The 70388-nt window shown below is 56.5% G+C and overlaps 9 protein-coding genes across 9 annotated transcripts; 4 read left to right on the forward strand and 5 right to left on the reverse strand.

The window, feature by feature from the left end:
- Nucleotides 1-11342: 11342 nt before the first annotated feature.
- Nucleotides 11343-12281, reverse strand: IUM83_16407 (ADP-ribosylation/Crystallin J1; the record flags this gene model as incomplete). Its single annotated transcript, XM_067941285.1, has 1 exon — nucleotides 11343-12281. The coding sequence occupies one exon, from the start codon at nucleotides 12279-12281 to the stop codon at nucleotides 11343-11345; it is 939 nt and encodes a 312-aa protein (XP_067798468.1).
- A 416-nt stretch (nucleotides 12282-12697) lies between these two features.
- Nucleotides 12698-13086, forward strand: IUM83_16408 (uncharacterized protein; the record flags this gene model as incomplete). Its single annotated transcript, XM_067941286.1, has 2 exons — nucleotides 12698-12826; nucleotides 12901-13086. 2 exons carry the CDS (start codon nucleotides 12698-12700, stop codon nucleotides 13084-13086), a joined length of 315 nt encoding a protein of 104 aa, XP_067798473.1.
- A 130-nt stretch (nucleotides 13087-13216) lies between these two features.
- On the reverse strand, nucleotides 13217-16525 carry IUM83_16409 (N-acetyltransferase 10; the record flags this gene model as incomplete). The annotated part of the gene is made up of 2 exons (XM_067941287.1): nucleotides 13217-14467; nucleotides 14549-16525. 2 exons carry the CDS (start codon nucleotides 16523-16525, stop codon nucleotides 13217-13219), a joined length of 3228 nt encoding a protein of 1075 aa, XP_067798472.1.
- Nucleotides 16526-16761: 236 nt separating this feature from the next.
- Nucleotides 16762-18440, reverse strand: IUM83_16410 (Metal transporter; the record flags this gene model as incomplete). Its single annotated transcript, XM_067941288.1, has 6 exons — nucleotides 16762-17031; nucleotides 17116-17265; nucleotides 17331-17609; nucleotides 17673-17803; nucleotides 17868-17954; nucleotides 18029-18440. The coding sequence occupies 6 exons, from the start codon at nucleotides 18438-18440 to the stop codon at nucleotides 16762-16764; spliced, it is 1329 nt and encodes a 442-aa protein (XP_067798399.1).
- A 129-nt stretch (nucleotides 18441-18569) lies between these two features.
- IUM83_16411 (uncharacterized protein) lies at nucleotides 18570-28839 on the forward strand (the record flags this gene model as incomplete). Its single annotated transcript, XM_067941289.1, has 9 exons — nucleotides 18570-18659; nucleotides 18729-18857; nucleotides 18933-19272; nucleotides 21988-22056; nucleotides 22123-22356; nucleotides 26533-26558; nucleotides 26647-26829; nucleotides 26896-26974; nucleotides 27467-28839. The coding sequence occupies 9 exons, from the start codon at nucleotides 18570-18572 to the stop codon at nucleotides 28837-28839; spliced, it is 2523 nt and encodes an 840-aa protein (XP_067798400.1).
- A 125-nt stretch (nucleotides 28840-28964) lies between these two features.
- IUM83_16412 (Dihydrolipoamide s-acetyltransferase) lies at nucleotides 28965-30099 on the reverse strand (the record flags this gene model as incomplete). The annotated part of the gene is made up of 5 exons (XM_067941290.1): nucleotides 28965-29299; nucleotides 29375-29494; nucleotides 29578-29641; nucleotides 29734-29823; nucleotides 29908-30099. The coding sequence occupies 5 exons, from the start codon at nucleotides 30097-30099 to the stop codon at nucleotides 28965-28967; spliced, it is 801 nt and encodes a 266-aa protein (XP_067798398.1).
- Nucleotides 30100-30382: 283 nt separating this feature from the next.
- Nucleotides 30383-30736, forward strand: IUM83_16413 (40S ribosomal protein S30; the record flags this gene model as incomplete). The annotated part of the gene is made up of 2 exons (XM_067941291.1): nucleotides 30383-30387; nucleotides 30481-30736. 2 exons carry the CDS (start codon nucleotides 30383-30385, stop codon nucleotides 30734-30736), a joined length of 261 nt encoding a protein of 86 aa, XP_067798375.1.
- Nucleotides 30737-31383: 647 nt separating this feature from the next.
- IUM83_16414 (40S ribosomal protein S30) lies at nucleotides 31384-33541 on the forward strand (the record flags this gene model as incomplete). The annotated part of the gene is made up of 2 exons (XM_067941292.1): nucleotides 31384-32826; nucleotides 32909-33541. The coding sequence occupies 2 exons, from the start codon at nucleotides 31384-31386 to the stop codon at nucleotides 33539-33541; spliced, it is 2076 nt and encodes a 691-aa protein (XP_067798401.1).
- A 286-nt stretch (nucleotides 33542-33827) lies between these two features.
- Nucleotides 33828-35762, reverse strand: IUM83_16415 (1-phosphatidylinositol 3-phosphate 5-kinase; the record flags this gene model as incomplete). Its single annotated transcript, XM_067941293.1, has 1 exon — nucleotides 33828-35762. The coding sequence occupies one exon, from the start codon at nucleotides 35760-35762 to the stop codon at nucleotides 33828-33830; it is 1935 nt and encodes a 644-aa protein (XP_067798402.1).
- Nucleotides 35763-70388: the final 34626 nt, after the last annotated feature.

Here is a 70388-nt window from a genome sequence, read left to right on the forward strand (position 1 = left end):
CGCAACGTGTATGAGGAAGCGTAAGTACTTAGTAATTACTTAGGTTAATTATATTTGAATACACAAATATAAGTTAACTTAGACAAGACTCCAAGTAGCTAGTTTAAGGTAAAATGAGAACTGTATTGTTTGTAAATTGATCTTCCTCTAAAATCTGCTAAAAACTGTTTATCATCTATGAAAGGGTTGACAGCGGCTGGCTGTCAGAGCCCCGCTAATATGCATGACTCTGATTGGTAGAAAGATGCTGCTTTCTACCAATAGGACCTTTGGTATGTGTGGACCACTCACTGTGGTGGTCCACTTCAATGTATCCATCGGTGTGTCTTACACCAATGTGAGGAAGTATCCAAAACGTTTAACAGATAACCTATCTGTTAATTCACAAGTGGCTTGCAGCCACTTGTACGTGTAACCCCGTTACACCATCCCCCCTTAAGGTTAGACGCGCGGGGTCCCCGCACGTCAATCTTTGGAATTGACCATTCGTCAATTCTCCGCGTTTGGAGAAGAAATCCGCGCTCATTCAACGATGAGCGCGCCTCAGAAGAAGTCCGCAAAGTCGATGGGGAGTCATCTCTCCATCGACGACTACTCGAACGCCAGAAGGCGAAGTATGGTGACGTCGTCGACTTCGACGACGACGATGAAGACATGGAGGGCGAGGAGGACTCGCCCTCAAAGCGTAAAGACTCAGTGTCGAGCGAATCGCTCGACCCTCACGCCAAGAACGTTCGCCCGCGTGAAGGGGACGAATCGGACGCTTCGAGTTCGAAGCGTTCGCGTACTGAGAGCGATACCCCACTCGCTTCCGCTGGGGCTCTCAGTACTCCGCGCGCTGCTGCTGCAGCGCGTGATGTTTAAGCTCAAGGCTCTCCGCGCGCTGCGCCTACAGCGCGCGATCCATGGATGCCGTCCGCGTCCGAGATTGCGGACCGGTTTGGGAACTCGGTACCTCCGAATGAGGTGCCGCTGTACGTATGCAGCGCCATCAAAGATGACGCTGTGGCTGCTGAGCTGCACTTTGATGCGGAAAGGCATCAAAGGCGCGATTACTACATCGGACTCTTTCATGAGCTCCGATGGTTTCAAAGCAAGAAGACATCTTCTCGCAGCAAAGTGCCCGAATGGCAGGTACTTTGTCAAAGTTGGAACGCCTTTGTTGAAAACTTCAACAAGAGGCCGAGTGCTTACCGTGATCGAATTAAGCAAGCGCGTGATCGCTTCGAGACGTACTCGAAGCGTGGAAAGCTGGAGCAACTTCATGTTGCTGCTGAGGAGGCAAATGTGCCGGGCGCTGTGCCCGAGGGCTTTCAGTGCACGAAGTGCTTCCCAGGCGCGGTCCGCTTGAGCGACCGCGACCTGAACGGGTACACGTCGTTCCGTGTGCCCGAGAGTCTCAAAGAGCTCCGTGCTAAGTTCTTAGCACGTGAGGGTTCGGGCGCTAGCGATGATCGCAGCGCTCGTATTACTTCCGCTGCGCCAGCGCGTACTGCTCTTCGTACGCCCTCACCATTTCCGGAACGTCCTCCAGCAAGACGTTCCGCGGCTCCCATGTATCTCGATGGGGAGGAAATCCTCTCCAACGAATACGAAAACGAGCCCCTTGAGGGTTCGTTTTCGGGATACTATGGTCAACAATCCGCTTAACAATCCAGCGGGTTGAGCCGCGGGCGTCACGGATCGGCGGTGGCGGGGTGGGAACACGCCCGGGTATGATCAGCCCCGGGCTGATCAGTATGCGCCTCTCCACGACCGGGTGACCGTCGTGGACCGTCTGCAGGGCGCTGGGTTCGCCGCCCTGAAACAGGAGCTGGCGAACCAGAAGGCCCAAGTCGCGGCGGTCTCGCAGACCGCCTCGAATATCCAGGTCGAGCTGGGGATCCAGATGAAGGGGTTGCTCCAGCGCGTCCGCGCGCTGGAGGAGAGGCTGCTCGTCGCCGAGGCCAAGTCCTCCGCTTCTGCCTCGGCTCCTGCCGAGGCTTCGGGTCAGCCGAGCTAGATGGCTCGTGCTGCAGGTATGGCTTCAGCCGTCCGACGTAAAAGGTCGAATGGAGGCGCATGCTAGACGGTATGTCTAGCGTGTATGCGTTGCCGTGCCGTGCCAACACAGTGAACGGCCCGATGAAGCGCGGAGCAAGCTTGCTTGCTCCGAAATCCGAAACTGCATGTCTAGGCAGGTTTTGTGTTGCTAACAAAACTAATGAACCAACTTTAAATTCATTTGTGTTGCTCTGCCCGCATTGTCTGCGTTCAGCTTCTGTTGATCAACAGAAGCTGCTATTGTGTCTTGGACAAACCGAATCACGGCTTGTCTTTTGGTGATGAAACTGATTGCATCCGAGCTGAAGTCATTCAGCTCGCTCTCCGCTAGAGGCCCGGCCTCTGCGTGGTTCTTTGCGGTGTCTGCGCCCTGCGCAGACCCGTGGTCGTTAAGCCTTGTTGTTAGGGGAGTCTGCGCCCTGCGCAGACTCATGTTGTTTGTCCATTGTTGCAGCTGACACTGTGCAAGTGTCAGCGGTTTCTGCGGCTGCTGTATTGCAGTCGTAGATCCTCCCCACTTAAAGTGGGAGCCATCACCCGAGTAAACTCGGTAGACGTGGATGCCGCATGGCATTCACGTAGAACGGTGTATGCCCGGTCGAGGCATGCACTGAGTTATTGATGGCAAACTCTGCCATCGATAAGCACTCGCTCCAGTATTGGAACGAGTGAGCGTAGCTCTTCAACATATTGACGAGCACGCGATTCACGCGCTCGGTTTGACCATCCGTCTGCGGATGATCCGCAGTCGACATGGAAAGCTGGCTCCCAAGAAGTGTAAACACTTCTTGCCACAGGTGCGCTGTGAAGCGCGGGTCTCTGTCCGACACGATGTCGGACGGCATGCCATGGTGTTTGAACACCATGTCGACGAGCAGACGGGCCGTCTGCTTCGCGGTCACCTCTGCTGGCACCGCAGCAAGATGTACCATCTTGCTGAAACGGTCTACAAAGACCACAACACCGGTGTTCCCTCCGCTGTCCGGGGGAAGACCAAAGATGAAGTCCAAAGACATGGACTTCCAACACTCCGACGGAGTCGGTAGTGATTGCAGTGGAGCCTGCGCGAATGGCGCAGGCTTTACGCGTTGGCATACCTCGCAAGCACGGATGTACTTGCGCACCCACTTATACTGGTGGTGCCAGTAGAAGTCGCGCGTGAGAAGGACGTAAGTCTTCTCACGTCCGAGATGTCCCGCAGTCGGGGCATCATGATACTCGTACATGATCCTGAGTCGCAGGTCATGGTCATTCGGCACGACAACGCGATCCGCGTTGTCGTCGACTGCATTGTAAAGCAGTAGTCCGTCGTGCACACGAAAGCGGTGTGCACGCGCTCGAAGGTGCTTGGGCAGCTTCTGACGGGACTTGTCAGAAGGCGCTGTGCCATAGGCCAACAAGAGCTTCGCGTCCGCGTCGTGCGCGTACGCGGCCTTCACATCATCCAATAGAGATGATGTGGGTTTGCTCGATCGCATGGCGTCAATGACATTGACGTCAACAGCTTCTGCATAGTCCGGCCGACGTGATAACGCGTCGGCCACCACGTTCAATCTTCCGGGTTTGTATTCGACCCGGAAGTTATACTCCGCAAAGAATGAGAGCCATCTCGCCATTCTTTGTGAAATGTGTGGCGACTTCACTGCGGTGCGCAGTGAAGCATGGTCGGTGTAGACCACAAATGGTCTACTCCCAAGCAAGTACACTCGGAACTTTGCGAGTGCATACTTCATGGCAAGGAGTTCCTTGTCATGCACCGGATAGTTGCGCTCAGCTGGCTTCAGCTGACGCGATTGGTAGACGACACGATCACGGCCCTCGTGATCGTGCTGCATAACGCGCATCCGATCGCGAAATCGGATGCGTCACACACTACGTGAAATGGGCGATCTTGGTCAGCCACTGCCAAGATCGGCGCCTCAGTCAAGCCCCGCTTGACTGCATCGAATGCCTTTTGGCAATCGGGTGTCCAATTCCACACAGCTTCTTTCTTAAGAAGCTGTGACAGCGGGCGGATCTTGCCCGCATAGTCCTCCACGTACTTGCACAAGTACGTGGCTGCCAAGGAACTGCCTCAGTTCCTTGACACTTGAAGGCGTTGGTCATTCATTGATCACTCTGACCTTTTCCGGGTCAGGGCGAACACCATTCTTCCCTACGAGACACCCGAGGACGGGTATCTCGCTCGCCCCGAAGATACACTTCTTCAGGTTCGCGTAGAGCTTATGCTTTCGCATAAGCTCAAGTAGCTTCCGGAGATGCACCCTGTGCATCTCTACGTCGAGTCTTTCCGTCCACAGCCCGGCTGTGGATGAATACATCATCGAAATAGCTCGGCGCGAAGTCGCGCACCGAGCGCAACAAGTGCGTCACGCACCTGTTGAAAGTCGCAGGGCATTCTTAAGCCCCTGTGGCATTACTAGCCATTCCCAGAGCATGCCGCTTGGCGTGCTCACTGCCGTGAGAGGGATATCGCTCTCACGCATTAGGATTTGATAAAATCCATCTCGCAAGTCGAGAGCACTGTAAACGGTGCTCCCGGCCATCGAATCGATGATAACATCTTTTCGTGGTATCGGCGTCTGCGCCGGTACCGTCGCATCGTTCAGCTTGTTGTAGGCATGAACGATGCGCCATCCGCCCTGTGGCTTCTTGACACAGAACGTCGGAGCACTGTGCGGGGACTTTGATTCCCGCACTTGTCTCTGCTTTTACGACGACTTTCAAATAAGTCGTCGATCGCTTTCACTTGCTCTCGCGGCAGTGGCCACTGCCGCGTGACACAGTACTTCGTGCCCGGCACGAGATCAATCTCGTGCTGAATGCCCTTATCCTGCGGAAGCTCCGCAGGAATCTCTTCCGGGAGTACGTCTTTGTACTCCCTCAACAGTTCGTAATAGGGACTCGACTTCAGCGAGTCCCAACCTTGTTCCTCGAAGCGCTCTCGCTTCGTCTTCGCACTGAGAGTGTCTTCACTCTCAGTGGTACTTCCCATGAAGAGCTGCCTCAGCTCTTCGCTCTCGCTCGCCGTTCTTTCGCTGTCGAAAGAACGCAGACTTGCTCGATGCGTCCATCGTGCAAGTCGCGTGTGAAGCGCTTCCAGCTCATGGCTGGAAGCGAAGTCAACTCCGACGCCGTCGTCGGAGGACTAGCGAGTTCCATGTCACGATACTGGAATCCAGTATCGGTGCGCGTCAAGACGCTTAGCGTCTTGACATTCGGCGTCACCGCCGCAGTCTGCCCAGCAGACTGCTCTTGTTGCGTCTCGGTCCCGGACCGAGACTTGCACAGCGTTTTCCGCTTGCGCCGTCTTTTCTTGTTGTGCGGAGCCCGGCTCCGCACAGTTGTTCTTCTGGTCCAGGCCCGGCCGTGGACTGTCGTTCGCCGGCGGACCCTGTCCGCGGGCGCGCGGTATCAAGCCCGGCTTGACCGCATTTTCCTTCGTGCAGCCCGGCTGCACGGTAATGTGTCCTATCGCCGGCAGACCCTGTCTGCGGGCGCGCGATATCAAGCCCGGCTTGATCGCATGGCGCTTCGTCGTGCAGCCCGGCTGCACGACAGCATGTAATTGCGTCAGTGCGGTACGTTTGCAACCGTCCGCACTGTTTGCAGCGTCAACTCCCGGAATTGACACGCCTTTGTCACCTCGACGCCATTCATTGGCGGAGCCCCTCATGACCGAGGGTGCGTCGGCTCCCGGAGCCGACGCATCGTTGTCGACCTGACCGCTTCGGGTCAGGGACTGTCCCTTACATGCTTGAACGTGGGTGTTGGTTCCCGGAACCAACACATCTTTTTCTTCCGACGTCGGCAGCATTGCCGACGTTGGTCTCACTTGTGCGCGCCCTCGCGCACTTCTTGGGCACTCCGGGACAGCGGCATAAAGCGCTGTCTCGACTGGTGAGCCGCGCGCACCTGATGGTGCGTGCGCTGCGGTAACAGGGCCATCGCTCTCTGTTCCGCTGTCGCGTCCGAAGCGCACGAGCGTGCGCTTCTTCCAGTCTATCACCGGATCATGCCGTGCAAGCCACGGCATGCCCATTACTACGTCGAATTTATCGTCCAGGTCCAGGACGATAAAGTGTTCGACAAACACTCGTTGTTTGTACGAGAAGCGCACGTTCACGACGCGCTTCTCGGTTTTTACGATGGCACCTGTTGCCAATCGTACCTCCAGAAGACTTCGAGGTGTATCTACCTCCTCGAAGTCAAGTCTCGACAGGCTTCGTAGTCGAACAAAGTTGTTCGACGCGCCTGAATCTACCAAAGCTCGAAGATAGTCACTCGCTCTCTTCGAGTAAACCTTCAAGATGACTAGGTTTGGCCTGTCATCTTGTTTCTTGCAGTGAGAGCTGGTCTCACTGGGGGCTGCAGTCCTCAGTGTCGCGTGCCCGATGTCGGCACGCGCGACTGCATTACCAGTAGGGCGCCCCGCGCCTACTGGATGTTCGCGTTTTTTGTTGGTCCGCGGCGATGCCTAGCATCGCCACGACGGCCACCTCCAGGGGGCATGGGAGCTGTGCACTCCCGTGCAAAGTGACCGATCCTTCCGCAACGGAAGCATCGCACGTTACCTCCCTGCTGCTGGTAACCAGCAGTTGTTGCATTCGAGAGGTCCATTGGTTCTGGACCTCCCGACCTCGCTACCGGGCGCGGTTGCGGCCTCGGTACGTTCACATGCAGTTTAGCCTGCCGCAGGCTAAACTCTTCTTGCATGGCAAGAGTGATCGCAGCTTCGAGAGTACTCGGGTACTCTCGGAAGAGATAGGTCTTCACAGGCCCATCTCTAAGCCCTTTCATGAACGTGACAACCTTGGTCGCCTCGTCAATCGGGTTAGTCACGATATTTGATACCAAATATCGTGCGCGCTGCGCGTAAGCATGGACGTCATGCGGACCCTGCTGAAGGTCGAGGAACTCCGCCCTCGACCGGAACTCGTTTTGCGGGGGCTCAAACGCTTGTTTGAGCTCCTCTTTGAACACTTCGTACGTGCTGAAGCACGTAGGATCGGAGAGTCGGCGTCCATACGCCCAACTCCTTGCGCGTCCGCCAAGGCAGGACATGGCGAACGCGACCTTCGACAGCGGGTCGACGATGCGTCGAGCCGCTATGGCTGTGTCGAGTTCGACAAGCCATCGGAGGAGAGGTTCGCCCTCTCTTCCCACGTAATTGCTTACGCTCAACTTTAATGGTTGAGCACGCGGTGTCGTCCCTGACGACGCCGTCACTGAGGAAGCAGCGTCACGCTGCTCCTTCATGATGAACCCCAGAGCAACACCATGTTGCTCCGTTGGCGATAGCGTACGCAGCATTGTAGCTATCGCCGCTTCCCCAATGACTGTTGACAGTCGTTGGAGGGCCTCCCACTCTGGGTCAGACCGGTGGGGGCAGTCAGCGCGTGCAACATGCGTTGCAGGCGTGTTGGAGCTCTCCATGGGCACCTCCGTGCTCATGTGGTTCTCGGCTCCGCGTTCGTACACCGCGTACGAACGTCAAGCAGTCGGTCGTTGGACGGACTACAAAGTGCTACCAGGTGTAGTGGGTCTAACTTGACTCACTACTTTAGCTTACACGTTGCGCAACGTGTATGAGGAAGAGTAAGTACTTAGTAATTACTTAGGTTAATTATATTTGAATACACAAATATAAGTTAACTTAGACAAGACTCCAAGTAGCTAGTTTAAGGTAAAATGAGAACTGTATTGTTTGTAAATTGATCTTCCTCTAAAATCTGCTAAAAACTGTTTATCATCTATGAAAGGGTTGACAGCGGCTGGCTGTCAGAGCCCCGCTAATATGCATGACTCTGATTGGTAGAAAGATGCTGCTTTCTACCAATAGGATCTTTGGGTACTCACTGTGGTGGTCCACTTCAATGTATCCATCGGTGTGTCTTACACCAATGTGAGGAAGTATCCAAAACGTTTAGCAGATAACCTATCTGTTAAATTCACAAGTGGCTTGCAGCCACTTGTACGTGTAACCCCGTTACACGGACCCTGCGCGCAGGTAAACGGTGTCAATGAACTAACCCGTGCGGCTTATGTTCGTTGTAGGCACGAGCTGCTGAGGTCTAGCCGATGGCAGCTTGGCCATCAACTGTTTGCTACAGGCCATCGACGCGAGCAAGCTAGTGCCTCTGCAGGCCACGCTTTGCGGCTCCGCATCTGGGGAGGCGCACAAAGTGGAGAGGAAGCGGAGGCATGGATCCAGCGACGCGGGCAAAATGCTCTGGCTCATGCAGAACGTAGATTATTTTGGGGGTCGTATTTGGGTTGGGTCGGGATTTATGGTCGGGTGTTTTTCCTGACCTAAACCGCCGACCCCGACCGAACAAGCTTTTCAGCTAAATATATTCCTACTGAACATGCAAACGCTGGCGGCAGCTCAATAGAGTGCTCTAGCAAGCAGTGCACTTATGCACTTACACTGTTCCAATTAGTGTAGCATAGTGGTTTCCTTCGTAGCGCCCCTCGCCCTCGTAGTCGAAGGAAAAGTCGGGCTCGTCATCTTCACCTTCGTCACCGCTGTTGTCGGTACCGCGAACGCTGTCTCCATCATTTTCACTATTGCTATCGCTACTGCTGCTACCGTAGCTGCTACCGTAGCTGCTACTGTCACTGTTGCTGCTTTCGTCGGCTTCTTCAGCCACGACAGCCTCATCTTCACTTTCAGATTCTGAGAGGCCTTCAACATGGAGTAGATCGATCGGTAGCGGAAGTCCTGACTCACCCACAGGTACTGATGGTGCTTGGTCGTTGCTGCCTGTACACTTCTTCTTGCCCTTCTTCTTACTCTTACGTTTCTTTGAGTTCTTTGCGGCACCTTTCTTTCGGCGACCAGCAGCAACATTGGAGAGCTTTACGACGTAGTCCTGTGAAATGCGTCGGATGGTGGCTACAAAGGTGACTATGTTGTTCTAGCGGGTTATTTGTTCGTGCCACAAGGTCGCGCTCGAAACCGTGCACATTCCACTCCTCAATATCGTAGAGTTCTAGTTATGTACCTCTGAAGTAGCCCCAAAACGCACGCCACTTGATGTGAGAGTATTCAATTCCCTTTGCAGAACAACGCGCTCGAATCTGTTTCTTTACCCACTTTATGCCTTGGGCAGGAACCAACTCCGGGTCGACGATTGTAAGCATATCAAGGACACCCCGGGTCATAGCTATCTCAATCTCTTCTTCTGGTATGTGAAGGATCTGCTTCATTCGACGACGAATTGCCTGCTGGAAAAGGCACCCGATTATCAATGCGTTTTCGAACTGCTTCTGGCAACCTTTAATCAATTGTTTCTCGAAGTCGCAGATGATTTCACTTGGAGACAACTTTTCGCCAGTATCTCGGTAAATGAGTTCAAGTATGTCAAAGTACATATATTCCGTCTTGCCAATGCACAAAACAAAATATACGGGTACGTAGAGTTCTGAGGCTCGGTCGTGGACCATTACAATGACGCATTGCTTGAACCCTCTTGGTACGCAGCGGAAGGTGCCATCTACGAAAATGGTAACATTGTGGTACAGCAAGAGTTGACGAAGCTCAGGATGGGCCCACCCAACGATCCTTTGGGGCTTATCTGTGGGGTCTAGACGGGGGTGAGAAACGTGAAATTGGAAGAAACTTAGCTTCTTCCCTTCAACCATTGATAGCGGTGGAACTTCTACCATGCCTAGAAGATGTGAGCCATAATGCTTTCGGCGATTACGATATACTCGGCTGGTTACCTGCTCTTCTGACAAGCCTGTGCGAGAGGTTTCATCATTTGGGTAGTACCTTTCACTAACCGCTTTCCAAATGTCGTGCACAGGTTTGGCGAGATCTTGTATGCTCAACGTATCCACCATTTCTTTCATCGTTCGTGTCACATCCAAAGTCTCGCTGTTCTCATGCTGTGCGGGAGCGCATGTATGCTCATTGATGACAACTTTTCCACCAGCAGGATACACGTCCAATCGAGCCTTGCATGCGGTTCTGCGGTAAACACTGCACCGCAACGTAATTTTCTTCATTGAGGACCAACCCTTTGTGTATCGAAAGCCTTTATACTGCATACACGTTTTACCCTTCCCACGGCCCTTTGGTTTCTTCGAACTCCGAGAAGATGCTGCAGCATGGTGTGAAGAACTCGGTGCAGAATCGCCCACACATTGACGAGTCATGGGCACTAGGTACTTGATGTAGCTTACTCAGCACCGATCCACGGCTAGACAGGTGGATCACACAGTGATGTCGCTCGTGAAGTCAATTTCCTTGTGCAACTCGATAGGAATAGTCGTAACGGACGATGCACGTCCGGTAAGTGGAGCTCTCAGCACAGCTGGACAACGATCTACATGTCATGGGGTTTGTTGCATGCGAAGGAGCTTGCATCGCGTTCATTGTGCTGGTTGCTATCTTCGCCCCGACCTAAAGTCCCGGCCCGACCCAAACTACACAATTTGAACTACCGACCATAAATCCCGACCCGACCCAAGTACGACCCCCAAAAAAGTCTATCATGCAGAAGACCGGCGTGCTATCCACCACCTTTAGCACAGCTATCGAACGGCAGCAATTAATCCCCGAAATGCGTTAGATAGGGCTCTAGCAGTAGATCGTGAACTTGATCAGGCATTAAAACCCAACACAATACATGTAGCATGATTTTTCTTTTGTCTAACACGACTCGAGTTACACGAGTGGCGGGCTACATCAACGCCCGTATCCGCGCCTCCCTTGGCCTTCCGAGTGTGCGCTGCGGGTGGAAATGCAAGACTGAGGAGAAACTTGTCGTTGCGGATGGTCATTTCAGAAATGGTTGGTCATTTCGGAAATGGTTGGTCATTTCGGAAATGGTTCACCCAAACAGCCGAACCATTTCTCAAAATGTTGTCCGCTGACCATAAAAAATATGGTGACCATTTCGGTCGGAAAATGTCAGCCAAAAAGATAATTCTGACCCCCCCCTCCTCCTCCCTCCCCTATTGCTGAGCAATGCGAAGAAACAGAGATGGGTACAGACGCAACACGAAATTGGTTGTAGTCCTTAGCATTAGCGCTTGACTGTATTATCATATACTCCTTTTCGCACGCTCACCGCAAAATCCAGAGCTGTTCCGGGCGAAGCACGGCTTTGTTTCTTTTGGCTACGAGCAGGTTCTGTCAATAATACCGCGGATTGACGCAAAGTTCTCTAGCTTTCGTTTCTCTCCCAGTCCGAACACCAATAAGGCTTTCGGAAGCACCAGGGTACTCAAAAGAGAATGCAACAAAGGGGTTTGAGATTACGACGCCAGTAAGAAGATTGGAATTGTGTTCACTGGATGATCTTCTCCGAAAGCGCCTGGACTTGGGCATAGTCTTTGGTCTTCTGCTTCCATTCAGCAGGAATGGCATCTCCACCTTGCGCCGCCGCAGTAACAGCTCCGATTACAATAGCGCGGCTGCAGCTATCTCCGCCAGCTAGTATGTTTGCACGCAGCGCCTCCACGTAGCCACCGGAGGTCAGCAGCACGAACACAGAGCCCTGAAGAACTCCGGGCAAAGGGCACGCCTTGCCGAAGTGCGCGATGGCAGCCGTAGCGTCCGGGAAGTTCTTCGCTTTCACGGCGTCGATGGCTTGCTGGATGGATGCACGCGTGTCTGCGTCGACAGCTTCGTTGGAAGTGAGCGCCGAGATGGCGTCCGCCACAGAGGCGCCCTCCACCACCTGCTGGATGAGCAACGCCGTGGCCACTGCCGCGTTCTCGGCTTCCCTTCCGATCTCGTGCACCCGCACAGCTTCACGCGTCTTCTGCAGCAGCAGCGGCATGTCCTCAAAGTAGCGTGCGACCAGAACTGGCGCCTTGATTCCGCCGTGGAAATCCTTGCTGGGGGATGCCAGCTCCGGGTATTTCTTGCCAGTGTCTCCCTTGGCCACCATCTCTTTGAACACGCCGTTGAGATAGCCCGTGTAGGCCTTGGCGGTGCGGTAGGACATCGTGGCGAACTCCTCCGCCACGAACTCGCCGCGCGCCGCCACGTTCTCGAGCAGCGGCAAGATCTCGGCGCCGTACGGCGACAGCGCGCCGCTCTCGTACGAGTAGAATGGGCACGAGGGCGGCTCGTAGAACTCGGGGCCGACCTCACCGCGCGCCTCCGCGAGCTGCTTCATCTTATCGCCGTCGTAGATCCAGTGCAGCCCCATCGTGGCGGCGTCGGCCACGAAGCCGCCGGTCACGGCTGCCAGCGCGCGCTGCTTGGTCGAGAGCGCCATGGAGGAGGTGCGGGGGTGGAAACTTGCTGTGGTGGGGCGTGTGGCCAAGGCGTCGGGTTCGGAAGTGAGCCGCTCGGACCAAAAGAGGATCGCGAGCAGCAGTGATGAAGTGATCAGCACGTGCAAGCCCCGGCGCAACCGCCAGTTGGGAGAAGTCCCCATACTGAGATCAAGGGATTTGATAAAGTTTTTCTCCGCAACGGTGAATACCTAATCATAAAATAGGTATGGCGACAGTCTGGGCAAGGGGCCCCCCGCAGCTCCACCCAAATGCAGGGAGCACTGAGCACGTGGCGCTTGAGCTGGAAGCTGCGCCCCAGAACTGAGGAACAATCATAGTCCCGTAAATTAATGGTAGGATACGGGACAGGCGTAAGCAATGAGCCAAGTGCGATTTTGCGGTGCGATCGGTCGAGATGTCTGTCGGGGAGGCGGCCAGGAAGCGCGCGATGAAGGCCAAGGGCGGCAACGGCACCGTCGTGGGGTTCGCTCTCGTCGTGGCCGCCGGCTTCTTCTCCATCCCGTTCGTTGCGCACTACACCAAGGTGCGTGAGTCCGTGCTGCTGCTGGTTGGATGAGGGCGCGGCCGCTCACTGGTCTGCTGCCGGCGTGAGTGCAGGGGACCAACTTGACGGCTCAGGAGAAGCCGCTCAACGCGTCCCAGGTCCGACGCGGGGCCTACGCGAACAGCGGCTCGCGCGATGCCGGCGTCGACCCGGACTGGGACCTGAAGACGGGCACGTACCATGGCCGACGCGGGCCGAGCGTCAAACACGCGACTGGGTCCAAGCGCGCAGACGAATAGGTCGTTGACATGCGTTACTAGCAAGCCTCTACAGTGCTCCAAGTGAATGTTGGATCAAGTTTTGGTGCTTCTATATATTGACGGGGGACACAGGCAGCGCCCGTCCTTAGGACGTGGACTGCGCTACAATCTAGCTGAGGTTGGCGTATTTGCCCTTCTTGCTCTTCTTGTTCTTCTTGCGGTCGCTCTCCCCGTCGGCCGAGCGCTTGTTGTGCTTGTGCTCCTTCTTCGACTCCTTGGGGTCCTTGGACTCCTTCTTGGACTTGTTCTGCTTCTTGCTCTTCACCTGCACGACAGCGCCGCCGTTCTCGGCCTGAGCAAGCGCAGCATCCCAGTCGGCATCGTCGCCGCGCACGGCATACTTCATCAGGTTGAGACTGTCCAGAAGCTTCTGCTGCTGCTTGGCCTTCTCGGCCTGGGCGCCCTCGCGCATCTCCTCGTCCAGCGTCGTTTCTGTGGGAGTCATGGCCTGCGACTGCGCAGCCACCTCCTCCAGCTTCTTGCTGTTGGCGCTTTCCTCCTCCAGCTGCTTCTCCATGAGCTGCTCAATCTGGCCAAGGAACTTCCGCACAGCCTTGTTGAACAGCGCCAAGAGCTGGTTAGACGGCACATTCAGCTCCTGCTGGATCACGTCCACCGACTGGTGCTGCAGGCCAAGACTTACGAGGATCGCTCGCTGCAGGTACGACAGCGACATCTGCGGAAGACGCTGCAAGAAGTACAGGCGCGCAAGAGATGGCACCAGGTCGACGATCATGTGGTAGTCCACCATATTCTTCGCGTACGACTTCAGACGCTTGGCATCGTACGGCGTCAGTACCATTGCCAACTCGGCAGGCCTGATCTCGCCGGTGGCACTGCGGTGTAGAGTGATCTGCATTTCCTTGTCGTTTGAAGTAGAGTTCGATGGGGCAGCCTCGTCGCTTAGCAGGCCCAGCGCGAGCGCACACGGGAACTTGGAGAAGTCGTAGCTCAGCAGCGATGTGAATCGGCGGCGCGAGTCAGCCACGAACTCGTCCAGCCAACCATCGGCGGGAGCCGCAGGCAGGTCATCGCAACGCAACGAGCGCAGCATAATAGCCGTGTGCTCTCCCGTGAGGTCGTTGGCTGTCTGTCGAATGTAAACCGAGCGGAACTTAGCGCGAGACCAGAAGTTGTGCAACGGTAGCGTAAGACCGAACGAGGTACCGAACCAGTGCAAGCGCTCACACGGACGCTCGTCCAGTGGCAGCAACAGAGGCGGCAGTGTCTTGCGTGGTTTGATCTTTTCCTTACGGAGCTTTGACTTCTTCTCTTCCTCATCATCGTCTTCACTTTCAGGCTTATCCTCTTCCTCCTTGTCTTCTGACTCCGCACCAGCAACATCGCTGGTAATTTCACCCTGGTAATACTTCGTGAGCAGTTCAATGGCGCGAGAACCGTATCCCATACCAGTCACGTCGGGGTGCGTCGCAATACGCACCACACGCGCACCCGAGAGAGCTGCAAACTCCGAATCCTGGAACTGCTGGGCCACAGTCCAGGGGATAAGGTCTCCTGACGCGCGCTGACCACGCGCAAGTTGAGCCTTCACTGACGCCTTTGAAATCTCACCCTCCAAAGCCACCTGCACAACGCAGAGAACATCCGGGAGCTGGCCAGCATTGCCTTGAGCCTCGGCACCGGGTCCAAGCAGGGCGAATACGTGGTGGGCTGGCGCGTCAGACAGCAACTGCAGGTCGTTCGGCGTGTTCTTGTAATGCGACGACACATACAGCGCCATGATGCGCTGCAGAAAGCTCTCCGAGAGCTTGTGGTATGAGAACAGTGAATCGCGGTTGACATAGTAGAGCTCACAATCACGAGGGTGTGGCGTGCCAGCCACCAAGCGGTGGGATGCGTTGGTCGCATCCAAACACAGTAGAGCATTCAACCAGCGCTCAACAGGGTCATTGGGAGCGTAACGAATGGGCGTCTCCAGGGCTACTTCACGAAGCACACGCGCCGACGAAGACGCGCTTCCAGCTGCCGCGGCATGGGCAGCATTGCTAGCTGCTTGCCAACGCTCTTCGTGCAGCTTCTGCTCACCTTTACGACGCTTCTGATCGCCGTGAATGCTCGCAGCAGCGCGTGCAGCAGCCTCTCCTGCACTACCCTGCTGCTCGCGAAGCTTTTGGAGAAGCTTCAGCGACAACGAGCGTCCAGTGCCTTCGTAACCGTTAATGGTAGACGACATGAACACCAGATAGGGCCCCAGCAAGTTCTTAACGACAGGAAGCGGGATAGCAGCAGCCTCATCAATTGCCACAAGCTCTGCCTGCGCCAGTTTCTCGTGGTGAGTGGGCTGGATATACTGGATCGTCTGGCGGTGCTCGCGGAAAATGTTGACACGGACAACAGCGTGGTTAAACTCCGGGTTGGTACTCTGCACAATTTCGTAGTCCAGGTGTTCCTTGTACTTGAGCGCATCGAAACCCTTGAACACGAAGTCAAAGACGGTCTTGAGGTTTTCGGGCGTGGGCGCCGTCACGAAGATGTTGCTGTATCCGTAGGCCACAGCGCCTGCCAACGCCATTCCCAGGGCAGCCGACTTACCGCGACCACGTCCTGCAGTCAGAGCCACTGTGGAGCGTAGTGTCTTCTCCGACACAGCCTCCACGAAGGTGAGAATGGCCTTGGCCTGATCCAGCGTGCGTGCCTGCTCCACGAGTGCGCCGACCGGCTGCGTCTCACGCAGTGACGTCTTCAGCTCCTGCAGTTCCAGTTCGTCCTTAGTGAGCTCCGTGGCGGGGTCGCGCGGCGGCAGCGGCTCAATCTTGCGCGTGTGCTTGGAGATCGGCAGCACGTTGAGCTCGTCATCTAGCACGACGCAGCGCTCGCACGAGGCCAGCGACAGGATGAAGCGCTCGTTGAAGCGCGCTACCACGTCCTGGTGCGACTCGGTACGGAAGCGCGCGTGCACATCCATGCTCATGGTGTAGAGCTGCTTGAGGCTGTCCATGGTGCGCAGCAGCAGCACGACGACGCCGCCACCCTCGACGGTCTCGATGGTGCGTGCCATGATGTTGGGCGTGACGGCCTCGAAGTCCTGCAGCACGCACATGCCGTAGGTGCTACCCAGCACCTTGTGCGTCTCTTTGTAGTAGCACCAGCGGATGTCGGTGGAAGCGATGAAGAGCTCAAACGGGTCGTCCTTGCTGGGGTCGTACAGGCCGCGCTGCTGCTGCTTCTTGATCTGGCGCATGCGCTTCTGGCGGTGCGTGGAGAAGCCCAGCTCCTTCTTGTAGCACCAGAGCACGCGCGGGCGCGCCTTGACGGCCGCCTTGGACAGGATGTAGTGCAGGTTCATGACCTGGTCCTTGCCATGGTCGCCCACGAGCACCACGAAGGAGCGGAAGTTCTCCTGGATGCAGTTCTCCAGCAGCGTCCGCACGCGCGCGTCTACTTTCTTCTTCACCATGGCGAGCGGCGGTCGGTCGGGTCGACGATGTGGTTGTGGTGGCAAAGGCTGCTATTCAAAGCATTGGCTGGCAGCAATGTGCTGACACATCTTTTCGGGACAAAGCAGATGACAGACTCTTGTCCCGAAAAGATGGTGGTTAAACATTTTACATGTTGGTCTGGTGAATTTTCATTCGAATGCTGCGTTTTCTTGGTATGTGTAAATAGTAAATGTCATTTTTGCAGGCAAAAAGCCTAGAGGTCCACCTCGACGCTCTCGAAATGCTGTGGGTCCTGCACCAGCCCAACCGCCAGCTCGTCTTCGGACGGGTCGTCGGCCTGGCACAAGTCTTCGAGGCCCAGACGCCCGCCTTCGTCGAACTGGCGTAGAAGGAAGCGCTTGCGCTCCGAGTCGTGATTGCGGTGATCTGAAACATCGCCCTCGTCCAGGATCTCGGCCTGCAAAATCTCCTCCAGTACGTCCTCGAGCGTCACTATCCCCAGCAACGTGTGCATATCGCCAGTCTACAGTAAAAAAAAAAAAACGAACACACCCCAGTTAGCAAAACACAATACAATATGCGTCTGCGTGCCCCCAATCACCCCTACCGCGTCGACAGTCTGCGGTTGCTTCACCAGGACCAAGTGCGCGCTTTCGGATTTAAACGTGTGCAGTAGTGCGCTCAGCCTACAGTCTGGGGCCACAGAACGAGTCGTTCGACCGAAGATCTGGAAAAAGCTCGAGAGAAGAGTGTTTTCCTAAGACAGCACGCACTACATTGGTATTTGGGAGCAAAAGGTCAAAGAGCACGATGGATACGAACCTTCGGATCCACGAAGATGAGGTCCTTGACGTGGATGGTCCCGATGATGTCATTCACGGACACGCTGTGGACGAGTATGCGCGAAAACCCACTTGCAAGAATACTGTGAATAAGCACGCGATCCAGCACCGCGGAAATAGGAGCCATGAAGACTTGGTTGGCGGGGGTCATGATGCTCCTGGCAGTTTTGTTTCCGAACGTCATGGCACCGCGAATGATACTGCCTTCGTCCTTGTCAATCATTTGCTGCTTCTCGTGAATATCGATGATCTCTGCCAGCTACATGAGGGGCAAAAACGCTTAAATACCACCCAACAGCAAGCAACCCGTTCAAACACGCACCTGTCTCCTCGTGAAAACCGTGCCAATGTCTTCTCCTAGAGTCGCATCCAGCACCATGCTCACGGGTTTCGCAAAAATGTAAAAGAGTACAATCAAGACGCGCACGAACGGGACCACCTTGCCACCGATCACTGCAAGTATCAAAAGGTTGCAAGTTAGACCATCACGACCATAGTAAATTCCACTTCTCCGTACCAAGCGCGTATCTGGAGCAGAGAGCCTGCGGGACGATCTCGCCAAAAATCAAGATGAGCACCGTCGACGCAATAAACCCGAGCAGTCCTATGATAAAGCAACCAGGGTCAGCAGCATTACACTCCCCCACCCACCCCTGCAGAGCACGTTGAGGCTCGTACCGCTGGTGAGGTCGGCCGTGATGATGGAGGTCAGCACGTTCACGGCTACGTTCCCCAGCAGCAGCGTCGTGAGCAACAGGTTTCCATTCCGGCGCAGCGGGATCACCTTCTTGGCGGCCTCGCTGTTCATCCGCTCCTTCTCCGTGGCGTGCTCGTCCTCGCCCGCAGCCACGACGATCTCCAGGCCGATGAGGTCCAGCGACATGAGGCCGAGCCCCAGTCCAGCGAACATGGCGGACAGCGCCAGTAGCAGCACCAGCGCCCCCACCTGCAGCGCAATGTCTTCGCTGCTGAGGTCCGCGTGCTCCTTGTCGCCGCCGAAGCCTCCTCCGTTCGCCGCCGCAGACTGCAGTCGCGCCGCCACAACCATCGCGGCGCAGGCGATGCCACGCCTCGCACCCTTGGGCGTCATGCTCCGCTGCTTCGTTTCCGACGTATGGACGGCAATCGACGGCACAAGCGAGAGCTATAAATAGCCTAGTCGCGAAAGGTCGTGTGTGCGCCACACGAGAGTCGCAGGGGTATCTTGCTTGAGATCAGCATGGGCATCAAGGTCGCGTGGCCGCTGCTGGTGTCGGCGTGGGTGTCGCCTTTGGGGGGCGGCGTCACTGGCGCGCTGCGTTTTGCGACAGTGAGCTGTTCCGCGTTGCGGTTGAGGAAAGAGACTGAGACTTACTCGACCCATGCTGTGTCTGCGTAGTATGAATCGCTGGACGAGGTCCTGGGAGGCGAGGGCCGTCTGTTGACAGCCGTCCAGCTGGAGACGTCCCCAGGGGCGGCGCTCACGGACGGAGCTGCGGTGTGGAGCAAGGAGTTTTACCAGCTCTTGGTGAGAGGTGGGCACTGGACAGGGTCTTGCGTTTGATATTGACTTCTGCGATGGCGTATTATGCTGTTGCGCTAGATTTCATGTCAACACGGCACGTTGCAGGTGGATCGGGAGGTGAAGCGGAGTCTGGTGGACACGGCTTTCTTGTGTGTGGATGGCGACCCCCAATTAATTCGCTCGATCGGGGTCCTTACGACACCACAGGAGGCGCAGCAAATCCTGTCCTCGATCGTCTACCAGCCCGACGCAAACTATGACAGCGGGATGTGGGACGACCCAATGTGTATCACACAGAGAGGTGGCAATGAAATTATTCGCATGCAGCTCTTGCCGGTGATTGTAGATGCCCCTAGTCCCTCGAAGGGTATGTGTGTTGCAGCTGATATGGCCGATGACCTCACTTTCGAGGCGGAAGGTGGCAGCACACACGAAAAGAAGATCTCTGTAGTGAGTGTGAATGATCCACCAAAAACTGAGCGAGAACGACGCTCAAACGTGCCGGTACTCTCAAGAAGGTCATGTGTTGGCCTTACAACCAGTGAACAGGAAGATGCTGCGGTAAGCTCAACTACTCTCCAACAGAAATTTGACGATCCCCCGGATATGTTGGTACGAGAAGCTATTATGGCTTTCGAAGACACGGACATGCTACTTGGTGGAGAGGTAAACTTGGATGCATTTGTGGATCTTAAAGCCGGCTCAACCATTAGTGTAAGTGTTCCCAATGGGGTGGTTTACTCAGTGGGCGACGGCGTACACATAGACCCGAGCAGCAAACAACAAATTAGCACAAACGACGTAGAGCATCTGCGTTCAGTCTTGTCGAATTTGCGCTATATCCCCAACCCAAACTTCAACGGTATCGATGAGATTGATTTTAACGCTCGGGGCGAAACTGCTACTCTCTACATTTACGTCCAGGCTGAAAATGACCCGCCTAAACTTGAATTCGAGTCGGATGAGATGAAGGATTGGTATAAGTATCCGCGCATGTTTCTCCCTTCTTTCCAGGTAGAAGACCCAGACAGCGATCAAATCTTTCAAGTTGATATCCACGTTGAAAATGGAACTCTCTTCGTGGAGCAAATGTCTACTCGAGCGTTTGACGGTATCTCTGTGGAATTCAACGCTTCACTTTCGTCACTGCGGCTGACATCAGGGTTATCCCGGTTAAACACCCTTTTCCTGCAGCGTTTAGTGGAGGTTGTGCCAAAGTCTTGTTTAAAGGGAACTACTCCAATTTCTTGCACAGCAATAATCGAGCTGTGTGTCAATGATGGCTCCATCAGTTATTGCGAAATGATAAACTTGCCTGAACAGGATGCGTTTTACCGTGTTACCGTCTCTAGTTGGGCCAAGTCCTTGAATGTCACAGCAGAGAGCTCACTGAACATATCCGAGGCTTTTAAGATACACCAAAGATTTGACGTCATGTACGAGTTGTTGCTTCGTGTTCATGTATCATCTGGGTTTTGTCGGATTGGGGTGCCAAACTGTGGTGCACTACGTGACTTCTATAGTCCGAGCGAGCTACAACCCTCGAATCTACTCGGTGGAATGACCAAAATCATTTATGCGGGGGATGCTGATTGCTTGAACAAAGTGCTGGCATCTATTCAATTACAGAGCTCACACGTCTCTAATACCACAGTTGTTATCAAGGCTGAACTCCTTACAGCGCAAATGCGCCTTCTAGCCAGCGAAAGCATAAGTGTGGTCATCATTGACAAACCTACGCTCATTCGAATCAGCGCCGTGCGAATAAATGGTGACGAGCCCTGGTTAGTCGGAATTGACAACTACACTAACTTGACTTCACTGGTAAATATCTCAATCGTTGCGGGCCCAGAAGCTATCGTCGACGGCACCATACTAGAGTTGGAAGTGTTCTGCCAAAATTGTCTGTGGAAATATCGCTCCTTCGTGCCACAAGTTTCATACGAACACGCTCAAATCCCTAATTCTAAACTCAAGTTCCTGGGATTATATGAATCATTGCGCAAGGTGATTGCCATTTTGCAGCTCTCAGTTAACTATAACAGTGCAGATGCTGAAGTTATTCACTTGCAGATGTCACTTGCGTCTCCGCTCTCAGAACGGGTATGGGGGTATGATTGGAATAGCAGTACAGAAATTTCGATTCCATTTACCCTCTACGCTTCTAACCTTTTGTGGGAAGCACAACGGAATCTACAGTTCGTACAAGCACCCAATGATACTGTTGACTTAAGTGGCGTCAAACTCATAGGAAAGGATGAAACCCCCTCCCTTAATCTGACTATTCTACTGGATTGCACTCTCGGCCAAGCGAAGGTGAGTCTACCGAGGGCGAATCCGACGTTTCTGGAACTCCCATGTGATCCGAATCAACCTCCTATAAGCCTAACCATGCAGAGATCTCAAGTGAACGACGTAATGCAGTCAACACTAGTAAAGGTGGTACCCAGTGAAAGGAGCTTGCTGGTGCAGCTCCACCTTGCTGCTGTCGAAACAGCGCAAATAGGTGTTGTAGACGAAGCATTCATTGACCTTGAATTTCGCGTTTCACGTCAGCTATCTGAAACAAGATTCGCGCTGCGCAACGAATCTAGAGCTATACAAGTTGATGAGGAGAAACTTCAATCGATTGGGGAAATTTTGACCGTAACGGGAAACCCAAATGAACCAACGTGGTTTCGTATGCTAGCGCATGTAACCCATGGACGATTATCTGTTCCGATTGCCGTCTGCTGCGTGGAGATCCGCGAGACCGAACATGAAAATGAAGTTGATATCATTGGGACCGCATTAGCACTGGAACGTGCAATCGCTGTCGTGCAATTTCAAGGCCATGAACAATATTCCGGGAAAGATTTGCTTGAGATGACATTTGCAAGTTTTCCCACAAATCCCGACCACCCGAACACCTCATTAGTCGTGGCAATCGATATCGTTGCTGTAAACCACGCGTCAAATAAGATAATGCTGACTTCCGTGAATGATATTGACTCGTTGGCTGCATACGATGCGGCGGTAATCCCTAGTTGGAGCCAACCATCAGATCTGGAAGCACTGGATACGGTAACAAACGATGAACATGTCGCGAGTTTTCTCAGCTCTGTTGCTCCAGACACAAGTTCAATTCGGACAGAACGTGATAGTTTCATCGCCCTGAAGACGACGTTACTGCCACTAATACACATAGAAGGATCCATCGAAGGTAAGTCAGACTTGTATACAAGCGAGTAAATGAGTTTTAAAAGCTGACAAGTGCGCTTTTCATTAGGTCCGTTGTCGTCGCAATACTGGGAAATCATCACCCTAGCGCTCAGTGTTGGGATGGAATGGAGTATCTCGGGAGTTTCTATTCGCGATAGTAGCGGGGAAGCATTTGTCAGTGATGATGACCTAACTTTGGAGATTGATGCTGATATTGGAACTATCCACTTTGCTGCATGCGATGGTTTGGAGATATCGGAGGGCTCAGACGATATGTTTACACGAACGATAACTGTCATTGGTAAATTGGAACTGTTAAATGCTGCATTGCTCACCCTCCGCTATCTGTGTAGTTCATGCTGCAATCGGCAGGATACGGTCACTTTTCAAGTCAGCAACCCACTCGCACCACCACCCGAGATCTCGCACAAACGAGTGATTAAAATTGATCAGCTGCATGACGTGCCTGTTCCACACGTTATCACAAATGCAAGCTTGTATTACAGCACAGAAGATGAAGCGTTCCAATTCCCAAATCTTACCCTTCGCTTTGCCGACAATAACGACAGCCCTCATGAAGAAACGCCGACGCTATATCAACTAGATATACAAGTAAGCTACGGAGATATTTTCTTAGTGAACGCTGACGACTCGCCTCGTGATGGACGCATGTTGAAACTAGAAGGTACCGTGATCAATCTGGAGCGCAACTTGACTAGAATGATATACTTGCCGCCTCAAAACTGGAACGAGGAACAGTTCCCTGGAGGGCACATCGTGAAATGGAAGTTCACAGTTTCGTACGAAAATGAGTCTGTCGAGACTTTTGCGGACATCGTGATAACGCCGCGAGTTGATATCCCTGTTATCACTGTTCCTCAATCCGTTCTCGACCCATCCCATTACATGAGCGACTATCTGTCCGTGTTGAGACTGGAATGTTTGCCTCTAGTGTGTGACGAAGACACTCCTATGCAGCTGGACGGATTTTTCGTGCGTGCTGCTGATGCGACGAAAAGAGCGTTATTGATTACAGATCTACTCGTGCTTAGTATGTCAGTTACTCATGGAGTTCTTACCCTCGGAGACCCATTACGTTCTAACTGCATCAGTCAGCTCATGGGACCCCAGTCATGGAGGCGCGTATCGTTTAGCGCGAACGCAGAATGTATTAACAGAATCCTGTCAGGAATGACGTACGTCGGTGAACCCAATTTCAGTGGAGCTGACCAGCTCAAGATCCGGGTTGAATATGCACGGAAACTGAATGCTGCCGTTGACGAGGTTACTGTTCCTATCATTGTGGTAGAGCTCAATGATGCGCCGTACATTGAGGCAAGATCGGTGTTTTACGAAGCTGTGGAAGACATCCCACTCGTGATAGAAGGTTTGTACTTGCGGGATCCCGACGCGAATGAAGAAAATCTTCGTGTTGTGATGGAAACTAGTTGTGGACAGCTTACCCTGCTGAGGTCCATCGGAATTAATCAAACAGTTCAGACGATGGAGAATGGGGCCATGCGTCTTACACTCGAAGGAACTTTGTGGAGCCTCAACGCCGCGATCGCATCTGTGGTTTATACTTCAGCAAAAGACTGGAACAGCTTACAGTTTCATTCTGCTGGTGGGTTGAACGGGTTCGACACGATTACGATCAATTCATCCGACTTATCTTCGTTCAACGCATCAAGCATATCGGTGCTATTTCTTTATGTGGACGCTGATGTAGATCCAGTTGTGATCGATACCCCATCGAACGTATTAACAAGTATATATGCCGATGATCCACCTGGAACGCTCCGAGGAGATGAAGATACATGGATCGGTATTAATGGTTTGGTGTTTTCCAGCGTAGATGACACCTCGCAGATGACGCTTGTGCTTTCCTTGTCGGTGGTTCATGGAATCCTCTCTTTGTCGCAACTCCGTGGTATTACGTTTCTCGAGGGGACTGATGATCTTGCCTACACAGTGAAAATCAAGGGCACATTTCTCAATGTGAACGAGTGCGTGGCTGGCCTGCGCTATATCGCACACGAGAATTATTACGGGAAAGACACGTTAATTGTCGTTGCCTACGCGGTCGACCAGTACACGGAACAGCAGACCCCGTCGTCTTTGATTAGCGTTGCTATAACCGTTGACCCCGTGAATGACGCGCCACTATGGAACACTGGTTCATCCATTACGCGTGAGATCCAGCAAGGTCGCTCTGCAAGGATTGCAGGGGTATATTTTGGTGATGTTGATGTTGCAGTTCTTGACTGCACCGTTGAATCGTGTATGATGGATCTGATCGTCGAGGCCAGCCAAGGCTTCGTGACTCTTTCGAATCAGTCGTCTACTTCTTTTTCCAATGACATGACTATAAAGAAAATTGCGTATGTCGTAGTTTCGGGGACACCTGACGAACTAAATACAATGCTTTCAAAGATGACTTTCGAGTTCGATGCACCAGAGTACTATCGCGCAGATAACCCTGGCCGCATCGATATTAAGCTGCAGCTGACAGTTGACGACAGAGGAACATTTGGTCGGGGCGGACCTCAAATCAGCACAACGACAGTGGTGTTCAGCCCAGTCACGTGGACTCAGCATGAATTATCAATACTCGCGCCCGAGGACGTGTTGGAAATGGAAGAAGACACAACATTTTATTTCAACGGAGATCTCCAGTTGATCGACTTGGACTCGGCACGGTCGTTCTATAATCTCCTAGAACTAACAATCGATTGCACGGGCGGAGCGTTTGCTCTGAGTGACCATACCACAGGGATTCAAGTGTTGCGAAATGAGTCGGGTGGTGACGTCGTGGTTCGAGGCTATTTTGCACAGCTGAATGCGGCATTGAATGGGAGCTCGTACATACCTGCAACGAACTGGTACGGTTCGGAAAAGCTGTCGTTGTCCGTTGTAGAGTTAAATCATCTTGAAAAAAGTAGCAGCGTTGCTATTGGCACTGTCTTCCTGTTTGTTGCCCCTGTTTGCGACGAACCAGAATGGAAAAGTCAACAACGTGCCGATGAATCACTTTCGATGAAAGAAGACGGATACATGCTGATCGATTCTATATCACTGGCAAGCCCCGACTTAGGCGATGAGCAACATGAAGTCAAGGTTTTGATTAGCGTCAATCATGGTGGTATCATGCTATCAATGATGAAAGGCCTTTTCGTTGAACAAGCAGTATATAGCACTTCGGAGGGTAGGCTAGTTGCTCAGCACATTCCGCCAGGAAACACATATCCTCGAGCGCGTTTATTTTTCGAAGAGTTAGTATTCCGGGGCCGAGTAAGTGACATCAATTCGGCTTTGAAAGGCATGATATTCAAGCCCTGGCTAGATTACAATTCGGATGGGTGGCCAATCGAGGAAATATCTTTTATTGCTACGAGCTCGTGTGGTGATATCGAGGGCAGCAACAAGTCTTCCAGCAGTGCAATTGCAATCGCCGTCGATGCGGTTAACGACCCTCCTGTCCTGATTTCGAAACATTTTCAACTCGTTTCGTTGCCATATTCACTTCGTGCTTTGAATGCTATTTCATCAGACTCATTTATCGAAGCTGTAGAAAATTTACCGCAGCGGTTGGAGCCTATGGAACTGTATGACCCCGATTATGAACTCCGTGAAGGCGATCTCCGACTTCTCGTGAATATTTCGTGTATTCACTGCATTATAACGTCAATGACTTTATCCGAGCATCAACCAAGTGACGATCTGATAATCCTTACGAGTAGCTGGGGGAGTCGTGACGGCACTCAACTAGTTGTGCATGGAGGCCTTTCGTCCTTGAACAGCAATCTGCTCAGTCAGCTGACGTTTCAGGGGGCAGATAACTTCAACGGAATCGCCTTCGTACTTATTGAAATATCCGATTTGGGAAACTACGGAGAAGGTGGCGAACAGCACACTCTGTTTGCGTTAGGGGTTGACATTGCAGCTGTAAACGATATTCCCCAAATTCATTTCCCCCAATTCCAGTCGCAGGAGCCCGTTCTGCAGCTCGACGAAGACGCTTCAGTCCTGATAGTTGGTGCGCCTGCTCTTTCTTCAGTTTCCGAAAGTGGACGGCGACAAACACTGGAGTGGTCTCTCATGAGTACCAACCTGATTGGAAATGAGTCTACTACGCGATTGTACAGCTTGAGTAACTTCTTGGGGTCGAGCGGAATCGCAGTCTCGTTTCTTGTGTCATATAATAGTGGTCTGCTTTTCAGTGGTCAGGACCCTGATCTCGGGGAGGAGATTTGGTATAGCGATGGCACAGCAGCCGGCACAAATTTACTCAAGGACATTTTCCCTGGCTGCGGTGGTTCCAGCCCGTCATATTTAACACCTTTCTCCTTGGACAATCGTGTGTATTTTGCTGCGGAAGGCCCCCATTTGTCGTGGTTAGTTAAGGATGTATATCGAGACGAATGCCAGAGTTTTCGACAAAGTTCACTTGATCCGGATATTTACTATACTGTGGCAGCACTGAATGTTTGGGATCCCGAGGAGGTACGTTCACCACTTAATACAGTTGCGTCGTTATTAAAAAAGCTCGTACTGACTGTTTGCATGGTTATCTAATGCATTCGATGGACAGACGTACGATTGTCCCCTAGGGTATCGCTGGATGTCGACCTCCCAAGCTCAGCAGGTGTTTCTTGGAACGATCGACCTGGAAGGGCACAACGAGGAACCTCTCACTTACTTCGATCAGTGTGGGTGGCGTGGGTATGCGTGGGGAGGCCAAATACGAAAGTATTTCCGCTTTTCAGATTCCAAAGTAAGCACACAGCTGTCGAGGAAACATTTTATATTGCGAGCCTAACGCTTTTGTCCTTTTCTACAGTTTACAGGGGCATATAAACATGCTGGCTTTCGAGACTCGTATCGACTGGACACTGGCTTCCAAACGGATTCATTTGCTGGTATTGTGTGCTATCGCGAATCTCCATCCTACCGGGTTTCATGGGGGACACAACTGTGGGCAACCGATGGCACTGCTGATGGTACTCAACGCGTTGCCCGAATATCGACAGACCCCGAGGGCTCAAAACCTTCATATTTTGTCGAGCTGAACCAGCGACTGTACTTCCAAGCAACCTCCCCCGAGTTTGGCGCCGAATTGTGGTCGACCGACGGTACCGGAGCTGGCACCTACCTGGTTGCAGATGTTGAGTCTGGGTTGCGCAGTTCTACGCCACAATATCTTACTGTATTTGACTCGCGAGTCTACTTTTCTGCAGAAACACAAGATTACGGTCGGGAGCTTTGGTTTTCAGACGGTGATCCACGGTTCGAGTTCAATAGTAATCAACACGCGACAGTCGGGACGGGGTTGCTTCTAGATATTTGTGTTGGAGCCTCGTCTTCCTTTCCTCAGCATTTCGCGGTACTGACTTCATCGTTACTGTTCCAAGCGGATGACTGTGTTCACGGACCTGAACTCTGGTCGACGGACGGATCTCATTCAGGGACTACTCTCGTTCTAGACATTTACAAAGGATCGGCCGGGTCGTTTCCACGATACTTGACATCATTCGCCGGGAAAGTCTACTTCCAGGCAGACGATGGTATTCACGAGTCGGAGCTGTGGGTCACAGACGGAACTTCTAGTGGAACCGTAATGCTACTCGACATCGCGCCTGGGGTACAGGGGGGCGCACCCAGTTTCTTGACAGTACTTTACACGACAAATGCTCCATCGGGTATGCTTGTCTTCGCAGCGCAAGCAGAACAAGATCGCTTCACAGAATTCTGGCAGTCGGACGGAACTAGCGTTGGGACTACCAAGCTGTTTCCGCAGTCTCGCGAAATCGTGGAACTCAACGTAGATTCTCTCAATCTCCAGCTAGCAGAAAACACGCTTGTGGCCATTTCATCCCAGCCGGATAGGTTCTTCTATCTTGGTCGAGAAAACGGCCTAGGGATCGACTTCCAACGTGATGCAGCTGATCGCCTCAGTGCGCTGTATGCTGAAGACGTTGCCAATACGAGGTCCATAACGTTGCAGGTTGGTGAATTAATGGTAGACGAGCAAAATCTGACGCTATCGTTGAATTGCTCGAAGGGCTGGTTGAGTCTGGGACAGCAGTGTGGCGACATGACCGTAAGTATGAATGGAACTCCTGATCAGAAGAAGGCTGCAGTTCTCGAACTGGAAGGACCCTTGGGTGCATTGAATTGCGCAGTGGAGAAGCTAACGTACCATTCCAAGCCGCAGGAGAATGGCTGGGATGATATATATGTAACACTTAGCCAAGGTGTTTCGTCCGGTCAACGTGAAGGGGCTAGTGCCGCGAGTTTCGCTGATAACACGGAACGCGACAGCAGCTACACAGTATCAAAGCGCATGCTAGTCGAAATCCGTGCCATCAACGATCCCCCGTCAATTAATATGGCCTCAACGTTCTATGCTCCTCTGCGGCAGTGGGTGGCCCTTGCAGGAATTGAAATCGCTGACCCGGACTCAGCAGAAGGCATGCTATATGTGAACATTGCGGTGTACAATGGAAGGCTCCGGGCAACATTACCGTATCAAATAAGTGCCGACGGGCCAACAGCACTTCATCCAACTGCCAACGGAGACATCGCACAGGTGCTTGAGTTTGCGACCACATTGGAGCAGGCAAAAAATGTATTCAGCCGTCTGGAGTACAGCTGCGACGATCGCTACGCCTGCTCCAACTCCCAACGCGACTATCTGACAGTCCAAGTCGACGACAACGGATTCTCTGGGGCGGGCGGGCCTCAGGTGGCCACGAAGACTGCTCAGATCATCATAACACCTTGATCTGATTGAACCGAATGACAGTAACTGCAACTAGTACACGTTGATAGATGAGCAGCACACGTGGTCATTGTATAGCTCTTGACTCGTCCAAAACATGCTCGTGCTGTGCACCGAGAGCTCTCAGTCTAGCTCACGTTGGGCTCGGTAGACGTCCCTGCTGCTTCTTCCACCAACTCGAGTGCATTTTCCACAAAAAATGTCCTATCAAAAGCCGATTCCTCCAGCACGCCATCTTCGTAGCTAGCCTTATACGTCGTAAGCAGCTGCTCGTCGTTTTTGCGGGCTAGTGACTTCAGCACCTTGAGCGCCTTCTCGTCTTCGAAAAGGCCCTCCTTCTGTAGCTTGTTCAGCATACGCAGGACGTCACTTGATGCGGCACTCGCAGTGGGCGGGGATGCAGACGAAGTAGCAGCAACTTCAGCATCGACCACTGGCTCGGCAGTTGTCGGTTCAACGTAGCCTTCAAACAAAAGAGCCAGCATCAGTACACAAAATACAACAGCGGGCATAAGCACTACATCTGGACATCATGTACCTTCAATACAGCGCGGGTTCTCCTTCAGCACCTGCAGGAAGGGCTCAATCTCCGCCTCAGTGGGCACAATAATAGCCAGAGGCTGGCCAGGAGCGACGCTGCTGGCCCCCTCGTCCACCACTGCCAATGGCAAACAACAGACACAGACACAGACGTCAGTCGACGCAGCAAATCCGACAGAACCCGCCGAGTCCGCCACTCACGCAGTCGCGCGATGACTCCCTCGTCTCCAGACTCGAGTTGGAAGCACAGATCCGGTGTGTCAATCTGCAACACAGCAGCAGGTCAGTCTCCACAGCGCCAGTGTCAGAGCGCGAGTGTTTGCCTGAGCGCCGTCCAGCAGCAGCAGCGTCTCGTACCTCGCACATGTGCGTGCCGTCCGTCACGGCGGCGCCCTCCCGCACGTACCACTTGGTGAGCGTCGTGTCTCCGGCGCCGCTGCCCACCTCCTAGCAAATACATAGATAGAGTCCCTGTCAGCCGTCCAGATCTCCCGCAACGCCCAAGCGCTGGACGCTGCGCCTGCCACTCACCTTGAAGTCCAGGTCGGGCATGCGGAACTTGATGTGCGAGGGCAGCGCCACCTCCTCCTTGTCGCTCGGCGGCTCTGTGCCCGTGGAGAATGGAGCGAAGGGTTGCAGCGCGTGCGCCTGCGAGCGTCCGACCGCCAGCGCCGCGCGTCGTCGCCCGTGCGCCGCCAGAGCACGCGTCGCCAGCCGCATCATCACGCTCGTGTCCTGGATGCCGCAATAATGGATGCACAGCCAGCTTTGTACGGCATACAGTAACCAAGATGAAAGCGGTCGTGGCAGTTGTGTAATTTCTCTGCGCCAAGTTTTCGATAATTACAACAACATGACCATGATTAACCGGTCCGGCGCTTCTGAACCGCGTGTTGAACCGGCGGGCGCCTCAGGCTCGGCGGCCACCACCAATCGCCGCCCAAGCTACCCACCTTGTGCAGGCGACTATCATTGGAATTCTCCGCGAGAAACGAAAGGAAGAAGCATGAGGTGCGTGTGTGACCGGCGTGGTATGGCAGGTCCCGCGCACAGTGAGCGAGTAAGTGAGTAGGCGATTGACTCGGTCGTGTCTGTAATGTCCAGCAACTGCAGCATTGAAAACGCCACCACGCTGAACCTGTCCCTCCGCCTGCGCGGTGGTGGTAAGGTCCACGGTTCGCTGGCACGTGCCGGTAAGGTGAAGGGCCAGACCCCCAAGGTCCCCAAGCAGGAGGACTCGAAGAAGGCGCTGACGGGCCGCGCTAAGAAGCGCTGGCAGTACAACCGCCGCTTCGTGAACGTCGTGGCGGGCATGGGCGGCAAGAAGCTGGGCCCCAACTCGAACGCCGCCAAGCAGTAAGCAGGCAGCCAGTAGGCTGGACAGGAAGTCGACGTGAGCGACAGCAGAACAGGCGGACCGCGACGACGCGTGCAATGGATTGGACGCGTGGCCACGACGCAGGTTCAGCTCCCCGCTCTTGACTCTCTCCATCTCTCGACTGTCGGCATCGTCGCCTCCTCCCCTTCTCCGGTGGCGGGCGGTGGTGGTGGTGGTGCTGTCTTCTCTTCTGTGGCGCTTAGCGATCCAGTCATCTCGGTGGCGGTCGTTGGCGTAGATTCCTCGAGGGCTTCGCAGCCCTCGATGCTCTCGCATATTCCAAAATCAAGCATATGTTAAATCCAACGCTGCCTCCGCTTCGCCCGGGTCCGGTGTCGCTTTCGTTTTCTCGCAATTTCCGAGTCTTATGCATCGCGTTTTCGTTGTTGTCGTCGCCGATGTTGATGCTGTATCGTGTGCTCGTCCTTCAACATGCTAGGTTCGCGCGGATAATCTTCATGGAAGTCTTCTATTGAAGCAGGTGATCTGCGCGTCAATCGCATCCGTTGTTATGAGCTGGCGTTACTCAAGTGATGCATGCGATCATGAGCTTGCAGTGTCTAAAAATGTGGGTAGATGTTGCATGCAGCAGCCAAGCTGCCTTCGTGCAGCAAGAACCAACGTAGCTCATGTACAGCGATGACTCAGCAGCGTCCGAGGTGGAGTCTGATGTGGAGGAAACTTACGGCGATGGCGGCAGTGAGGTTGCCAGCGAGATCGCTGAGAGCGTCGATGTGCGGGAACCGGCGACCGCATTGAAGCAGCAACTCAAGCAACAGACTCTGGCAAAGCCTTCGGTCTCCGATGCCTACGAGGAAGACGAAGATGGATACAGCGTCGACTTTGAAGACGACTTCGAAGAGGACGAGGAGGAGACACCTACCCCCCAGTTGCCACCTCCAGCCCCAATTGTCAAGGCTCTATCGCCAACTCGCTCGGCCATCAGCACCACGCACCGCTCAGCAGTACAGTCCGATGATGCATCAGCTCACGAGTACGAGTACGACGAAGCCTCCTTTGAGGAAGAAAGCCGCCGCTCACAGAGTCAGCGGAGCTTGAGCCCAAGCAACCGTGTGGTGAACCTCTCAGTACGCGCTGCGTCTCCTTCGTTCCGACCAACGCCAGCCCAAGAGAGCGGCAATGATCTACCAGGGGATAACTTTGTGCTTCCTACCGAGGTTCTCATTCCTGCACCAGTACCCCCAAGACCCACTGCGACAGCTCTTGCGTCCGTCGCTGAAGAAGAAGCTGAGGTCATCGCTACTATGCAGAGCAAACATTTTTCATTGCTGCTGCGCAAAGTGGAGAGCAAGTTTGAAGACGAGGTTGAAGAGCTGCGAGAAAAGAACGCATTGCTCATGTGGAAGGAGCGAGAGCTAAAGGCATCGCTGCGCCGAGCCAAGGAAGAGCTCACTATGCGCAAGGCACGTATCGAAAAAAAGCGTCGGCGAGCTGCTGACCGACGACGTGAACACGAACGAGCAGCGGAACGTGTGCAGCAGGAGCTGGCAGCAGCACACGCATCCATCTCAGATCGTGAACGCCGGATCGAGGAGCTACAGCATGAATTTGCACTTATGCGCGAGGTGCTGCAGAATATCGAGCGGGAAAAGCATGAGGCGGAAGGGCGCAACTTGGTCCTTGCCGAGAAGTTACAAGCAGCACTGGGAGACTTTCATCAGTTGACATGCAGCTTCGAAGATGCTGTAAATGCCAAACTGGCCTGTGAGCAGCGGATCGAGGAGCTGAAAGGTTTACACCGTGTACAGCTCGAAGTATTAGAGCACAAATGTCAAGTGGATGTTGAAGCTGCTCGTCGGGCACTTAAAGACGAGGTTGCGGCACGCACTGCCGAGCGCAAAACGCTGCCTGAAATCCACCAACGCATTGTCGAAGCCGAGAAAGAGCGCTTCGAAAAGCTGGAGGCTGCGCTGCATAAGCAGATGCGCGAGTTGGAGTCACGAGCAGCGCAGGAAGCTTTGACTCATGCTGCAGAGTTAACTCGAGCAACTGAGGCTAAACACCAGGCCGAACAACGCGCGGAACGACGGATACAGGACGAGGTTGACCGGGTACGTTTCCACAATGCTAGCCCTCACGAAATAATCGTCCAGCTCTATCTGACGTGTTTGATTCGTCCTGTTGTATCCTCAGATTGCGCGGGAGCGTGAGGCTGTAGACGAGCAACGACGCGAGCTCTTGGCGTCGGTGGCTCGCACAAACGCGCGCTTCGATGAAGAGCGGGGCAAGATGGAGGCCAGCAGCTGCGAGCTGGATGCTCGGCGTTCAGAGCTTGCAGACGAGCGCGCTGAGCTGGGGGCCCGCATTGGATACATCGAGCAGCGCACGCGGCGCCTGGAAGAGGACGAGGCGCTGGTCGAGAGACGGCGCACGGAGCTTGCCGCCATTGGTCGCGAGACGCTGGAGCGGTCGCATGCTCTGGCCCGTCGCGCGCAGGAGTTCGCTGACGCCACCGCCGAGCGCGAGAAGCTGCGCACGCTCGTGAAGGTTCTGACGGAGCGCTCGGAGCGGAGCGAGCAGCGCGTGGTCATGCTGGAGCAGGACCGCGAGAAGCTCGAGGCCGCGACGCAGGCGCTGCAGCAGGAGCGGCTGCTGGTGGCCAAGCAGCGCATGCAGTCGCGCTACTTCCTGGACGGCGCGCGCAAGCTCGAGAGCATGCTGCACCAGAAGCACTGCGTGCTGGAGGCGGCGGACAAGCGGCAGCCGCAGCCCAAGGCCGCGCTCTACGCGAACAACCAACTCGAGCACCGGCAAAGCGCACGTTGAAGTCAATTTTACTTGAATTTAGTATGGACACACTTAGCCAATGAATGATGCCTTCTTCGCCGTCTCGTCGTCACTCTCCTCTGCTGCGGATTCCTCCAGTGCGAGCAGACGCCCCCGCGCCTGGGCCTGCGCACGCATCGCCATCCGTCTCGACGCTTCGAGTGGCAGGGGAGCATGTGGCTGCTGAGCCTGAGCCTGGGCTGCTGCCTGTGCGTGTGCTGCTGCTGTTGCTGCTGCTTCGCCGGCCTCTTCGACGAGGGCAAGGTCTCACCGCTGCCGGTCCCCATCAGGCGGCCCGCTGCGAGGACTTCTCGCCCGAGTCGCCGCGCACGCGCGACAGGATCCCGTTAAAGAACGGCCGGAAGCCGCCGCCCGCGCTGCTGCCGCTGGGCTCCTCCTTGTCCATGCTGGCGCGGATGACTGTGGACGCGGTCGACTGCTCGAACGGACTCTCCGAGATGCGCTCCACGGTCGGCAGCTGCAGCCCCAGCGGCGGCCGCTGCTGCTGCTGCGCCTCCTGGGTGTCGCTAGCTACTGGTGCCGCTGGTTTGGTCTCCATATCTTCCTGTTCGTCTGCCTCCATGTCCACGTCTGCAGTCTCCCCCGTCTCCAGGCGCTGCATCTTCACGGGGGGCCACGGCGTCGTCGGGTCTTCTGGACGCTCACGCGCCGCAGCTTCTGCTGCGTGAGCGGCTGTTGCTGCTGGAATCTCGTGAACCGAGTCGCGCAAGTATCCAATGTCAACGGGGTTGTGTTTGTAGTTCGACAAGCGCTGCGCCGTGATAGCGGCAGCCGCCACCACACTAGCAGCGGATATGGATGGCCTCGCGCCTCCCGATGGCGTCGTAGCTGTGCTATTTGCTGCAGATCCAGGCGTGGAGGGCCCCGAGCCAAACCCAAAGCCGCGTGGAGTGAGATTGTTTGCGATGTACGATCGTGGAGTATTGCTTTCGTTGAAGAAGGCGCCGCCGGGGGTGCGTGCTCCGCGCGCGTGACTGTGTGCCTGCCCGCGAGCATCATAGACTGACCGAGTGGAAGTTGTCGATCGCATGGAGAGATTAGACTGAGCTGACGCGTCCGAAAAAGCTGACGGGGTGCGCGGGCCGCCGCCATTGCCCATGTAAAGATCCATCAGGTTCATCTCGTTGTGCGCGATCGTGCTGCTGGACGTAACGGAGGAAGTAGATATATCCGACATGTTTCCATCATCATGCCCACCAGCCTTCTGTACACCCATGTTGCACACTGAGCAGATGCGAACGTTCTTGAGCGTAGTGCCGGGAACCTCCACAGACTTGAACACGCTGCATTTACCACAAATGACCTCGCCACAGCTCCGGCAGTGATGGCGCGGACGGAACGTACCGAAAGTCCGGCTGCACACAGCACAATGGAGACGCTCGTGGTTAGGCACCCATTGCCGCTTGTCGACGAAGGTGCACGCATTCATCTGCTGCTTGTCAATGATCCGGCGAATTTGCACGATGCTGTTCACCAGTTGTGACTCAGCTGTCTTGAAAGCCCACTGCGAGGGGAAGTAGCCTCCAGGATCGAACCGCGCCACGTGATGTACTCGCACTACATTCGGCTCGGCGCGATCAGTACGGTACATGTACCCAGCGAGGATCTTTGCTCGCACGAGTCCATGTGAATTCTCAAGCGACGGGCACTCGTTGATCTCGATCGAGTTGAGGATGCGAATGTACATCTCGTTGCCGAACGAGTCCACGATCTTGTCCTGCACCTCGAGGCAGCAGTAGTCTCGATGCGACACAATGGGCGTGGGCGTCTTGACCGCGTACCACTTGATGCCGATATACCTGAAGGGCGTGAGCGGCGTGCGCGGCACAATCGTGAACAGCACGGCGGCGTCCATCACGGCGGGGTTGAGCTTCTTCATGAGTCTCCTGAACAGCGCGTCGTCATGCGCCGCATAGGCGCGTCCGACCTGCTCCAGCGAGGCGTTGAGTTCGCCCTTGCAGCCCACCTCGGCGATGTTGGACTTGTATGCGTTCGGGCCACGCATTTGGCCGAAGTTGCGGTAGATGGCAACGCCCTTCTTCTCGCGCATAGGGATCCAGCTATTCTTGTGGCAGTCGCTCAGCGCGAAGACCTTGCGGATGGAGCTCTCCGCGAACTCGATGTACTGGCGCCGCATATCCTCGGACACGTGCACATTGGTGTTGAAGAAGCCCCTGGGCAGCGGCAGCGACGTCGACATGGCGGCCTCTGCACTGCGGTCTTAGGCTCGTAAAGGCGGAGTGGCGACGACGAAGCAGCCCAGGCGAAATCCGGCGCTTCGTGCCGTCGCGCGTCGAGCTGTCGTCTGGGGGTCGATGGAGCGTAACTGGCGACGATCTCGTCACTCGGGCCAGACGGCGATAGCCTGCCGGCGTCAGTTAATGTCGGCGTTCGCAGCCAGCTGGGCAACGAAGAGCGCGGCTGTGGCGCAGAGAGCCAAGTGGCCAATGTGGCGCACCGAGCCTGGCGGAGATTGATGGGACGGGGTGGTGCGTGAGACTCGGCCGAAAATTCGGCCAATCACGGTCGCCAGCCGCACCAGTCTGATTTGGACTGACTATACGCCGTCGATTGATGGAACACCGGCCGGTGCCGCCGCAAGGATGTCGAGGTTGCCCTTTGTGGACCACAAATTGTGGTTGGGCACAACAATACTTAGGCCCTTTTTGGTGGGTTGGGGTGACGCCCTCCCGGAGCGCTGACGGGCTTGATGCTCGCCGGTCGCTTTAAGGCAGTGCTTTCGAGCATTTGCCAGTCTCTAACAAGTCTATCCCTCACATCTACTCCCACAACACCCTCCCCGAGATCTCTCTCCCCCCGCCTCCTTCGCTTAGGTACGTTCAATGTGAACTCCATTGGTTCAGAGCGCAAGAAGCTCGACACCCTTCCTGCAGACCTCGCGGCGTACCGCGTCGACATTGCTGCCCTCCAAGAGACGAAGATATGCACCGAAGCCACGCAGTCCATCGGTAACTACTCTCTGATCACCCTGAAACGCACTAACCCCCACAACGGCGTCGGCTTTGTGGTTGCGCCTCACCTGCGCCGCTACGTCACCAGCGCGTGGGCCGTCTCCGACCGCATCGGTGTCCTCCAGCTACGGCTCCGAAGCGGACGCATGAACATCATCAACGCATACGCCCCGCACATGGGACGCAGCATCGAGGAAGCCAACCGCTTCTACGCTGACCTCGCTACGACACACAACAAGCTCCCCCGCCGCGACCTCACCTTCTTTGTCGGCGACTTCAACGCCAAACTGGGCCAACCTCGCGACGGCGAGCACTTCGTAGGCAACTGGGCCCGCGGATATCGCAACCGCAATGGGCACTTACTCGCTGCTTTCTGTGAATTACATGGACTAACTGCAATTAACACTTTCTTCCGCAAGCGTGCCAAGAATCTTACAACGTGGACGCAACGATGCGTCGGACACTGCATCTACAATCAAATCGACTACGTGCTCAGTCCGGCGTCCATCCTCAAGCTCTGCACGAATGCCCACGCATGGGGCGGTACCCTCACTAACTCCGATCACAAGCTAGTGACTGTTGACTTCAATCTTCGCGACGTCCCCCGACGCCGCTTCCAGACCCACGTCGCCCGCGACGAGGAAACACGCTTCGCACGCAGCCGACTCTACTACGATGAAGACGCCCGCACCGACTACCAATGCCACCTCGCCGCTGCACTCCAAGACGACGCCGAGACCCTGAGCACCGCTTCGCCCCAAGACCGCTGGGACCGCATTCTCCGACACGCCTACACGTCCGCAGAAGATTCCGTCGGCTACCAGCCTGCTATCAGCAAAGGCCGCTTCGCCGACCCGCAGTTAAAAACACTCTCCTACCTCCAGCAGCAGTTACGCCTAGAAATCTACAACAACACCAGTGCCGACGTTCGTCAGCTGCGCAAGACCCGGAACGAAATCCTCCATGCCATCAGAACCCGCTGCCTCGTTGCCTAGCGAACCAAGCCCTCGACCAGTAAGCAGAAGTGATCGAGTCACTCAGCACATCGAATCGCGACTACGAAGCTACACGTGCACTTTTTCGCAAGCTGAGCCCCCGCCAACACATCCGAGACAAACAAGGTAAACTAGATCTATCTACTAATCGAGCTAACCACCTAGTGCGAGAGCACTTTCGCTCTCTCTTTGTTGACCCATCCCGAGACGTAATCCGCCCCGACTCGGAGCGCCGACCGCTGCAGCTACCGATCGACCCAGCCGAGCTTGAACGCGCCTTCCGTCGGCTCAAGAACGGCCGCGCCGCCGGCCCAGACGCCGTATCAACAGAACTACTCAAGTATGGCGCTGATGCTCTCGCCCAACCGCTCGCTGAGCTCATTAATCAAGGATTCGCCACAGATCAACATATCCGGCTTGGTGCCGGCCTACTGATTGGCCTGCCCAAGCCGAACAAGCCTCGCGACGAGTGCTCCAGCCTCCGCCCAATCGTACTGCTCAACTGCGTTCGAAAAGCACTATCGGTCGTGGTACTTCGCCGGATTGCCGACAAAGTTGCAGGGTATCTCTCGCCACATCAGAGCGGCTTCCGCCCCGGTCGCAGCACCGCTGATGCCGTTTGGGCCCACCGCTGGATCGCTGCACGTGTCCAACGCTGTCGCTCCGATCTGGATCGACCACGCTGAACCCGTTCACAAGCAACATCGGCACGCCCCAGGGCGACTCACTTTCTCCTGTTCATTGTCTACCTAGAAGCTGCTCTACGCGATCTCGCCGACTCCCTCGACGTTGGCCGTGCATTCCTCGACGATATGATCGTCTACGCAGACGACGCAGACTTCGTGTGCCGCACCGTCGAAGCCACCGCCTTCATCCAAGACCAAGCCCCAGCGATCTTAGCTCGCTGGTCGCTGGCCATGAACTCGTCGAAGACCGAGCTGACGACGGTTGCTCGCGCATCAACCAGTACTCCTACTCGTCACGTCCGCGCCCAAGAGGAAGCATGGCGCAACACCAAGAAACTCGGTTCGCTTCTGGGCGATGCCGAAGACGTCTCGCGCCGTAAACAGCTCGCCCGTGCCGCCCTCAACCGAATGTGGACATTATGGCTGCGAACCTCGCAGACTTCCGAGCACACCAGAGTTCGCCTGTACAACAGCTACGTTTTGCCGATTTTGCTATACAACTGCGGTACGTGGGCGCTTACGAAGGGGGACGTGCTCGGCCTTGAGAACTTCCATCGCCGACTACTTCGCCAAGTATTCGGCGTCCGCTACCCTCGGCGGATCTCCAACACAGCGCTCTACAAGCGCTGTAACGCTCGACCTCTGCGCTACCGCATCACCAAGGCACGATGAGTACTCTTTGGACAGATTCTTCGCGGCTCGGATCGCAACCCAGCGTTCATGCAAATGGCTCGCTACTTCGACAGCTCTACTGAATGTGGCTGGCGAGGACGCCCCCGCACCACGCTACCAACGATCTTGGATCAAGACCTTCGCAATACCAAGCGAGGACGCCGGCTCCGCACCAAAACTGACCTTCTCACGCTTCGTACCCAAGCACAAAACACGACCGAGAGGAAGAAACTCGTGGGAGACATAATCGCATGGATGCCATGTGAGGACGACTTGACGTATGCGGATACTACACTATGCCGGAGACTAGCTAGTTTACATCTAGGCTCCCAGTAAGACAGATTGACGCGAAGACGTAATGCAACAATAACAACAACAACTTAGGCCCGTTCTCAACCGAGGCGGACGCATGCGTTTTCGGACACTTTGTGATTTGATTGGTTAACAGGACGTTACAAAAACGATACTGCACAACGCATGCGTCGACAAGCGCCAATCAATGCACTGCAGCATTTGCATACTCCCAGCATTAGCACTCTCCCTCACAGCACTCCCCCCTCACAACACTCCCCCCTCCTCTGACATGGCGCCGGTCCGGCTTCGACGTGCTTCTCCCCCGCGCTGCACCCCCACCGCAAGGCAGCGGCGTCGCTGGAAAGATGAAGATGAGCTGTGCGGCCTTCTGGTTTGTTTGGTAGCCATCAAGCGACACCAAGCAGCACGAAAAAAATATCCAACAGTTCGAGAACGGATTTCGTGGCGAGTACATGCTTCTACGCTACTAAGAGAGTCAGCTTTCATGAGATACTACTTGGACGATGACAGGCGCACTGGGTGCTCCGACGTTTAATTAAACTTGTTGTGGTGGGGGAGAAGCCTGCACGAGCTCTGGCGTAAGGTTGCGCGCCACCGGGGCTTGGTGGGTTGGGCCAGCTTCGCTCCCCATTGCCGGACGGGGATTCCTGATCAGTGCTTCAGATATTGTTGAGTCGTGAACCACACGTAGATCACACAGAGTAACAGTACAATGATTGGATAATATTGATCAAACACTGGGCCAATCAAATTGGGTCAGTTTCATTCTCAACCGAGCATACGGGGTAGGGTACGCATGTAACGCACGCGTCGAGAAAAACGCTTCGGTTGAGAACCGGCCTTAGTACCGACTTCCCTAGTTTGTTACTGACAGCAATGTTGTTGGTACAGGACTGCATAGAAAATACATTAAAAATGCAATGTTCATACCTACGACTCGTTGAGAATGTTATTGCAGTTCTCCCAACCAGTAAAATCTCTATCGTCGTCTATATGCCCGACACTACGGTCAATCAAGCTTAGGCTAGTTAGCTCGCCTACTGATGCGCTAGCAACCACCTGAACCTTGGGCACGTCGAGCCCAGCCCTCGAGTAACCTGCGGTAGTCGTGTCGGCGTTCAGCTCGGCGTGCTGGCGAGATTCTCTGGTGACTGCTGCCCTTGGAGTGTTCTGGCATGCCTAGACTGTTTGTGACGCGCTTTGAACGCCTTCACCCAGGAATATGATGCGCGCAAACTAGTCACACCGTAGACAGCAGTGTGGTGTTGCAGAACACACAAATATCGTCAGATGTGGATCTCCAGCACAAACCACAATAATCACCGAGTTAGGTCGGCGCTTGTTGGCCTGCGCAGGGATTGTCCCCTCGCGGTTCGGCCCAACCGGGACAGCGGGTGTCTCGCCTCTCGCCGACACCTGCCAACCAAGGTCCACTCTTCCGGAGATCCGCCGAGCTAGCGGACTCCGTTCACAAACTCCTGTGCCCGCCTCCAAAGGATGGACGGCGGTGCGCTAGCGCTTTTACAGGCCGCCGGGGCAGAAGCAACCCGACTCGAAGAGTAACGGCACCCGGGCTGTCCGGCGTACCGGCTCGCTGAGTTAGCGAGACTTTTCCTTCGCACTTGGCGAGCACCCAACGCCCAATCCCGGGCGGACTTAATCTCTTGGCTCTGCCAGTCGAGTACAAGCTACGCCTCTCGGGTACCGACGACAGGCATAATCCGACCCCGTGCAGGGACTTACCGGAAAGTGGGCACGTGTTGTGGGCCTAGCAAATTCTGCTCTGTTTGTTCTTAAGTCTTTTGGGCGCCCTGAAAGGGCGCCTCCACTATTCCTAAGGTCCTATACAAATATCAAGTGAAATGAAGTGGTTTCGGATCTCGGCCGACCCTTCACCCTCGCTACAACGCCTCGAACTCGGCGGAGCCGGATAAGTTGTCCGGATAACCCGGTGAGCTCGACGGGGAGGTCTCGCCGACTCGGCTGAGTGCTGCTGGGCTCGCCGGGCTCACGCTTGGTCCTCTTGTGCGCCTTCTGTCCGTGCCCCGCGTCGTCTGGGCGGCCGGTGGCTCTGTTTAGCCGAGCTCAGGGCCTGGAAACTGCCTTGAACTCGGCTGAGCGTCTCCTAGCACCCCCCGCACTCGGCCCGCCGTATGTGCGTCCTCCCCTTGCGTGGCGCCACCCGTCCTTGGTCTCCGGTGCTCTTGATTCCCAGTCAGTCGGCCGCAGTGCGCCCGTGAAGCCTGCGAGCTCGGCGAGCTCGGCGGACTGGCACAGTGTACCCACCAGCCGAGTAGTACCGTCGATTCCGCTATTAGGCGGATTTGGTACACTGTTCCACTTGGGTGCTCCACAAAACTGATGTTTCCTACACCACAACTACCCTGGTCATGTTGCCTGACCCACTTGGTGTGTCCCACATAGAGTTCTTCAGTCCAGTCATCACATTCCCAAAATCGAAGCCTGCAAGAGCCGCCAGAGCGCTACCTCGACGACTTCGCCCCGACAAGGTGAGGCTTCCTCATGACTTGCGCGTTGACACACACCTTGACTGACATGTGGTCTCTGCGTCCCGCAATGTCTGTACGCGTGCAGATGCGTAAAAAAATCGCTGGAGCCAAGCCCCGCCGTCCGGCCAAGTTAGCGCTCGGTCATCGACCCCCTTTGACCTGGACCGGGCAACCCGAAGTCGGCTGGGCCCCTCCCTCAGCATCCCGACCGCGGTGATGGCCGCACAGAAGCCCAGCAAGTCTGTGGGCCCCGCTGAGCTCGACAGGGTGAGCACCAGCTCTCGATCCGTTAGCCCGCTGAGCTCGACTGGGTGAGCACCAGCTCGCGGTCCGTTAGCAGGGTAAGTCCGCGATACTTGTGTCGATCGAGTGGGTTGAGGCTGATCGCTGTGGTGTCATGCTGTGGCGTCTCCAGGAGATCGCGCTGAACTCGGCGGATCAAGCTAGTATTCTGGTTCGAACCCCGCCGAACTCAACAGTCGCCGAGTTTGATCTCGACATGCAGCAACTTAGCTGGATTGGAGCTCGGCTGACCTGGACCCATGTTGAGGTCGGCGCCACTTGACGTGGAGGCTAGCTCATCCCCCCCCCCCCCCCCCCCCCGCCTTGTGTGCTGGGGTACAACTCGGCGCGAAGCGGTATCCTGCTGGAGGCAGGTGTCAGTCCAGCTCCAGTTCAAGTCAGTGGACGATCTCGACTCGACGCCTGGGTCTCAGCTCAGCTCGCCGAAGTTGTGCGGGCCTTTGCTGACACACTCACTATTCGGTCCAGCTTTTCCGGACGACCCTTTCGACTCGGCGAGGTTCAACTCGACTGGTACTTCTACTTCGGTCGTACCCGGCCCCGCTGCCCCCGCGAGCTCGGCTACGGTTACGAGGCGTCGATCTCGGCGCTATTACTTTGGTGGCATTGGTGGCTTCGCTTGCGGACTCGGCGCCTTCGTCGGGACGCGACGGTCAGGGTTGATGTCGCAACTCGGCTTGGTACGGTTCATTTTCTTCCTCATTTTCATTTCGTAATTCATATAACGTATGCAGTTTGACGCAGTAGCTTCTTCAGCTCGACTCGTCCTGCTGGTCATCGCCGAGTCGGTGGATCATCACTTGGTGCAATAGCTTTTAATCTTCATCTGCAACTTGCACCATTTGCAAACAGTTTTCACTTTTGTTCTGTTGCAGATAGTCGACATGCCCCAGTCGAGACTGGACTCGGCTGAGCTTAATCTCGGTATGCCCCAGCCGAACTTGAACTCGGCGAAGCACAGCTGCGGTCAACGCCGGCATGCCCCAGTCGAGACTGGACTCGACTGAGCTTAATCTCGGTATGCCCCAGCCGAACTTGAACTCGGCGAAGCACAGCTGCGGTCAACGCCGGCATGCCCCAGTCGAGATTGGACTCGACTGAGCTTAATCTCGGTATGCTCCAACCGAATTTGAACTCGGCGAAACACAGCCGAGGTCAACGCCGACCACGGCTCGGAGACTTGGCGATTTGCATTCAGGTCTTACGAGGTAACTTAGCTCGGCAGGGCGATAGTCGTATGCAGCTTGTGTAACTCAGCGTAATCCGTAATCCATCATCTCATCAATACATTCCATGCAATTTCAGCAGTAGCAATTCCATTCCGCCGAGCCTGCTTATCACTCGGCGGGTGGTCAACATGTGGTGCAGTAACTTAGCCATCGTCCGCAACCTGCACCATTTGCAGACGGGTTTCACGTTTCTTGTTGTGATCATCGACCTTCTTCTTCGCCACAAACGGTATACGCCAGCAACGAACAAGCTTTATCTTCACGCGAGGCTTTACGTGCTCCATAATCAACCAAACTCGGCTTCCTTCCTTTAACGGGTGCCTTTCAGACTCGGCGATTGGACGTTTTACTGACGCGGCCATGTCAGCGGATTCAATCTGGGCTTCGTATTTTTTCCTGCCCAGCCGAGCTTTAGGTTTCTCGGCGTGCTGCGTTTTCTCAGCTATCGGGCCGCTCTTCAAATCGACTTCTCTCTGGGCGCCGGCTTCTCGGTGAGGGCTGAGGTCGCCGAGTTTGTCTTGGGGTTGCGCCTTCGAGTTTACCCGCCTCAACTTCTCATCGTCGGACTCAGCTGTTCCTCGTCGTTGCTCAGCTTGTGCTGACACTGAGACAGTGTCAGCTGAGTCCGGAAAGCGATTATTACTGACTTCGACTTCGACTTGATGCTCTACTCGGCGAATTTATGCTGTGGCCTGTTGCGACTCGCAATTTTTGCACTTGTTAGAGCTCGGCGGGATGCAGCTCGGCGAGGTTGGCAAATCTTGACACTCGGTTGACGCGAACTTCTTTGTGGTGGAATTCGCGACGTCTTCGGTGTGGCCTTCTTGATAACTATCGCCAAAATGAAATCGGCGAACTTGGTTCTTCGGCCTTACGCTGACATGAGCTGTTGCGCCGTGGAAGTTGGATGCTCCGGGTCTGCCCCTGTAGATGACCTCCGGGATTCTGTTCAGCTTCCTCAACTCGGCTTTTCTCCCCCGACGAAGAATTACGCGACCTGCCTTGTTCTCCAGGGCTTCCGACGCGTTGTAGCAACGCCCTACATGAAGGTATTGAACCGAACTCAGCTGTTCGACCAACCTCTTGTGGCGTGCCAACTCGACTTGCAGCACTTCTCCCTTACACGCGATCACCCCCATGGATTACTGGATCGCAAGCCGCGAGTCGCCCACGATTATCAAGTCAGTGACCCCGTGTACCAAGGCGGCGGTCACCCCGTTGCTCATGCCGGTATACTCGGCTAAGTTCACCGTGGTCGACTGAAGGTGCGCGCTCGCAGCGTTCTCAATGCGCCACTCGGGCAATCGCCACAGGATCCATGAGCAGCTTCCATGCCCGCCGAGGTTCTCCGTCTTAGCCGCGCCGTTGAATGACATCACATGCCCCTTGAAGTCGGTTGGTACTCGAGCATAGAGGAGGACTGTATCCATCCTCATGGTAGCCGAGTTTTCCAAGTAGTCTTCGAGCGGATTGGCTACGACGAGAGCTCGGCGATCAGCTTCAACCTCCGTAATCGAACTCGACTCGAGTTCGAACGCAGCTGAGGGCCCCTTCCACAGTTTGAACCCGGCGGACCTCTGATCTTCCTTAGAATCCCATTCTCTGTCGAGTCGCGCGGCCAGGTGACAGCATAGCCGAACGCCTCCTTCGAGGTCCTCGTCCATGGGTGCATCGCCGACGTCGATCTCTTCGCAGCCGAGTCGACCGGAAGGTGGTCCCGGTCCAGTCTCCTCCAGGATCAGCTCGACTGGCGTGGGGGTTGGTTCACCGTCAGAGCCAACAGGATCTCTGGCCAGTCGGCCACATGATCTTGGCTCAGCTGAGACACTCGGTGAGCCGGGATCGCTCGACTCGGCCGAATTTTCATCCATATCCAGGCAGCGATTCGGGGTAGAGAGATTGGCTCCCTCAACGACATCCCTTCCATCAGGGCCCGACTCGGCTGAGTCATCCCCGGGGCTCCAATTGCTGCTAGCCGAGTTGATAACGTGGTCCCCATCCGTGGCCGGCGGCCCGGACAGGTTCGTCCTGCCTGCAGACTCGGCTGACTCTTCCTCGCGCTTGGCAATCAGCTCCCATTGCTGGGCGCTAGTGAGCTCTGGTCTGTCTCCTTCTTCTGGGGGGTGAGCAATCACTTCTTCAGGCTTCGTGTACGGTCTACGTTCCACCGCCGGTGGCTGTCGTGCCAGCCACTCATCATACAGCTGTCGCTCCTTCTTCAGCAAAACCTTGTCGATAGCCGCTTCATAGGCGAGAACCTGCCAATCTCTGTACTTCGCCGAGCTCAATCGGACGTATCCCTCGGGGGGAAGCACGCAATATGGGGCCCAAGCAATCACTGAGAATTGGGCAGGGCACCAGACGGCCACTGACCTCACGTTCGTGATCACCACGCGCACGGCTTTGCCATTCCGGTTGACCATCACAGTGGGGACCCAGTCTCGTGTGCGCCACACCGACAAGACATGCGTCGAGTAGTTGGGTTGCTGCTTACGCAACTTGAACTCGGCGGGGAGCCTACTCGGCAAGCTCATAGGCTCCGCAGGCCCGTCTGTGATGTACAGACTGCCCCGCGGCGTTTCCGCTGCATTCGTCGACCGGAGCAGCGGAACGGTCACCTCGTCGGGCGGCTTGGCTGTCGAGTTAAACAAGTCGAGTCAGATCCCCGCGGGGATCATGAAGTCGGTCCCCAGCATCAGGTCGACTCCTGCATGATGGTTCATAACCCACACATCGAACTCGTAGGCCAATTCCCAGCCGAATGTCACCTTCACAGTCGCTTTGGTCTGAGTCGAGACCTTGTATTCCCCAATGCCTCGTACATCGATCTGCATCTCTTGGCTCACGACTCGCTGCTTCAGCCGCAGCTTCCGGGCGAATGCTTCTGTGATGACCGTCCCATTCGCCCCCGTATCCAGCAAGATTTTCGTTCGCTGGTCGTTCACCGCTCCCATCACGAGAGCTCTCATTCGAACTCGGCGGTCGAACTTCTGGGACGACCACCACCCCAATGGTTCTCCAGGGAGCAACTTCATCACCTTCGTGGTCGTCACCGACTCTCTCATCCGCCGAGTCATCACTGCACTATTCACTATCCCTCGGCGTTCTTCGTCCGATCCGTTGAGCTCACTGTTATTTCCGTCGTTTTCACTTGCACCATCACTGTCCTCACTTCGTTCCTCGGGCCATTTTGCTTCGCCGACAAAGGCAAACACAGTTCGCTTCTACTGCCGACTCGGCTGACTGTGGCAGCCCGGTGGTGTCCAACCCAGTCAGTGTTGGCGGGCTGCCGAGTTTAAATCACGCGGCGTATAGAGGTCTTGGAGATCATCCGGCACCTTGGACTTGTCGACATTTTCTTTGACAAATGAGGCCAGCTTCTCGTAGCGTTGGAACAGTTCGCATTGCCGTGCATCATGGACTTGCTTGCAGAACTTGCATCGCCGACGGCAGAAGTGGACGGAATGGTTGGCTCCATCACAGGCGGCACAAAGGCCATACGGTGGGCGCTCACGGGAGTCACGACGCCCATCATAGTCCCGGCGCTCGACGGGCCGCCCAATTCGCTGAGTTGCCCGGGCGGAACTCGGCGAACATCACCCCTCGGTGTCTTCGCCGAGTTGTTGCGATCACTAGACCGCCGACCACGGTCGCTCACGCTCCCAGCGTCTAGGTAGACTTCTTCCGAGTCGTCAGCCGAGTCCGAGTAGCTATGATAGCTGCCTTCGCTGCGGTCGCTCTCGGAATCATACCGAGCCATGCGTCGCCGGTCTGCCACTTGGTACGGATCATCCTCCAGTACCGCAGCCGCTGCAAGTCGGCGGTCCCGGTCATCATCTCGGCGCGATCGTCGATCATCTCGGCGATCTCCACGTTGGTCATCTCGGCGTTCGTCCCGCCGGTCTTCTCGGCGGAGTGACCTCCGCCGAGTCGACTCAGACCGCTTCCCATTTCGACTGTATGCTCCCACGAGCTGGCACCGCTGCTTCTTCCGCTTTTCCCCCAGGATCTTCTGGTTGATAATCTTCTCCACTTTCTTGATGTCGTCGCGTTGCTGCGGATAGAGCAGGTCCATGATGTCGTCGTCTCCACAATTCAGCAAGAAGTGCTCGACGTGATCAGCGGCGTCGGGTCCTTTAGACTCATACTGGATCTTGGCCGACTTCGCGTATCCGTTCAACCGGATCAGGAAATCGCACACAGGTTCGTTCTCCTTACGCCGAGCTGAGTAGTAGCGTGTACGTGCCGACTGGTCGAACTGTGAGCAGTAATAGTCCAGGATTGCCTCGCTGAGATGATTCCACTTCCGCTGAGTCTTCTTCGGCAGCTGGCGGTACCATCCCTTCGCCGCTCGCCTCAAACTGAGCGAGAACGTCTCGCACCATGCATCTTGGGCCATCCTCGTGCCTATCATCTCGTAGATGAACCGCTTCAACCACTGGAGCGAGTCTTCAGAGCGGTAACGCTTTCCTTCGAACTCGGCGATCTTGTCCAGCGAAGCGTGGGTACGTACTTCCACGTACTGGGTCCTGTCACTATCGGTGTCGTCGAAGCTCAGTCGCTTGATTACCGCCTTCGCCGAGTCTTCCGCCGAGTCGTGGTAGTCCCTTTCCTCATCGTCGTCGTCTCCGCTGAGTTCTGCTTCGTCCACCGCGTCGTAGAACTCGGCGTACCGGGCCCCACTCGACTTCTCTTTCACAGGAGTCTTCATGTGGGAGTCTCCAAAGTACGGGGTCCCTTCCGTCGCGCGGAACACCTCACGCCGACCTTTCTTCGTCTCCGGCGTTTTCGGCAACGGAATCCTGCTGGGGTCTTCGCCGAGTTGCTGGGGCTCGGTGGTTCGTTTTGCGATCGATTGCCGAGGTCCCGCCGGTTGTTCGAGTCCGAACGTCCATCTCAGTCGCCTTTTCCACCGCATCAACTCCAGCGAGGCTCGCCTTGGGGTCCATCCGTCCAGCATCAAGCTGCTGGGTCGACTCGTACACCGATACCCCATCGCCATCAGGAGCAGCATGGTGTCCTCCGCCAACTGGTTGATGTCGCTGCTGTTCACTGGCTGGGCCAGCTCCGGCCCCAGCACAGGCCGCTTCGCTTGGCCCATCGCCACCGGCCCAAACATCACCATCCAATCACTCTGCGTATTCATCTCTTCGCCGAGTCGTGCCAAAACCTTGTTCGAACTCAGCGTATCCGCATTCTTCGTCGCTCGCGGTATTAGGGGCGGACGGTCCCCTGGAGCAACGTCATCATCGTCATCGTCCGCATCATCGCCGAGCTCGGCGGTTAAGTTTCGCTGAAGTGGGCGCGGGTTTCCCATGCGCCCAACTTGTAGCGACAACTCCTCGGCTTCGTCGAGCAGTTCCGCCGTCGACTTCACCGCGTCACACTCGGCCTTCATCTCCAACTCTTCCTCGTCATCACTTCCATGGTCTTGGGCCTCCTCATCGTCGAACGAGACCGAGCGCGTCACTTCTGCCGTCGCGTCCATAATCATCGCCGCCGTCGAGTCCGTCGAGTGGGTTAGCTCCGCCGCGTTAGCTCTGGCCGTCGCCAGCATCGGCGTTACAAATCCCTTGACTATCTTCACTCTCCTTGCTCTTCTCAAACCGTGGTTTGCTGGTACCTTCGAAACACAAACTCACCCCTGCTCCCGGGTCGCGGGACCACTTGTGGTGTTGCCGAACACACAAATATCGTCAGATGTGGATCTTCAGCACAAACCACAACAATCACCGAGTTAGGTCGGCACTTGTTGGCCTGCGCAGGGATTGTCCCCTCGCGGTTCGGCCCAACCGGGACAGCGGGTGTCTCGCCTCTCGCCGACACCTGCCAACCAAGGTCCACTCTTCCGGAGATCCGCCGAGCTAGCGGACTCCGTTCACAAACTCCTGTGCCCGCCTCCAAAGGATGGACGGCGGTGCGCTAGCGCTTTTACAGGCCGCCGGGGCAGAAGCAACCCGACTCGAAGAGTAACGGCACCCGGGCTGTCCGGCGTACCGGCTCGCTGAGTTAGCGAGACTTTTCCTTCGCACTTGGCGAGCACCCAACGCCCAATCCCGGGCGGACTTAATCTCTTGGCTCTGCCAGTCGAGTACAAGCTACGCCTCTCGGGTACCGACGACAGGCATAATCCGACCCCGTGCAGGGACTTACCGGAAAGTGGGCACGTGTTGTGGGCCTAGCAAATTCTGCTCTGTTTGTTCTTAAGTCTTTTGGGCGCCCTGAAAGGGCGCCTCCACTATTCCTAAGGTCCTATACAAATATCAAGTGAAATGGAGTGGTTTCGTATCTCGGCCGATCCTTCACCCTCGCTACAACGCCTCGAACTCGGCGGAGCCGGATAAGTTGTCCGGATAACCCGGTGAGCTCGACGGGGAGGTCTCGCCGACTCGGCTGAGTGCTGCTGGGCTCGCCGGGCTCACGCTTGGTCCTCTTGTGCGCCTTCTGTCCGTGCCCCGCGTCGTCTGGGCGGCCGGTGGCTCTGTTTAGCCGAGCTCAGGGCCTGGAAACTGCCTTCAACTCGGCTGAGCGTCTCCTAGCGCCCCCCGCACTCGGCCCGCCGTGCGTGCGTCTTCCCCTTGCGTGGCGCCATCCGTCCTTGGTCTCCGGTGCTTTTGATTCCCAGTCAGTCGGCCGCAGTGCGCCCGTGAAGCCTGCGAGCTCGGCGAGCTCGGCGGACTGGCACAGTGTACCCATCTGGCCGAGTAGTACCGTCGATTCCGCTATTAGGCGGATTTCGTACACTGTTCCACTTGGGTGCTCCACAAAATCGATGTTTCCTACACCACAACAGCAACATCTAATGCCTGCAAAGGAAGCATCACAGTCGAAATAGGAACACCCCCCCCCCCTCTCAAGTCATTGCTCCAAACCACCGGCTCCTTCTCAGTGTCGATGGGGAGGGCGGTACCACTTCCGCGGTGTCGGTCCTTCTTCTTAGGTCGACCCTTGACTGTTTTGCATGCAGCCTCGATGTGGCTATGGTGTTTGCGCCGCTGCTCGTCAAGCCCTAGGTAAAATGTGGCAATAACAGCATTGACATCACCACATTCCGCCCAGACCGACAGCACGCTCAGCTGCTCGCCAGCAGAGATTGCTGCGTCCTGTGTGGCATGGCGCCAATTCGAGTCTAATGGCCAGCACGCAATGTGGTGATGCTGTCAGTAACAAATAGAGGAATAAAATGCTGCGATTTGATTGGGTCAGATATTTTGTCAGTAATATGCAGGCGTCAGTAACAAACAAAGGCAGTCGGTACAGCTTTTCACAAAACGACACTTTCGAGAACATGCCAAATTTAAGCGTCGCCCATCGTCGCCTGTGGAGTTGGAGGCTAAAAACGAACGTATTTAACCACTAGCTGAGCGCCGCCGCTTCGCGGCGGTGGGTATGTGGTTCGTCGCAGACCGTTACGCTCGCTGTTCCGGCTCGCTCCTCTGTATAACATAGCCCCCCCCCCTCCGCTTTGCTCCGACAGGCTAGTTGGTTTTCTTAGTTTGGCCAGCGTAGTGTGGGACTACGCCGCGCCCAGTGCGTGACTCAACCTCTATTGCAAAACAGACCATCCCGGTGGGGTGGGTGGAGCTGTGAGACTGCGAAGCGGTTCATGCGAGCTGCGTTACGGCACATGCTCGACTTTCGCGACCTGTGGTTCTGTGCGCGATGGCAATTGAGGCGAGTTGTTCGATCGGAAGTAGACGAGATGGCGTGAGTAGGAGCGGGCGATAGCAGCGGTGCGGAGAGCGTGCGAGTGGTGGCACGCGTGTGTGTTGTTTGGTTTTGTTTGTTTTTGTAGCTGGCGACCTTCCATTGTCTGCAGCGTGAAGCCTCCAGCTCCAGGTACTCCTCAAACTTCCTCATCACGTCCACGGTCATCTTGACATACGACCGCCGAACATTAGTATCCGGATGCGGCGGAGAGACGAAGCGCACGGATGTTGGGGGCCGCAGGGATCCCCCACAGGACAAGAGCGCCACACACAGACGATGGTGCGTTGCGTGCACGACACAGCAACTGACGCGAAGCGGCTCCTCAGAAATTGCCCAAGCGACTATCCGGTAACCCTGCCTGCGATGGGTCTAAACAAAACATGCGACGCCAGAGATCGTCAACCATGGGGAGAGCAGGGGCACGCACAAGCTGAGAGCCCAAGCCGGTGGAATTGAAGTGCGGAAGGATGCTCCCGAGAACGCTTGGAAGTGAAGCATACTGAACCCAAGTCATCTCCATAATCCCCAGTTTCCCGACTCCAGACGAAGAAACTCCGAACGCCAAGCTCCGAATGCCGACCTCCCGACGGAGCGACCACATGCGACCAGTCGCCGCCTGATTTGTACGCATAAAGTCCGGAGATGTACCCAAAAATCCCTTCCAAGTTTCAAGTATAGTCCAGCCCATTTGTTAACGACCGCCCAAGACGACCGACCATGATATGTTATGCACCGACCAGATTCCTGCCCGATCCATGACCTGCTCGACGTGCGACGTGATTACGCCACGCCTGACCATAGTGGATTCAAGATCAAATGACTGCTTCCAGAGAGATTGTAGGTACACACGCCTAACAGACTAGATAATCAGAGAGTTCAATTTGCCGAGAAGAGCGCAGGTGCTGCGGAGTCCTTAGGGGCGAAGTGGCGCTGTCAAGCAGTGAGAGGAACAAGTCTTGCCCGGAGGAACCAACCCTGCCGGCGGCCCTAAGCTGCGAGGCCTGCGTCTGGACGCGGCGTGACCGCGATTACCGCCGTGGAACTCTCCCAAAGGCTAAAACCAAGTTAGGCGGTGATCGGGCGACGCGCACCTGAAGTGACCTGTCCTATTTCGTATTCCAGTTGTTGGTTCTCCTTCTGGAGACCTCATATTTCATATTAACTGCGTTTCTAGGAAGTTGTGTGCAGTCAATCGATCGACTACTGTGTGATAGGACAGTATATTGTTTCACTGAAGGTTGTCCTCCTTTTGGAGTTGATTTTTCTCAAAGTCTTCTGCTTGGAGTTAATTATTTCCTTGTGGCAGCTGGTGCGCGTGAGTGAAGGGTGCTTCCGGGTTTGGCCAGTGATCCGGAAGAAGCTCAAGTAGACTAGTGTACGGACCCCCCCCCCCCCCCGCTCGCTCAAGGTCCAAAAGAAGAAGTAGCGGCTGTATATTTGCATATTAACTCTCTGTATTTTTGGTTATCTAGGAAGACTTACCTGGGATTTCGCCCCCCAGTCGTGTAGACTTGAGTAGTGAAAACAACTCAACCGGTGAATTCCGTCGAAGGTAAACGACACCTACAGGGATTCACAAGGTCACACACCAACCTCGTTCTTTGCGGCACCTAGTGCTGCTTCCGAGGTCTGACCCCATTGGGAAATCCGGAAGGGGGAGTACTTCTCCGGAAGGGCAGTCCCGTGGCTACGTGCTATACACCTGGGCGGTAAAAGGTGCTCACCCGCCTCGCCACACAACCTTTACATATGCGCCATAGGGCTTTGAATACAAGACGTGCGTGAGCTCGTTGGACCTTCAAGCACTTCCTCTTGCTAGAGGCGATTCACGAGAAGGAGAAGGAGGTCCTCCCACGGCGGGCATCGCGCCGGAGCCTCATGTGTCAAGTGGGGCCTGACCTGCCACCATAGGCATTGATATAGGCCACGCGAGCATGACGACGCAATGATAGTCCGGCGGCACGCCGTACGCAACAACGTACACGATGATACTTTGGAATAGGAAGTACGAGCGATACGACAGCAGAATATGGTCGATAATGAGCGTAAGGGGGCATAACATGAGTGTCCACCAGTCGCTCTTCTGATACTTCGTGCCTGCTGTAGCCGCATGGCCCGGGAGGCCAGCAGGGCCGACGACGGCCTGGATGCCTGGATCCGTTGACGTACGGCCGGACACACTCGAGTGTCCATCGACGGTGCGAGCATGGATTAGACTCGCGGATGGCGTGCAGCACAGAGCCAACAAGGCGCTGAAGCTGCGGCGGACACCCAAGGCGGCGAAAGAAGAGCGGAGCAGCAGCAAGCAGAGCAAAAGATGTTCCCACACCGGGACTCGAACCCGGGTCTGCTGGGTGAGAGCCAGCTATCCTAACCGCCTAGACTATATGGGAAGGCTGAACACTCACACAACCAACACACACACAATCAAGCACCAAAAACAAGCCAACACAAACAACACACACGCGTGCCACCACTCACCCACATGCACCACTCGCACGCTCTCCGCACCGCTGCTATCGCCCGCTCCTACTCACGTCATCTCGTCTACTTCCGATCGAACAACTCGCCTCAATTGCCATCACGCACAGAACCACAGCTCGCGAAAGTCGAGCATGTGCCGTAACGCAGCTCGCATGAACCGCTTCGCAGTCTCACAGCTCCACCCCACCCCACCCCACCCCACCACTCGCTCTTCTGATACTTCGTGCCTGCTGTAGCCGCATGGCCCGGGAGGCCAGCAGGACCGCCGACGGCCTGGATCCGTCGACGTACGGCCGGACACACTCGAGTGTCCATCGACGGTGCGAGCATGGATTAGACTCGCGGATGGCGTGCAGCACAGAGCCAACAAGGCGCTGAAGCTGCGGCGGACACCCAAGGCGGCGAAAGAAGAGCGGAGCAGCAGCAAGCAGAGCAAAAGATGTTCCCACACCGGGACTCGAACCCGGGTCTGCTGGGTGAGAGCCAGCTATCCTAACCGCCTAGACTATATGGGAAGGCTGAACACTCACACAACCAACACACACACAATCAAGCACCAAAAACAAGCCAACACAAACAACACACACGCGTGCCACCACTCACCCACATGCACCACTCGCACGCTCTCCGCACCGCTGCTATCGCCCGCTCCTACTCACGCCATCTCGTCTACTTCCGATCGAACAACTCGCCTCAATTGCCATCACGCACAGAACCACAGCTCGCGAAAGTCGAGCATGTGCCGTAACGCAGCTCGCATGAACCGCTTCGCAGTCTCACAGCTCCACCCCACCCCACCCCACCACTCGCTCTTCTGATACTTCGTGCCTGCTGTAGCCGCATGGCCCGGGAGGCCAGCAGGACCGCCGACGGCCTGGATCCGTCGACGTACGGCCGGACACACTCGAGTGTCCATCGACGGTGCGAGCATGGATTAGACTCGCGGATGGCGTGCAGCACAGAGCCAACAAGGCGCTGAAGCTGCGGCGGACACCCAAGGCGGCGAAAGAAGAGCGGAGCAGCAGCAAGCAGAGCAAAAGATGTTCCCACACCGGGACTCGAACCCGGGTCTGCTGGGTGAGAGCCAGCTATCCTAACCGCCTAGACTATATGGGAAGGCTGAACACTCACACAACCAACACACACACAATCAAGCACCAAAACCAAGCCAACACAAACAACACACACGCGTGCCACCACTCACCCACATGCACCACTCGCACGCTCTCCGCACCGCTGCTATCGCCCGCTCCTACTCACGCCATCTCGTCTACTTCCGATCGAACAACTCGCCTCAATTGCCATCACGCACAGAACCACAGCTCGCGAAAGTCGAGCATGTGCCGTAACGCAGCTCGCATGAACCGCTTCGCAGTCTCACAGCTCCACCCCACCCCACCCCACCACTCGCTCTTCTGATACTTCGTGCCTGCTGTAGCCGCATGGCCCGGGAGGCCAGCAGGACCGCCGACGGCCTGGATCCGTCGACGTACGGCCGGACACACTCGAGTGTCCATCGACGGTGCGAGCATGGATTAGACTCGCGGATGGCGTGCAGCACAGAGCCAACAAGGCGCTGAAGCTGCGGCGGACACCCAAGGCGGCGAAAGAAGAGCGGAGCAGCAGCAAGCAGAGCAAAAGATGTTCCCACACCGGGACTCGAACCCGGGTCTGCTGGGTGAGAGCCAGCTATCCTAACCGCCTAGACTATATGGGAAGGCTGAACACTCACACAACCAACACACACACAATCAAGCACCAAAAACAAGCCAACACAAACAACACACACGCGTGCCACCACTCACCCACATGCACCACTCGCACGCTCTCCGCACCGCTGCTATCGCCCGCTCCTACTCACGCCATCTCGTCTACTTCCGATCGAACAACTCGCCTCAATTGCCATCACGCACAGAACCACAGCTCGCGAAAGTCGAGCATGTGCCGTAACGCAGCTCGCATGAACCGCTTCGCAGTCTCACAGCTCCACCCCACCCCACCCCACCCCACCACTCGCTCGCTCTTCTGATACTTCGTGCCTGCTGTAGCCGCATGGCCCGGGAGGCCAGCAGGGCCGACGACGGCCTGGATCCGTCGACGTACGGCCGGACACACTCGAGTGTCCATCGACGGTGCGAGCATGGATTAGACTCGCGGATGGCGTGCAGCACAGAGCCAACAAGGCGCTGAAGCTGCGGCGGACACCCAAGGCGGCGAAAGAAGAGCGGAGCAGCAGCAAGCAGAGCAAAGATGTTCCCACACCGGGACTCGAACCCGGTCTGCTGGGTGAGAGCCAGCTATCCTAACCGCCTAGACTATATGGGAAGGCTGAACACTCACACAACCAACACACACAATCAAGCACCAAAAACAAGCCAACACAAACAACACACACGCGTGCCACCACTCACCCACATGCACCACTCGCACGCTCTCCGCACCGCTGCTATCGCCCGCTCCTACTCACGCCATCTCGTCTACTTCCGATCGAACAACTCGCCTCAATTGCCATCACGCACAGAACCACAGCTCGCGAAAGTCGAGCATGTGCCGTAACGCAGCTCGCATGAACCGCTTCGCAGTCTCACAGCTCCACCCCACCCCACCCCACCACTCGCTCTTCTGATACTTCGTGCCTGCTGTAGCCGCATGGCCCGGGAGGCCAGCAGGGCCGACGACGGCCTGGATCCGTCGACGTACGGCCGGACACACTCGAGTGTCCATCGACGGTGCGAGCATGGATTAGACTCGCGGATGGCGTGCAGCACAGAGCCAACAAGGCGCTGAAGCTGCGGCGGACACCCAAGGCGGCGAAAGAAGAGCGGAGCAGCAGCAAGCAGAGCAAAAGATGTTCCCACACCGGGACTCGAACCCGGGTCTGCTGGGTGAGAGCCAGTTATCCTAACCGCCTAGACTATATGGGAAGGCTGAACACTCACACAACCAACACACACACAATCAAGCACCAAAAACAAGCCAACACAAACAACACACACGCGTGCCACCACTCACCCACATGCACCACTCGCACGCTCTCCGCACCGCTGCTATCGCCCGCTCCTACTCACGCCATCTCGTCTACTTCCGATCGAACAACTCGCCTCAATTGCCATCACGCACAGAACCACAGCTCGCGAAAGTCGAGCATGTGCCGTAACGCAGCTCGCATGAACCGCTTCGCAGTCTCACAGCTCCACCCCACCCCACCCCACCCCACCACTCGCTCTTCTGATACTTCGTGCCTGCTGTAGCCGCATGGCCCGGGAGGCCAGCAGGGCCGACGACGGCCTGGATCCGTCGACGTACGGCCGGACACACTCGAGTGTCCATCGACGGTGCGAGCATGGATTAGACTCGCGGATGGCGTGCAGCACAGAGCCAACAAGGCGCTGAAGCTGCGGCGGACACCCAAGGCGGCGAAAGAAGAGCGGAGCAGCAGCAAGCAGAGCAAAAGATGTTCCCACACCGGGACTCGAACCCGGGTCTGCTGGGTGAGAGCCAGCTATCCTAACCGCCTAGACTATATGGGAAGGCTGAACACTCACACAACCAACACACACACAATCAAGCACCAAAAACAAGCCAACACAAACAACACACACGCGTGCCACCACTCACCCACATGCACCACTCGCACGCTCTCCGCACCGCTGCTATCGCCCGCTCCTACTCACGCCATCTCGTCTACTTCCGATCGAACAACTCGCCTCAATTGCCATCACGCACAGAACCACAGCTCGCGAAAGTCGAGCATGTGCCGTAACGCAGCTCGCATGAACCGCTTCGCAGTCTCACAGCTCCACCCCACCCCACCCCACCACTCGCTCTTCTGATACTTCGTGCCTGCTGTAGCCGCATGGCCCGGGAGGCCAGCAGGGCCGACGACGGCCTGGATCCGTCGACGTACGGCCGGACACACTCGAGTGTCCATCGACGGTGCGAGCATGGATTAGACTCGCGGATGGCGTGCAGCACAGAGCCAACAAGGCGCTGAAGCTGCGGCGGACACCCAAGGCGGCGAAAGAAGAGCGGAGCAGCAGCAAGCAGAGCAAAAGATGTTCCCACACCGGGACTCGAACCCGGGTCTGCTGGGTGAGAGCCAGCTATCCTAACCGCCTAGACTATATGGGAAGGCTGAACACTCACACAACCAACACACTCACAATCAAGCACCAAAAACAAGCCAACACAAACAACACACACGCGTGCCACCACTCACCCACATGCACCACTCGCACGCTCTCCGCACCGCTGTTATCGCCCGCTCCTACTCACGCCATCTCGTCTACTTCCGATCGAACAACTCGCCTCAATTGCCATCACGCACAGAACCACAGCTCGCGAAAGTCGAGCATGTGCCGTAACGCAGCTCGCATGAACCGCTTCGCAGTCTCACAGCTCCACCCCACCCCACCCCACCACTCGCTCTTCTGATACTTCGTGCCTGCTGTAGCCGCATGGCCCGGGAGGCCAGCAGGGCCGACGACGGCCTGGATCCGTCGACGTACGGCCGGACACACTCGAGTGTCCATCGACGGTGCGAGCATGGATTAGACTCGCGGATGGCGTGCAGCACAGAGCCAACAAGGCGCTGAAGCTGCGGCGGACACCCAAGGCGGCGAAAGAAGAGCGGAGCAGCAGCAAGCAGAGCAAAAGATGTTCCCACACCGGGACTCGAACCCGGGTCTGCTGGGTGAGAGCCAGCTATCCTAACCGCCTAGACTATATGGGAAGGCTGAACACTCACACAACCAACACACACACAATCAAGCACCAAAAACAAGCCAACACAAACAACACACACGCGTGCCACCACTCACCCACATGCACCACTCGCACGCTCTCCGCACCGCTGCTATCGCCCGCTCCTACTCACGCCATCTCGTCTACTTCCGATCGAACAACTCGCCTCAATTGCCATCACGCACAGAACCACAGCTCGCGAAAGTCGAGCATGTGCCGTAACGCAGCTCGCATGAACCGCTTCGCAGTCTCACAGCTCCACCCCACCCCACCCCACCACTCGCTCTTCTGATACTTCGTGCCTGCTGTAGCCGCATGGCCCGGGAGGCCAGCAGGACCGACGACGGCCTGGATCCGTCGACGTACGGCCGGACACACTCGAGTGTCCATCGACGGTGCGAGCATGGATTAGACTCGCGGATGGCGTGCAGCACAGAGCCAACAAGGCGCTGAAGCTGCGGCGGACACCCAAGGCGGCGAAAGAAGAGCGGAGCAGCAGCAAGCAGAGCAAAAGATGTTCCCACACCGGGACTCGAACCCGGGTCTGCTGGGTGAGAGCCAGCTATCCTAACCGCCTAGACTATATGGGAAGGCTGAACACTCACACAACCAACACACACACAATCAAGCACCAAAAACAAGCCAACACAAACAACACACACGCGTGCCACCACTCACCCACATGCACCACTCGCACGCTCTCCGCACCGCTGCTATCGCCCGCTCCTACTCACGCCATCTCGTCTACTTCCGATCGAACAACTCGCCTCAATTGCCATCACGCACAGAACCACAGCTCGCGAAAGTCGAGCATGTGCCGTAACGCAGCTCGCATGAACCGCTTCGCAGTCTCACAGCTCCACCCCACCCCACCCCACCACTCGCTCTTCTGATACTTCGTGCCTGCTGTAGCCGCATGGCCCGGGAGGCCAGCAGGGCCGACGACGGCCTGGATGCCTGGATCCGTCGACGTACGGCCGGACACACTCGAGTGTCCATCGACGGTGCGAGCATGGATTAGACTCGCGGATGGCGTGCAGCACAGAGCCAACAAGGCGCCGAAGCTGCGGCGGACACCCAAGGCGGCGAAAGAAGAGCGGAGCAGCAGCAAGCAGAGCAAAAGATGTTCCCACACCGGGACTCGAACCCGGGTCTGCTGGGTGAGAGCCAGCTATCCTAACCGCCTAGACTATATGGGAAGGCTGAACACTCACACAACCAACACACACACAATCAAGCACCAAAAACAAGCCAACACAAACAACACACACGCGTGTCACCACTCACCCACATGCACCACTCGCACGCTCTCCGCACCGCTGCTATCGCCCGCTCCTACTCACGCCATCTCGTCTACTTCCGATCGAACAACTCGCCTCAATTGCCATCACGCACAGAACCACAGCTCGCGGAAGTCGAGCATGTACCGTAACGCAGCTCGCATGAACCACTTCGCAGTCTCACAGCTCCACCCTACCCCACCCCACCACTCGCTCTTCTGATACTTCGTGCCTGCTGTAGCCGCATGGCCCGGGAGGCCAGCAGGGCCGACGACGGCCTGGATGCCTGGATCCGTTGACGTACGGCCGGACACACTCGAGTGTCCATCGACGGTGCGAGCATGGATTAGACTCGCGGATGGCGTGCAGCACAGAGCCAACAAGGCGCTGAAGCTGCGGCGGACACCCAAGGCGGCGAAAGAAGAGCGGAGCAGCAGCAAGCAGAGCAAAAGATGTTCCCACACCGGGACTCGAACCCGGGTCTGCTGGGTGAGAGCCAGCTATCCTAACCGCCTAGACTATATGGGAAGGCTGAACACTCACACAACCAACACACACACAATCAAGCACCAAAAACAAGCCAACACAAACAACACACACGCGTGCCACCACTCACCCACATGCACCACTCGCACGCTCTCCGCACCGCTGCTATCGCCCGCTCCTACTCACGCCATCTCGTCTACTTCCGATCGAACAACTCGCCTCAATTGCCATCACGCACAGAACCACAGCTCGCGAAAGTCGAGCATGTGCCGTAACGCAGCTCGCATGAACCGCTTCGCAGTCTCACAGCTCCACCCCACCCCACCCCACCACTCGCTCGCTCTTCTGATACTTCGTGCCTGCTGTAGCCGCATGGCCCGGGAGGCCAGCAGGGCCGACGACGGCCTGGATCCGTCGACGTACGGCCGGACACACTCGAGTGTCCATCGACGGTGCGAGCATGGATTAGACTCGCGGATGGCGTGCAGCACAGAGCCAACAAGGCGCTGAAGCTGCGGCGGACACCCAAGGCGGCGAAAGAAGAGCGGAGCAGCAGCAAGCAGAGCAAAAGATGTTCCCACACCGGGACTCGAACCCGGGTCTGCTGGGTGAGAGCCAGCTATCCTAACCGCCTAGACTATATGGGAAGGCTGAACACTCACACAACCAACACACACACAATCAAGCACCAAAAACAAGCCAACACAAACAACACACACGCGTGCCACCACTCACCCACATGCACCACTCGCACGCTCTCCGCACCGCTGCTATCGCCCGCTCCTACTCACGCCATCTCGTCTACTTCCGATCGAACAACTCGCCTCAATTGCCATCACGCACAGAACCACAGCTCGCGAAAGTCGAGCATGTGCCGTAACGCAGCTCGCATGAACCGCTTCGCAGTCTCACAGCTCCACCCCACCCCACCCCACCGCTCGCTCGCTCTTCTGATACTTCGTGCCTGCTGTAGCCGCATGGCCCGGGAGGCCAGCAGGGCCGACGACGGCCTGGATGCCTGGATCCGTCGACGTACGGCCGGACACACTCGAGTGTCCATCGACGGTGCGAGCATGGATTAGACTCGCGGATGGCGTGCAGCACAGAGCCAACAAGGCGCTGAAGCTGCGGCGGACACCCAAGGCGGCGAAAGAAGAGCGGAGCAGCAGCAAGCAGAGCAAAAGATGTTCCCACACCGGGACTCGAACCCGGGTCTGCTGGGTGAGAGCCAGCTATCCTAACCGCCTAGACTATATGGGAAGGCTGAACACTCACACAACCAACACACACACACAATCAAGCACCAAAAACAAGCCAACACAAACAACACACACGCGTGCCACCACTCACCCACATGCACCACTCGCACGCTCTCCGCACCGCTGCTATCGCCCGCTCCTACTCACGCCATCTCGTCTACTTCCGATCGAACAACTCGCCTCAATTGCCATCACGCACAGAACCACAGCTCGCGAAAGTCGAGCATGTGCCGTAACGCAGCTCGCATGAACCGCTTCGCAGTCTCACAGCTCCACCCCACCCCACCCCACCGCTCGCTCGCTCTTCTGATACTTCGTGCCTGCTGTAGCCGCATGGCCCGGGAGGCCAGCAGGGCCGACGACGGCCTGGATGCCTGGATCCGTCGACGTACGGCCGGACACACTCGAGTGTCCATCGACGGTGCGAGCATGGATTAGACTCGCGGATGGCGTGCAGCACAGAGCCAACAAGGCGCTGAAGCTGCGGCGGACACCCAAGGCGGCGAAAGAAGAGCGGAGCAGCAGCAAGCAGAGCAAAAGATGTTCCCACACCGGGACTCGAACCCGGGTCTGCTGGGTGAGAGCCAGCTATCCTAACCGCCTAGACTATATGGGAAGGCTGAACACTCACACAACCAACACACACACAATCAAGCACCAAAAACAAGCCAACACAAACAACACACACGCGTGCCACCACTCACCCACATGCACCACTCGCACGCTCTCCGCACCGCTGCTATCGCCCGCTCCTACTCGCTCCATCTCGTCTACTTCCGATCGAACAACTCGCCTCAATTGCCATCACGCACAGAACCACAGCTCGCGAAAGTCGAGCATGTGCCGTAACGCAGCTCGCATGAACCGCTTCGCAGTCTCACAGCTCCACCCCACCCCACCCCACCGCTCGCTCGCTCTTCTGATACTTCGTGCCTGCTGTAGCCGCATGGCCCGGGAGGCCAGCAGGGCCGACGACGGCCTGGATGCCTGGATCCGTCGACGTACGGCCGGACACACTCGAGTGTCCATCGACGGTGCGAGCATGGATTAGACTCGCGGATGGCGTGCAGCACAGAGCCAACAAGGCGCTGAAGCTGCGGCGGACACCCAAGGCGGCGAAAGAAGAGCGGAGCAGCAGCAAGCAGAGCAAAAGATGTTCCCACACCGGGACTCGAACCCGGGTCTGCTGGGTGAGAGCCAGCTATCCTAACCGCCTAGACTATATGGGAAGGCTGAACACTCACACAACCAACACACACACAATCAAGCACCAAAAACAAGCCAACACAAACAACACACACGCGTGCCACCACTCACCCACATGCACCACTCGCACGCTCTCCGCACCGCTGCTATCGCCCGCTCCTACTCGCTCCATCTCGTCTACTTCCGATCGAACAACTCGCCTCAATTGCCATCACGCACAGAACCACAGCTCGCGAGAGTCGAGCATGTGCCGTAACGCAGCTCGCATGAACCGCTTCGCAGTCTCACAGCTCCACCCCACCCCACCCCACCGCTCGCTCGCTCTTCTGATACTTCGTGCCTGCTGTAGCCGCATGGCCCGGGAGGCCAGCAGGGCCGACGACGGCCTGGATGCCTGGATCCGTCGACGTACGGCCGGACACACTCGAGTGTCCATCGACGGTGCGAGCATGGATTAGACTCGCGGATGGCGTGCAGCACAGAGCCAACAAGGCGCCGAAGCTGCGGCGGACACCCAAGGCGGCGAAAGAAGAGCGGAGCAGCAGCAAGCAGAGCAAAAGATGTTCCCACACCGGGACTCGAACCCGGGTCTGCTGGGTGAGAGCCAGCTATCCTAACCGCCTAGACTATATGGGAAGGCTGAACACTCACACAACCAACACACACATTCAAGCACCAAAAACAAGCCAACACAAACAACACACACGCGTGTCACCACTCACCCACATGCACCACTCGCACGCTCTCCGCACCGCTGCTATCGCCCGCTCCTACTCACGCCATCTCGTCTACTTCCGATCAGACAACTCGCCTCAATTGCCATCACGCACAGAACCACAGCTCGCGAGAGTCAGGCATGTGCCGTAACGCAGCTCGCATGAACCGCTTCGCAGTCTCACAGCTCCACCCCACCCCACCCCACCGCTCGCTCGCTCTTCTGATACTTCGTGCCTGCTGTAGCCGCATGGCCCGGGAGGCCAGCAGGGCCGACGACGGCCTGGATGCCTGGATCCGTTGACGTACGGCCGGACACACTCGAGTGTCCATCGACGGTGCGAGCATGGATTAGACTCGCGGATGGCGTGCAGCACAGAGCCAACAAGGCGCCGAAGCTGCGGCGGACGCCCAAGGCGGCGAAAGAAGAGCGGAGCAGCAGCAAGCAGAGCAAAGATGTTCCCACACCGGGACTCAGACCCGGGTCTGCTGGGTGAGAGCCAGCTATCCTAACCGCCTAGACTATATGGGAAGGCTGAACACTCACACAACCAACACACACATTCAAGCACCAAAAACAAGCCAACACAAACAACACACACGCGTGTCACCACTCACCCACATGCACCACTCGCACGCTCTCCGCACCGCTGCTATCGCCCGCTCCTACTCACGCCATCTCGTCTACTTCCGATCGAACAACTCGCCTCAATTGCCATCACGCACAGAACCACAGCTCGCGAGAGTCCAGCATGTGCCGTAACGCAGCTCGCATGAACCGCTTCGCAGTCTCACAGCTCCACCCCACCCCACCCCACCGCACGCTCGCTCTTCTGATACTTCGTGCCTGCTGTAGCCGCATGGCCCGGGAGGCCAGCAGGGCCGACGACGGCCTGGATGCCTGGATCCGTTGACGTACGGCCGGACACACTCGAGTGTCCATCGACGGTGCGAGCATGGATTAGACTCGCGGATGGCGTGCAGCACAGAGCCAACAAGGCGCCGAAGCTGCGGCGGACGCCCAAGGCGGCGAAAGAAGAGCGGAGCAGCAGCAAGCAGAGCAAAGATGTTCCCACACCGGGACTCGAACCCGGGTCTGCTGGGTGAGAGCCAGCTATCCTAACCGCCTAGACTATATGGGAAGGCTGAACACTCACACAACCAACACACACACATTCAAGCACCAAAAACAAGCCAACACAAACAACACACACGCGTGTCACCACTCACCCACATGCACCACTCGCACGCTCTCCGCACCGCTGCTATCGCCCGCTCCTACTCGCTCCATCTCGTCTACTTCCGATCGAACAACTCGCCTCAATTGCCATCACGCACAGAACCACAGCTCGCGAAAGTCGAGCATGTGCCGTAACGCAGCTCGCATGAACCGCTTCGCAGTCTCACAGCTCCACCCCACCCCACCCCACCGCTCGCTCGCTCTTCTGATACTTCGTGCCTGCTGTAGCCGCATGGCCCGGGAGGCCAGCAGGGCCGACGACGGCCTGGATGCCTGGATCCGTTGACGTACGGCCGGACACACTCGAGTGTCCATCGACGGTGCGAGCATGGATTAGACTCGCGGATGGCGTGCAGCACAGAGCCAACAAGGCGCCGAAGCTGCGGCGGACACCCAAGGCGGCGAAAGAAGAGCGGAGCAGCAGCAAGCAGAGCAAAAGATGTTCCCACACCGGGACTCGAACCCGGGTCTGCTGGGTGAGAGCCAGCTATCCTAACCGCCTAGACTATATGGGAAGGCTGAACACTCACACAACCAACACACACACAATCAAGCACCAAAAACAAGCCAACACAAACAACACACACGCGTGTCACCACTCACCCACATGCACCACTCGCACGCTCTCCGCACCGCTGCTATCGCCCGCTCCTACTCACGCCATCTCGTCTACTTCCGATCGAACAACTCGCCTCAATTGCCATCGCGCACAGAACCACAGCTCGCGAGAGTCCAGCATGTGCCGTAACGCAGCTCGCATGAACCGCTTCGCAGTCTCACAGCTCTACCCCACCCCACCCCACCGCTCGCTCGCTCTTCTGATACTTCGTGCCTGCTGTAGCCGCATGGCCCGGGAGGCCAGCAGGGCCGACGACGGCCTGGATGCCTGGATCCGTCGACGTACGGCCGGACACACTCGAGTGTCCATCGACGGTGCGAGCATGGATTAGACTCGCGGATGGCGTGCAGCACAGAGCCAACAAGGCGCCGAAGCTGCGGCGGACACCCAAGGCGGCGAAAGAAGAGCGGAGCAGCAGCAAGCACAGCAAAAGATGTTCCCACACCGGGACTCGAACCCGGGTCTGCTGGGTGAGAGCCAGCTATCCTAACCGCCTAGACTATATGGGAAGGCTGAACACTCACACAACCAACACACACACAATCAAGCACCAAAAACAGGCCAACACAAACAACACACGCGCGTGTCACCACTCACCCACATGCACCACTCGCACGCTCTCCGCACCGCTGCTATCGCCCGCTCCTACTCACGCCATCTCGTCTACTTCCGATCGAACAACTCGCCTCAATTGCCATCACGCACAGAACCACAGCTCGCGAGAGTCGAGCATGTGCCGTAACGCAGCTCGCATGAACCGCTTCGCAGTCTCACAGCTCCACCCCACCCCACCCCACCGCTCGCTCGCTCTTCTGATACTTCGTGCCTGCTGTAGCCGCATGGCCCGGGAGGCCAGCAGGGCCGACGACGGCCTGGATGCCTGGATCCGTCGACGTACGGCCGGACACACTCGAGTGTCCATCGACGGTGCGAGCATGGATTAGACTCGCGGATGGCGTGCAGCACAGAGCCAACAAGGCGCCGAAGCTGCGGCGGACACCCAAGGCGGCGAAAGAAGAGCGGAGCAGCAGCAAGCAGAGCAAAAGATGTTCCCACACCGGGACTCAGACCCGGGTCTGCTGGGTGAGAGCCAGCTATCCTAACCGCCTAGACTATATGGGAAGGCTGAACACTCACACAACCAACACACACATTCAAGCACCAAAAACAAGCCAACACAAACAACACACACGCGTGTCACCACTCACCCACATGCACCACTCGCACGCTCTCCGCACCGCTGCTATCGCCCGCTCCTACTCGCCCCATCTCGTCTACTTCCGATCGAACAACTCGCCTCAATTGCCATCACGCACAGAACCACAGCTCGCGAGTCCAGCATGTGCCGTAACGCAGCTCGCATGAACCGCTTCGCAGTCTCACAGCTCCACCCCACCCCACCCCACCGCTCGCTCGCTCTTCTGATACTTCGTGCCTGCTGTAGCCGCATGGCCCGGGAGGCCAGCAGGGCCGACGACGGCCTGGATGCCTGGATCCGTTGACGTACGGCCGGACACACTCGAGTGTCCATCGACGGTGCGAGCATGGATTAGACTCGCGGATGGCGTGCAGCACAGAGCCAACAAGGCGCCGAAGCTGCGGCGGACGCCCAAGGCGGCGAAAGAAGAGCGGAGCAGCAGCAAGCAGAGCAAAGATGTTCCCACACCGGGACTCGAACCCGGGTCTGCTGGGTGAGAGCCAGCTATCCTAACCGCCTAGACTATATGGGAAGGCTGAACACTCACACAACCAACACACACAATCAAGCACCAAAACAAGCCAACACAAACAACACACACGCGTGTCACCACTCACCCACATGCACCACTCGCACGCTCTCCGCACCGCTGTTATCGCCCGCTCCTACTCACGCCATCTCGTCTACTTCCGATCGAACCACTCGCCTCAATTGCCATCACGCACAGAACCACAGCTCGCGGAAGTCGAGCATGTGCCGTAACGCAGCTCGCATGAACCGCTTCGCAGTCTCACAGCTCCACCCCACCCCACCCCACCCCACCGCTCGCTCGCTCTTCTGATACTTCGTGCCTGCTGTAGCCGCATGGCCCGGGAGGCCAGCAGGGCCGACGACGGCCTGGATGCCTGGATCCGTCGACGTACGGCCGGACACACTCGAGTGTCCATCGACGGTGCGAGCATGGATTAGACTCGCGGATGGCGTGCAGCACAGAGCCAACAAGGCGCCGAAGCTGCGGCGGACGCCCAAGGCGGCGAAAGAAGAGCGGAGCAGCAGCAAGCAGAGCAAAAGATGTTCCCACACCGGGACTCGAACCCGGGTCTGCTGGGTGAGAGCCAGCTATCCTAACCGCCTAGACTATATGGGAAGGCTGAACACTCACACAACCAACACACACACAATCAAGCACCAAAACCAAGCCAACACAAACAACACACACGCGTGTCACCACTCACCCACATGCACCACTCGCACGCTCTCCGCACCGCTGCTATCGCCCGCTCCTACTCACGCCATCTCGTCTACTTCCGATCGAACAACTCGCCTCAATTGCCATCACGCACAGAACCACAGCTCGCGGAAGTCGAGCATGTGCCGTAACGCAGCTCGCATGAACCGCTTCGCAGTCTCACAGCTCCACCCCACCCCACCCCACCGCTCGCTCGCTCTTCTGATACTTCGTGCCTGCTGTAGCCGCATGGCCCGGGAGGCCAGCAGGGCCGACGACGGCCTGGATGCCTGGATCCGTTGACGTACGGCCGGACACACTCGAGTGTCCATCGACGGTGCGAGCATGGATTAGACTCGCGGATGGCGTGCAGCACAGAGCCAACAAGGCGCCGAAGCTGCGGCGGACGCCCAAGGCGGCGAAAGAAGAGCGGAGCAGCAGCAAGCAGAGCAAAGATGTTCCCACACCGGGACTCGAACCCGGGTCTGCTGGGTGAGAGCCAGCTATCCTAACCGCCTAGACTATATGGGAAGGCTGAACACTCACACAACCAACACACACACAATCAAGCACCAAAAACAAGCCAACACAAACAACACACACGCGTGTCACCACTCACCCACATGCACCACTCGCACGCTCTCCGCACCGCTGCTATCGCCCGCTCCTACTCACGCCATCTCGTCTACTTCCGATCGAACAACTCGCCTCAATTGCCATCACGCACAGAACCACAGCTCGCGGAAGTCGAGCATGTGCCGTAACGCAGCTCGCATGAACCGCTTCGCAGTCTCACAGCTCCACCCCACCCCACCCCACCGCTCGCTCGCTCTTCTGATACTTCGTGCCTGCTGTAGCCGCATGGCCCGGGAGGCCAGCAGGGCCGACGACGGCCTGGATGCCTGGATCCGTTGACGTACGGCCGGACACACTCGAGTGTCCATCGACGGTGCGAGCATGGATTAGACTCGCGGATGGCGTGCAGCACAGAGCCAACAAGGCGCCGAAGCTGCGGCGGACGCCCAAGGCGGCGAAAGAAGAGCGGAGCAGCAGCAAGCAGAGCAAAAGATGTTCCCACACCGGGACTCGAACCCGGGTCTGCTGGGTGAGAGCCAGCTATCCTAACCGCCTAGACTATATGGGAAGGCTGAACACTCACACAACCAACACACACACAATCAAGCACCAAAAACAAGCCAACACAAACAACACACACGCGTGTCACCACTCACCCACATGCACCACTCGCACGCTCTCCGCACCGCTGCTATCGCCCGCTCCTACTCACGCCATCTCGTCTACTTCCGATCGAACAACTCGCCTCAATTGCCATCACGCACAGAACCACAGCTCGCGAAAGTCGAGCATGTGCCGTAACGCAGCTCGCATGAACCGCTTCGCAGTCTCACAGCTCCACCCCACCCCACCCCACCCCACCGCTCGCTCGCTCTTCTGATACTTCGTGCCTGCTGTAGCCGCATGGCCCGGGAGGCCAGCAGGGCCGACGACGGCCTGGATGCCTGGATCCGTTGACGTACGGCCGGACACACTCGAGTGTCCATCGACGGTGCGAGCATGGATTAGACTCGCGGATGGCGTGCAGCACAGAGCCAACAAGGCGCCGAAGCTGCGGCGGACGCCCAAGGCGGCGAAAGAAGAGCGGAGCAGCAGCAAGCAGAGCAAAAGATGTTCCCACACCGGGACTCGAACCCGGGTCTGCTGGGTGAGAGCCAGCTATCCTAACCGCCTAGACTATATGGGAAGGCTGAACACTCACACAACCAACACACACACAATCAAGCACCAAAAACAAGCCAACACAAACAACACACACGCGTGTCACCACTCACCCACATGCACCACTCGCACGCTCTCCGCACCGCTGCTATCGCCCGCTCCTACTCGCTCCATCTCGTCTACTTCCGATCGAACAACTCGCCTCAATTGCCATCACGCACAGAATCACAGCTCGCGGAAGTCGAGCATGTGCCGTAACGCAGCTCGCATGAACCACTTCGCAGTCTCACAGCTCCACCCCACCCCACCCCACCGCTCGCTCGCTCTTCTGATACTTCGTGCCTGCTGTAGCCGCATGGCCCGGGAGGCCAGCAGGGCCGACGACGGCCTGGATGCCTGGATCCGTTGACGTACGGCCGGACACACTCGAGTGTCCATCGACGGTGCGAGCATGGATTAGACTCGCGGATGGCGTGCAGCACAGAGCCAACAAGGCGCCGAAGCTGCGGCGGACGCCCAAGGCGGCGAAAGAAGAGCGGAGCAGCAGCAAGCAGAGCAAAAGATGTTCCCACACCGGGACTCGAACCCGGGTCTGCTGGGTGAGAGCCAGCTATCCTAACCGCCTAGACTATATGGGAAGGCTGAACACTCACACAACCAACACACACACATTCAAGCACCAAAAACAAGCCAACACAAACAACACACACGCGTGTCACCACTCACCCACATGCACCACTCGCACGCTCTCCGCACCGCTGCTATCGCCCGCTCCTACTCACGCCATCTCGTCTACTTCCGATCGAACAACTCGCCTCAATTGCCATCACGCACAGAATCACAGCTCGCGGAAGTCGAGCATGTGCCGTAACGCAGCTCGCATGAACCACTTCGCAGTCTCACAGCTCCACCCCACCCCACCCCACCCCACCGCTCGCTCGCTCTTCTGATACTTCGTGCCTGCTGTAGCCGCATGGCCCGGGAGGCCAGCAGGGCCGACGACGGCCTGGATGCCTGGATCCGTTGACGTACGGCCGGACACACTCGAGTGTCCATCGACGGTGCGAGCATGGATTAGACTCGCGGATGGCGTGCAGCACAGAGCCAACAAGGCGCCGAAGCTGCGGCGGACGCCCAAGGCGGCGAAAGAAGAGCGGAGCAGCAGCAAGCAGAGCAAAAGATGTTCCCACACCGGGACTCGAACCCGAGCCAGCTATCCTAACCGCCTAGACTATATGGG

This window comes from Phytophthora cinnamomi (genome assembly GCF_018691715.1).
Source record: "Phytophthora cinnamomi strain GKB4 chromosome Unknown Contig9, whole genome shotgun sequence".
In the NCBI taxonomy this organism is placed as follows: Eukaryota; Oomycota; class Peronosporomycetes; order Peronosporales; family Peronosporaceae; genus Phytophthora; species Phytophthora cinnamomi.